A 72,089-nucleotide genomic window follows, 5' to 3' on the forward strand; every position below is an offset into this window, starting at 1 on the left:
GCAATGCAGTGGTCACAAATAAGAATTTTGCGGTTAATGATTAGGTGAGAATTTATGTTTGATATTTTTTTTACCTTTACCTCTATCATATACCTTGTAGAAACTCATCCTTACATATACACTTTGTTAGTATACACTTACCAAGATGACGACCTCACACATGCCCTCTTATATACACACCCCACATAGTACCAGCAATGCTTTATTTCATTGTTTCAAGATCACATTCATAATTTTTTAAGCACATGATTTCACTATCTTGATTAAGTACATTAAGCTTGCTGTATATATAGGGCCTGATTCATCAAGGAAAGTAAGGCAAAAAAATAAATGAGTAAATTTTCTCCTGGACAAAACCATGTTACAATGCAATGGGTGCAAATTATTTTTTCTTTTATTTTGCACATAAGTTAAATACCTTCTGCTTTTTCATGTAGCATACAAATACTTGATAGGTTATTTGTACACTGAAATTTAAAGTTGATCTAGGGCATGTCCTACCCCAACTTTAAATCTGTCATCACATTTTAAATTTACATCCCCCTTCAATGCAACAAGATTTTTCCAAGGTGCAAAGTTAATAATTTTTCTGGCTTTACTTCCTTAATGACTCAGGCCCATATTGCATGTCAACAGGACCATGCAGGGTACTGCATAGTCTACCAGGAAATATAGGAGAGACCACTTCTGCATCATAATTAAAAAATAGAACACACAGAATGTACAATAAAAAACAAGAATAAAAAGATTGACAAAGGTCATAAGTGTTTTAGAGTTTAAGCTAGATGACAAAATAGTAAAATAAAATAAGTTTTTTTGTTTCCATTTGACAAAGTATTTTGTTTCAATTAGTGGACTCACCTGTGGATGACCAGGTAAATTGATTGACCAGACCAAACTTATAAGTCACTGGTTTCACATCCGTTCTACAAGATCATTTCTAATACCTGAAATCTGCACATACACACACAGTACCCAGATGATGCTAGGTGACCCATTTGATGAACATGGTAAAGTAAACTTAAACGATGATGTGTATTTTCTGTTTACAGATGATCTACTGGATAGTTAGCAAAATATGGACCGTTCATATACCACGTATTTGAATGTCATGCTTTTTCTCAATTTAATTGTCTGTTCCATGGATCAGAGATGCAGACTGTCACCTCTGTCAGTGCTGGAGGGGATGACACAACCTGGAGATATCATGATAGGAGTCTTATTAGGAATTCATGTTGACAAAATCTACCAAAAACTTACATTTAATGTGAGACCACCCAAGACCTTGTGTACACTGTAAGTAAATCTTATGATATAAGTGAATTTCTTTTAGTGTCTGATGTATATCTGATTGTGTATATAAGCTGTAGTTCAGTTAGTTAGCCCTGTACTACTCCAAAACACAAGTGCCATCTGTAAGCAATGCACTTACCTGGGCCTGATTCATCAAGGAAGTTATCTGACGGTTTTGTGTATCATCTGCAAAATCCCTCTGCACAAAATCGGACCATACGTCACATAACGCAGTCACGTTAAATTCATCTTCGGCCGCAAAGGACGCTTACTACTGCCTATGATTTCAGGGAGGAAATGGTGCGGGGAAGAGGTGTTTTGCAATAGTCAATGTACAGATGGGGCATGCCAATTGCAAGGTCATGTAGCAGCATCCGATCCAAGCGCTCAGCATCTCAAAAGTACTTGTTTTTCAGCCAAATCTCTTGCTCCAGCTACAGGTCTAGTCTCATACGCTTTATTATTATTAAAATAAACTAGTTTTATTTTACTTTTAATGTGGTGACATAATTCAATTTTATGTATATATCCCTTGCTACATTGTTCTAGTTCTTGCTGTGCGTTTAGATTACACTAGTGTGCAGCTTACTAAAATATTTCCCGCTAAAGTCTTGTTGGTTTTATGTCTGTTTAAAAGTCTGCTTAGGACTTGTACAACAATGTAATGGCAGACATTGCGCACTGAAAACCAAACTAAGCAGAAGCTTGTACACCAATTAAATGTATTGCTATTATGTAGTTCACACATGAGTTTTTTGTAGGACTGGGAGTGAGAACGTGGTGAGGTCTGGAAAAGGTAGTTCCATGTTTAAATAATGTAGAGGTCTGAGCTACATGGTGTATAGATAGTCCTGTGTATGGCAGTGCCTTGGTAGTGGATCAGGTTGTGAAAGGACTAAGGCCAAGTTGGTGAATAGGCCTAGATTTGCATTCTGGCTGGACCAATATGCAATTTGTAGCACTCATGTATCAAACTTCCATTGTCCTGTAGATTGTAAGCTGACGAGCAGGACCTTCCTACCTCTCTGTCTGTATTACCCAGTATTGTATTATTACTATGTTAGTTCCCAATTGTAAAGCGCTACAGAATTTGCTGGCACTATATTAATAAATGATGATAATGATGATGGTACAGAGTGTGATTAGTCCACCTACCAAGCATTATGCAGTACCTCTCTATAGAGGTAGAGAGTGACTCTCCTTTAAGAAATAATTTAAGGTCATTCATCTCTACATATTTTTTTCTTCTATGCTTGTGTATGTTTATTTTATGCTGTTCTGTTCCACGTAACTCAGTTCTGCCAAACCCTGACAGGTGATAAATACAATACTTTTCACCTTGCATGCGGCAAAAGTCTGGTACAGAGAAACACTGATCATGTAGGGTCAGGGGGTCTCTAGATAGAAATGCATGTGTGCCCCTAGGTATCCGCCAGAAATAGAGAAGATAAACCTGTGCTTGGAGCTGGAAGCGATCAGCAGCATGCAATTTCCAGTGCAGGTCTCTTCTCTGCCATCTGCTGCTGCAAACAGTATGTCCCCAAGCCATGGATAAAATCCCTCACCCCATGCGGCTGCTAACCACGTTCTTGCTCTCAGCCGGCTCCTCTTTATATGGAGCCTCCTACTTCTATTCTACTTGCCAGGTCCAGGAGAGAGCATGAGACAGCCCTCTCTGGAGGGGTATGTTTGGTATTTAAATGTGCGGGAGATTATGACCGGTTTATTGATGAATTATGTTTCTGGGCTGTATCTGAAAAAAGTTAAGACAGATCAAAACTTTTGGAATAGTTTTGAACATACCCTAGCTGACACCCAGTAGACATTTCTGCCCCCACATTAGCATCCACACTGCCCCTATGAATGCCGTCCTATTGGATTTTGCTTACAAACCTGTGTTGTGAATGGACAAAGTGTCAGCTCTTGGGGATCAATCTTATTGAAGGACTGTCCATCTCTTCTACCACCCCAGGCATACATATTATTATATGTAAGTTATTCACTGTATTTTCATCCCATTTGTTTTTATAACTGTTATGCAATTTTTTTTGTATGTCAATTGTGTATTAATTGTTTTAATAAACTGTAAACATTGTACTTTTTGTATATTAAATCTAAAAATTTAATTAGTGATGTCCTTATTGTTCTAAACAAATTCACTGCCTGTTTAGAAGAGAGAAATTGCTTGGCTGGGTTAACTCTTTAGATACCATTGTGTGAAGTGTTAACTGTTTAGCTACCAGAGCACAGAGTCTGCACAATTGAATAATTAAGGAGAGGTTTCCTGACAAGTTAGAGATGATATATAGTTTGACTATGTGAATGTATGATAAGATATTAAATCCAGGAGTGGTCTAGACTCTAACGGTGGCTGTTCCTGACAAATTCTTATTAATTTGCAGTGCACCTGTTTAGGACTGCAGCAATATAGGTGGTAAGAGTTCTTAGTTTACTTTTAATGAATGGTTAGTGCCATTTGCACACTTACCTAATGTACACTATGAGAAATGTGGTAGTGTAGCATGACCATGGAGGGTGTACAACTGCTAGTTCAGCACAGTTTTTAATCGTTTCTGGACTGGTTCCCTGAGAGTCATTAGTGCCAAGGTGTCACACAAAGCACAGTATGCCCTGTGCCCTATCCCCTGGTTTGATCTTCACTCTGTACGACCAGTGCAGCACGGAGCAGTTCTAAATTTCCTGCGCCTAGCTCAGTGCAGTAAATAAATTAACTGATGTCACTGAGAGGCGGGAAGCTTAAAATGTGCTCTGTAAACGATGCCTCTGGCACTGCACAGACCCATGAAATTTTATAATAAGAGCGGTGCCAGGGCTGAAATTGTCAGTGTGTGTCCCATGCAGCCCCAAAACCCCAGCCATCTTCCCTGTATCCGGCAAATATGTTTTATTTCTCCTGTTCACATAAGAAAATGTTATAGCAGGAGAAGTCAGCTATATTTGTGCTCTCAAGTGAAGTCACTATAAAATTCTATGAAATCTTATATATTTTACTAAATTGTAAAAAAAGAAAAACTAGTTGTCACCCCTCAAAGGCACTCTACAGTCACTCTAGCTTTTTAATTAGAGAAACACCTGTGGGTATATTAACTACACTGCGGGTTTGAAAAAGTGGAGATGTTGCCTATAGCAACCAATCAGATTCTAGCTGTTATTTTAAAGAATGTTCTAAATAAATGATAACTAGAATCTGATTGGTTGCTATAGGCAACATCCCCACTTTTTCAAACATGCAGTTTAGTAAATATATCCCCTGATATCTCCTCAGCCAAAAATAAGGATAAGCCAAGCAGCATTTTAAGATAAAAATGTAAAATTCTAAAATAAAACCTATAAATTTCCTCCTCATTATCATCATTGTTTATTTATATTGCACCTTAGTTTCCATATTGCCTGATATATGTGGCATACAAGAAAACAGAAAGTATAATAACTGGTACAAAAATTAATAGAATAAATCCCATAACATACAGAAAAAAATCAGCATCGGACATGACAAGGGTCATATGTGGATTCTTCAACCACAGAGACAGGTGCATATTTTATAAGCAGTACATACATACATACATACATACATACATGATGATATTATGAGGTGCAATGAAACGCGTAAGGTGTGCTTGATCTATTGTGGGGCTGCTCGAGCTCCGTTTACATTCTTTCATCTTCATCACTTCTCAGCCGAGCGATGTGGCGCTATAAAGAACACTTCCAACCTGCTAACACAGCTACAATTGGAGAGCCTCTAAACATCCTCCAGTGGATATCAGGGGAGAGGTGATTTACAGCTTCCAATAAGGACTTTCCTGCAGGGTCAGCTCTTGTCACACGGACCTGCACCTTCATAGGCGGCTTACAATCAGGTGGAACACAGGAACATCTTCCACCTAGGGAGCGTTCCTTTCCCTCTCTCCATTCAACATCAATTTCATGTCACCCTTTAAATTTGGTGGATCCTAGTACTCCAGATTCCCAAGACTACTCCAGCTGTAAAGAATATGATATTTCATTATACTTTACATGTAAGTATCGCTTGGTCTTTTTTTTACTACCGCTCACCCATGATGTTGAATCCACCGGTAAATGCATCAAGTGGCGGAGAAGCACCAGAGGGTGGAGGAGCAGCAGAGGGCAGTGGGTCAGCAGAGTGTGGAAGTGCAACAGAGGGTGAAGGTGCAACAGAGAGTGGAGAGGCAAAACAGAGCAGAGTGGCAGCAGAGAGCGTGGATGCAAAAGACAGTAAAGTGGGAAAAAGGGTAGAGGGACAGTAGAGGGTGAAGAATCAGCAGAGGGTGGAGGGATAGCAGAAGGCGTTGTGACAAAAAGAGGACATAGGGGAAGCAGAGGGCAAAGGGGCAGCAGAGGTACAAAAGAGGGCACATGGGCAGAAGATGGCATTGGGCCAGAAGGGTAAACTTGGGTTCGATAATGAGGGTAAACTTGGGGAGGATAACAAGGGTAAACTTGGGGCATATGGATATGAGGGGAATAATGTTGCATAGGGGCCTGAGGGAAGAAATGTACATAGAGGCAGGAAGGAGGAAATGTTCTATAGGGGATGGAGTGGAAACCGGTGTCATAGGGGAAGGAGTGATATCATGTGACATAGGGGAAGGAGGGGAAACATGTGGCATAAGAGCAGTAGGGTTACTGGTGACATACTGTGGAATGAATTTGGTGAGATGAGGTAAGGAAGTGTCTATGATTTGAAAAGTGTGAAAGAAAAGAGTGAGGGTTGTGTTCAATTGATTGGTGTTTGATTCCAAGTTTTTATTTGAGTCACACATGTCAGAATAAATTTTTTGTAGGTTCGAAGGCTGCCCACTGCTCTTTGCTTCCTCATCCAGGGTTCTAACTTCTTCAACATCACAGGTGTCCTCCACGGTGGCATCCTCTTCATCTTGTGCACCTTCCTCTTCAACTAACATTGTGGAAGAAAAAAAATAACATAAGCATCTATGTTTGGGTCCATAGCATCCACGTTTTTGCATTATATTAGTAGATTTCATAACATTTCATAACATTCTTTTATTTATTTTAAAAATATTTTGTTGAAAGTCTGTGTATATATTTAGGGTCATGTTTATCAAAAATTACACAAACTAATTGTATATTAAAAAAATCAAATCTTTGGCTTGAGGGGAATATTAGCTAGACATCCATGAAGATACTCAGTAATCTTGAAGGCCATGCCCAGATTAAACAATAGGCTGGCTAGGTTGCAGTACAAGTGCAAAGGATTTAGGAATTTCATTTGCATTTAAATTGGCAAGTGCTGGAAATGCAAGTGTATATTTCTAAAAACAAAAAATTATCTCTATTTTGGTGGGTGTGTTTATATTTATGTAATCAAAACATTAGTCTTTGGAATTCTTTATGCATGTATTGTCATCGGAAACTCACCACTGGGGGATAGTAGTGTGGTTAGGGAAGGGTGTGCTCTCGCCGGTGTCTATGTGGCCCACGATCTATATAGGCCAATGCTGTGGTCTCCAGGATACTAAGGCCCAAGGAAGCCGGGGGACTACTGACTGTCCCCCTATCAAGCCTATGGTGGTCTCTGAGCTTGTCCTTGAGGCAACGCTTAAAGTCCTGCCACCTGTGTGAAATTTTGCAATGTATACTGTCAAAAATCATTTTAAAAGACTTGTGCAGACATACATTTAGATAGAAATATATTGGGCCTAAATCACATACTAACAACAGAAAGCTACCAAGTGATAAACCTTTATTAAGACTTAAAGAAGGTAGAACAGTAGGAATGATAATGTACAAGTCTTTAAAATTAGCAAAGATGTTGGTCTGCCATAACTTGGACAATGTTTTTAGATTTTTTCAAATTTTAGAATAACTGTACTAGGTATACAGAGCACACTGTAATAACTTTATATAAAACAAAAAAATGCTGACCTCAGTCACCGATCTTTAAATTAGAGTCACGGCATTGACCTGCACAGTGATCACTTCCAATATTCGCTGTTAAGTTGGGGCAGAGAGCTGCCAGTTGGTTGGGTGCAGCCTCTCCACCTCCAGATGTATCAGCATTTCAACCCCTCTTGAGCTGAAATCTGACAGCTTCTGCTTAGATTGATATAAATTAACAGGATAACCCCACCATTTCAAGCACCTGCTATAGCCTATAAATTGATTGAGCAACTTCCACTTCTTTATCTGTCTGAGAGGCATGTTGGTGTCAGTAACTGAGGGGGAGTGCTGACATTGGATTGCTATTGGAGGCTTCTGGGGTACCTCTTTGGTAAGTAAGCTGTCAATTTAAAAACACATATGTATGGCCCAAATATATGGGACTCTCATTGTTTAGAGTTAGGACCACCCTATTAGCAAAAGCGCCGTGGAGTGGCGGGTGACTTTAACATACATTTGCAAATGTGTGCAACTAAGACTTTTGCATTTTTATCTACAGTAGAAATGGCAGATCTGTTGCTGGCTATAGCAGTGTGCTGGGGGATCTCTCTGTGTGTTTGTTCCTTTCAGGATAACCCCACCCTTTCAAGCACCTGCTATAGCCTATAAATTGATTGAGCAACTTCCACTTCTTTATTAGCCTCTGCTTAGAGTCAGATAATCGTGAACCTTGGATCAGCCATCACCAAACAATCCTAAACAGGGAAAAAAGTCAGTATTTACTAAAAAGTCTATCATTGTATATACGCTGTCCCTAATATGTCCTTGTACTCACAAATTGAAGGAAATGGAGGCCACACAGAAATAGCTGATTCTGATTCCAGCAAGCAGAAGCTGTATCACAAGTTTGTGATCACAACATGGCAGGGCTGAATGATTGCCTCTCCAGCTGTTATAATGGGTATGCAGGTGCGCTCTCCTGCGATTGCCTCTGTGTGTGAGTGGGTGAGCATTATCATGCCAATAATTGCCTGTGTTTGGCTGATTATTGTAATTGATTGACAGATGAAAATCAACCATTATAAATATGGTATAGAAGAGAACCGCGACTGACCTGCCCACACCCACACACGGCCTGAGAGCCAATCATAAAGGAGAGTGTTGAAAAGTGTCATTCACTTGCAAACACGCATTCTGCTACCATCACCAGAATGGAGCTCCGGGCCCTCTCTAGCATTAACAAACCCTTTTCTTGCCCCATCTTCTTGGTACATTAGTAACAGAGACAAAAATGCAGCCTGCAAAAGTTTACCTGCACCGGCAAGCAAAAGATTTTTCAACTCCAGCGGCACTGGAATGATTTTAGGAGGCGCATAGGGACATGAGGGGAGTAATTCTGGAGTGATATTAGAAGGTTTAGCTTCACAATTATTATTTTTTTCCCAGAGAATATTACTATTATATCTAGCCGATTACAAAGCTTATAATAACTTTCATTGCACAAAGTACAAGGCCTGCTATGTAATATTGATGTTGCAGAATCAGCATGTGATTAATATAAACCTCCCGGGTCAAGTCCATATGAAAGTGGTGTAGTGTAGGCATGTGTTTAATTTCGCCAATGATGGTTCTAGTGTGGTATTGGATATTTCATATTGCAATCTAACATTATCTGTATGTTTCTATGTATGTGTGAGACAAAGATAACATTTATTTAAAAACAAATGGGCCATATTTCTTCCAACAGAACGCCTACGCCGTCAACATCCAGAGGCGAGGTTGGAGGCCCAGGAGGAGGCGGCCCTTTCAGCACCACCCAACCAATCCCTTTCTCCACTCCCCGACCAATCCCTTTCCCTATTTTCCACACAGCAAGAGAACAGGGCCAATACCTGGGAGGGAGTCCTGGTGACAGTGGAGAAGTCCATGTGGGAGGAGTCAGGGCCATCCTAGGCATGTGCAGAAGTATGTAAGTATCTTGATATTTTAATGTTCTATAATTTAAAATATTTTGTTTTGCAGCATAAAAATGTAGCCCTCAGAAAGCCTTTCTTTCCCAAATGTGTCTTTCCCTAGGCCTAGTAAAAGATTGCCATTTCACAGGTGACTGACATCATGAGCCTAATAAGTGTTTGTTGCCAATCAATCCCCTCCCCAAAAAAATATCTGCATGTGCTTTCAAAATGCATTCTCTGGCTACCGCTATATTCAGCATAATATGAACCTTTGCAGAGAATGTGTGAACAAAGTACATCCATACCATTAAGATATGTGTTCAAAATGTCTTAAGATTACGATTGTAAATGTTTTTTTTTTTTATTTGTTTTTTCAGGCGCAGAACAAATACCACCGTCACGTTTTACAAAAGAAAATCCAGAAATATAAATATAAATATATATATATATATATATTAGAAAAATATTATTTTCAATCAGAATTTGATTTGCAGTTTGTTATTTACATTTCCAAGCAAAATTAGTTTATTAAAAATATATATATATTTATTGCAAAAAAATGTGTATGTTTTATTTTTGTTAAGAAAATGCGTATTGATATACACTGTTACCTTTGTGGTATGTTGAATATGGTATTTTTCCTATTAGGCAATATCATAGAGACATATGATGCACCTATCATACAAAGCTTTTAATGGGTGAGGGGCAGATCCAAACATACTACATATTACTGTTTTCATTATGGACAAAAATGAGGCCACTAGCTATCCCTTATGAGCCAAAAGCAGAATATAGATATTGAGGCTTTGCTCTGTCCAACTGGTATGAAGAACACCAATTTAATCATATAAAGGTATAGAGTATGTTGAATATGTTTTTTTTATATCATTCAATCTCACACAAACAGTGTACATACTGCATCATATAAATGGGTACTGTTATTATTATTATTATTATCTTTGACTTATAAGGTGCCACAAAGGGTCCGCAGCGCCGTTCATTACATATACAGAAAACAGAACCAAGACACAACATGATACAAAAATATATACAAACACAGGTGACAGGGTAAAGCAAATCAGATTATATTTGGGACAGATAGTGAAAGCGATGGTAGAAATCATCGAGAAGAAGGATAAAGCTTAAGAAGACAGGAAAAACAGGGCTAGCGAAGCAGGCCAAGAGGTACAGAGGGTGAAGGAACAGTAGAAGGAGCACACAAGGAAAGAGTGCCCTGCTCATGAGAGCTTAAATCCTAAAGGGAAGGGGGGACACAAATCGGGTGGTACTAACTGGGGGAGAGAGCCAGGACAAGGAAGTTAGGAGTAGGACTTATAGACTTGAATAAAGAAATGAGTCTTAAGGGCACGCTTGAAGCCTTTGAGAGTAGATGCTAACCTGATGGAACGTGGAAGATCTTTCCACAGCAGGGGAGCAGCCCGGGCAAAGTCCTGAAGGGTTAGTATGATAATTATGATAGTAAAACATTGCTATTATTACTGTCAGCTGATCCCTAATCACTCTCCTCTATGTATGCAATCACTCTCTTATTATGCTACAGGGTTTAATTTAAACAATTAGGTATCACTGACTGAGTGATATACAACACGTAAGAAAGATATAGATGGCTAACCAGGATTGTTCCACCCTAAATTAACTGTACAAAATAGATCAGTGTATCTACTCCTCACACTACATATTCCTCAATAGAGCACATAACCATTTCTATATAACACACTGGGAATTATTAAAAAATAAAGATCTCTAGCAACTAATTAATACATTAAAACCTAAGTTTTCAGTATATTAAGGAAGGAATGCATTCCTCTGCGTTCCTCTCTCAATCGCCAATTCAAATGTATGTCGTACCCAAATGTAAGTCTGCTGTTGAATTGGATAGAGGGGCAAATAAATAAATAAATTATTTAGTACCATATTCATCAAGGAATGTAATGCCTCTATTCGTTGGACCTTGAATACAGACGTGCATATGCCACGATGTACTTGCGCTTTTTAAAAAAATCGCACAATACGTTCCTTTTGCGCTCCTTCATGAATCAGGCCCTATGTGAACATCCCCCTTTTATGGGGTGTTCCAAGATCAGAAAGCGGGCGTACACCCTGAAATGCATTAGGATGGCAGTGGGTTCATTTGTGCAAATGAAGAGATTGCGTGTCTGTGCTTTTTGCCTTTCCAAATGAGCCATTATGACACTTTGCTTCTTCCATTGCTACATGTTGTAACAGTATATTCAATATGAAAGTTGGATGTTAAACACATGCTAAAAGCTGCATCACAATGTAATTTGCAGTTAGGCTGTATAAATGAATATAGCATTACCGGCCTCAATTTATGCTCCAACAGTTAAAATGTCTTTGAGTAATAAGATCATATTTTAGCAGATACTGTACAAACGGTAATGTAATATAAATAAAAATGAAGGAACAAAGGTAAAACGTCTTACGTAATCTTTTCTCTATCCTAAAGGTTCAGTTTGGAATTCTACCAACAGCTTCAGACTCTGATACACACCATTGAAGAGATCAACAGGGATCCCAATATTCTCTCAAATGTAACATTAGGGTTCCAGATGTACGACACATGTAATATACCTCATTATGAACTACAAGGAGCTTTACAATTCCTAACTGAGACCACCACACTCAGCTCCAACAGCCGGTGTAATACTAGATCATATTTTGCTGCCGTTATTGGTTCCAGACTTTCTGCAAACTCCATCATCTTGGCTCACGTTTTGGGGACTTTCACATACCCACAGGTGAGAAGTTTGAAGAACATGTATTTATAAACCATGAAATGATTTCTACTATTATAAATAAGTCACAATTCACCATATAATCAGCAAGTAAACATTATTACAAAAATATGGGACAAGTTTTTAGTGCAGTAAAATACCACTATGTGTTGGTAACACATTACTTTCCTCCATCTCTGGTATTGTTGATGGATGTGATTTGATTTGTTTAATTTTAGCAACTGTGTTTTAATGAGGTAGACAATGATATTATGGACAGGTGTTAAGGCATAGAATTATTTCTCAGCCTAATGTCATAGATATACAAAGCTTTTCCATTTGGGAAATTTTCAGTGAAATACCGTAAATGTAGCCTTGTCCCAAGAGTTTACTAACCTAGCATTCAGGCTATGCAGTGAGTCACCTGACCTCTTTACACACCTGGACACACGTCCACTCCTGCATACTCTTATTGGCAGAGAATAGTCAGTGGCCCATCATGGCAGCCTGAACCATCGCTCACTACCTTTTGGAACCAAAATGTAGTTTGGATACTCCACCCGTCCTCCAAGCTGGGAAGCAACTCTACGGAAGACTGCAAAGAGTAACTGGAGCCAAGCCAAAGATCGTAGGTTAGTAGCAAACACAAAGTGTCACAATACAGGCCAGGAGATCGGGGCAGGCAGGGAGCAAGAGTAGTACATATATCAAAGCCAAAGGGTCAAGGGCAGGCAGCAAACGAGAGTGGTTCAGATAACAAAGTCAAAGTATCAGGTATCAGGTGGTCAAATAAGCAGAGCTCAGACAGAGAGCAGGTACAGCTATTGTAGGGCAAAATCGCTATAACCGGCACAGAGGCTAAGCCCTCCCTTCCTTTTAAATAAAAGAGGGCCAATCAGAGAAGGAGAAGGAGCACACCACCAGCCTGCAATGGTGAATGCAATCGTGATTGCAAATGCAATCGCACTCCTTGGCTGCCTGTCAAACAGCTGAGGGTGGAGAAATACAGAAGCTTTTCGGCTGCCTTGGTAACAGCTGGGACGTAGAGAGGAGAAGTGGCATCGCCGCTGCCTGTGCAACAGCTTGGACAGAAGCATGAGCCATCGCAGCAGCGCGGCTGCTCAATTAGGATTTGGGGGCAATGAGCGACTCTTAACAGCAGCATAAAAGTGTAGTCCTCAAAAAGACTTTCTTATTGCCATTCCCACAGGTGTCTGACATCATGGGCCTAACACATGTATGTTGCCTATCAATACCCCTTTCCCATTAAATCTGCATATGCCTCGAAAAAGTAGTAGTCTCTCTGGTATAACATGAACCTCTGGAGAGAGTTTTACCTTAATGTACCACTTCTGAACTCTGCTGAGCTTTGAAAATGTGTTATCGAAGTACATTCATAGACCTAAGATATATTTTAAAAATGTAATAAGATTGAGATTGTAAAAAAACATGTTCTATTTTTTTTCCAGTCGACGAAGAAATACTACCCACCCAAGTTTACATCCCACCCACCCAATTTCACATCCAACCCAAATTGACCTCCAACCCGCCCAAGTACGCATCTCACCCTCCTAAGTTCACATCCCACCCACCCATGTTTTGTTTAAAAACTTAAAAATTATCAAAACAAATTCAAAAATATGTATATTCTTACATTTTTTTTTAGATTTTGCTTGTTAAATTTATTCTACAAACTATTTTATATAAAAGTTCTTTGTTTTTTGTGTGTTTTATTTTTGTCAATAAAATGTGTACCAAGGTAAAATTGTAATATAATGAAGGGACATTTGGAACATGACTGAATATATGAAATACATTTGTTCCTTTTGTCAGGATATTAACTGCAACACAAGGAACCAGGAATAAAAAGTATAGTTGCCCGTTACCTATTAGTGTGAGAAACAAGGTACAGTTTGTCTGGGTGATAATCATTTTCTTTCCTCACACAGTATATGGCAGCACAGCCATTATACCAATATTGTCACACAGTATATGGCAGCACAGCCATTATGCCCACACAGAATATGGCAGGACAGCCATTATAACCACATAGTATATGCAGCTCAGTCATTACAATCACACAGTATATGGCAGCACAGTCATTATAATCACACAGTATATGGCAGCACAGCCATTATGCCATTATCCCCACACAGTATATGGCAGGACAGCCCTTATAACCACACAGTATATGCAGCTCAGTCATTACAATCACACAGTATATGGCAGCACAGTCATTATAATCACACAGTATATGGCAGCATAGCCATTCTCCCACTATCATCATATACAGAGAGTGAAATAAGTATTAACACATCAACATTTTTCTCAGTAAATATATATTTAATGCGGCTATTGTAATAAAATTTACACCATATGTCAGCAACAACCCTTGCAATCCACACATGCAAAGAAATCAAACCATAGATGTCCATAAATTAAAGTTTTGTGTAATAATGTGAAATGACACAAGGAAAAAGTATTGAACACGCTTCCTGAAATTTATTTAATACTTTGTACAAAAGACTTTGTTGGTAATGACAGCTTCAAGACACTTCCTGTATGGAGAAACTAGTCGCATGCATTGCTCAAGTGTGATTTTGCTACATTATTCAACGCAAATAGTCTTCAAATCTTGAAGGTTCCGTGGGCTTCCTCTATAAACTCAGATCATTTGTTCTTTCCATAGATTTTAAACTGGATTCAAGTCAGGTGATTGGCTTGGCCATTCTAGCAGCTTTATTGTCTTTCTCTGAAACCAGTTGAGAGTGACCTTGGCTGTGTGTTTGGGATCATTGCCTTGCTCAAATGTCCAACTTTGTTTCATCTTCAGCATCCTGGTAGATGGCAGCAGATTTTTATCAAGAATGTCTTTGTACATTTTTCCCTTCATACTTCCTTCAATCAAATGCAGTCTGCCAGTACTGTGTGCAGAAAAATAGCCCCACACCATGATGTTCCCACCTCCAAACTTCACTGTTGGTATGGTGTTTTTGGGGTGATGGGCAGTGCCATTTCTCCTCCAAACATGATGTGTGTTATGGTATACAAAGAGTTCAATTTTGCTCTCATCTGACCACACTATTTTCTCCCAATATTTCACAGGCTTGTCCAAATGTTGTGCAGCAAACTTTAAACGAGTTTCAACATGTTATTTCTTCAGCAACGGAGTCTTGCGTGGTGAGCGTGCATAGAGGCCATGGTGGTTGAGTGCATTACTTATTGTTTTCTTTGAAACAATTTCTGAAGTTCTCCACAAGTGGTCATTGGTTCTTAGACAACTCTATCTGATATTCTTTTTCAATCCTCGTTCTTGCGAGGTGCACCTGGTTGTAGCTGGTTTATGGTCAAATGAAGTTCTTTCCACTTCCGAAATTATGACCCCAACAGTGCTCACTGGAACTTTCAGCAGTTTAGAGATCCTTCTGTAATCAATGCCATCAGTATGTTTTGTACAATAAGGTAGCGAAGGTCTTGAGAGAGCTCTTTGCTTTTACCCATCATGAGATGTTTCTTGTGTGACACCTTCGCAATGAGACACCTTTTTATAGGTCATCAGTTGTGGCTGAACCAGCTGGCAGGATTGCTTTCTAATTACTGATAGGTGTCTTGGCTTTCCATGCCTTTTTGCACCTCCCTTTCTTCATGTGTTCAATACTTTTTTCATGTGTCATTTCCCATTATTACACAAGACTTAATTTATGGACATCTATGTTTTGATTTGTTTGCATCTGTGGATTGCAAGGGTTGTTGCTGACATTTGGGGTAAATTTCATTACAATGGCCACATTAAAAATATGTTTACTGAGAAAAATGTTTATGTGTTCAACACTTATTTCACCCACTGTAAGTTTTTTTCATATCAGACAATATCATACAGACATCATTCATGCAGCATCTTACAAAGGGTTAATAAGCAGGGTTAGTATGAAATTATAACTATAAGAATAACACATGAGTGTAGGGAAGGAATTGCACGCCTGTACGTTCCGCTGTCAATTGGCAATACAAATGCATGTCGAACACAAACGTACGTCTGCCGGTGAATTGAATAGAGGGGCAAAAAATAACGCTCTGCTACCCTTGCGAGTTGTTAAGTCATGTAATTGCGTTAGTACCATAGTCATCGAGTAAATTAGTGCCCATATACGTTTGAATATGGATTCAACAAAATACTTTTCTTTAGATCCGCTCCTTTTTGAATACGGACGTCTATTCCATAACTGTCACATAATCTATTCCCAACAATCATTTTAGTCTACAGACAGACTTTCAATAGGGGCACTGAGCCAGTGAAAGTAACCAAGTATAAACACTAGGAAACACCAAGATCAGTTCTTTCACACTAATCAATCCAATTCCAGAGACGCTGAGTACATGCAAAGAGTCTGTTCATTGCTAGGCAACAAGACTTACTCTGAAGAGTAATGTGGAATCCCCCACAGACCCTGTAGCAGTTCCTGAACTCTGTTGCTATAAAATACAAATAATTTGACTATGTAGAGTAACATAAAACTGCAGATGAAAATTAGGAACATTAAATATCAGAGGTCACCTACAGTAAAGTTAGTATCCCACTAACATATAAACAAAACCTCACAGAAAACATCCTAACTTTAAATTATCATTCAAACCACAAAGATTTATAGTAGTCAGTCTACAAATGCACTGTAGTTCCAAGTGTAGTAAATATTTATCCCATCACCTCCTTTCCTAAGGGGTAGAAGAAGGTGGTTAATCAGGTAATATATATATTGATGTATGCTGTTGCCTTTATCTGCAAAGTGTCTCGTCAATGATAAGTTCTTAAAGTTGCCATGTTGGCCAACTTCTCCTTTAACATACAAGAATTTGGACCAGGTAGAGGAACTATAGACACAAGGCAAGAGTGATTGGAGGAAGGGTGTGACTAAATCAAAAAGATATATACAGTGGAGATCAAATGGATGTAGACCCTTGTCCCAAAGGACCAAATGCAACCTTTAAGTGCAAACATTGGTCAAGTAGGCCTTAGGGTCAACAATATAGGTGTGTTATATTTAACCGTTTTATATACACATTCCACCCATCCCGTCAGTCCATTGCTTAAATGCACCTCTCGGTCCTTCAGGCTAACATTCTAAAGGACGTGGGTTGCTCCATTTCCATCACACACTAGATTGTCAGCTCTTTTACATCTACCACAACAGTTCCCTAACATCATCTATTATTTAATCTTATCAAGTGAATTAATTATTATTATCATTGTTATTTATGTCAAGGTGGTGCAGTCAAAGTACACAATACATATAGATAATAAGGCGGTAACATTTAAAGTAAATAAGTGCTTATTGTTTACAAGTGGGACAGTGACAGAAAATTAGCAGTGCACAATAAAGTCAATCAAAACATACATGTTAAATGCATAATAGTCAAGGTAAGTTTTTGTTTGCTGTGGGGATGTTTCAATACACAAGACATATGCACTGTTAATTTAGAATCACTGTTTTCAAGGATAATTATGTAAGGGGTACTTTCTAAATGCTATCAGTCTTTATGGAAATATGCAGCGTAGGCTCCACTCTCTATATTAAAATGGGCATACTTTACGCTCAATGCACCTCTGCTTTCTTTGTTGAGTTTGGTGTAGGTATGTCTGATTTACACCTGAGGTAAAACAAATTCATTCGCTAGTGTTTTCAAGCATCCAAAAAAATTATGTATGCAAATAAATTTTTATGTGCGCTTTTTTATACATACGTTTCACACATATGCGTCCAGCTCTACATTAGCCTCTAGGTGGCAATTAGATAAATGAAGAAGGTTTGCTTTGCAAATGAAAGAACAGTGTTGTACTTGCTTAGTGGTTAGCACTTCTGCCTCACAGCACTGGGGTCATGAGTTCGATTCCAGACCATGGCCTTACCTGTGTGGAGTTTATATGTTCTCACCATGTTTGTGTTGGTTTCCTCCGGGTGCTTCGGTTTCCTCCCACACTCCAAAAACATACTGGTAGTGTAACTGGCTGCTATTAAATTGCCCTTAGTCTCTCTCGGTCTGTGTGTGAGTGTGTGTTAGGGGATTTAGATTGTAAGCTCCATTGGGCAAGGTGTGAATTCTCTGTGCAACGCTGCGGAATTAGTAGCGCTATATAAATAGATGACGAGATTCAAAGATTTACTATGTTCTATCTGAATGTGTATAATATCACTTTTTTCTACTTTCAGATCAGTCCATATTCAAGTGTTTCCCTGCTCAGTAACCAGAAAATGTTTCCATCTTTCTTCAGGATTTTTCCAAGTGATAAATTACAGTCTATGGGACTGGCCCAGCTTGTTTTGAGCTTTGGATGGACCTGGATTGGTCTTGTAGCTACAGACAATGATTATGGTCTTCTTGGAATTCAGCCGATAAAACAAGAAATAATAAAGGCTGGAGCATGTGTAGCTTTTACCGAATATATTCGTCTAGGTCAACCAAATAACAATGCTCCACATATAGTCAAGGTTATTAAGGAGTCAACAGTTAAGGTGGTTGTTGTATTCTCTGCTGAAGCTGATTTTGTTCCTATTGTGAATGAAATGTTGAAACAGAACATTACAGGGAGGATTTTTATAGGAAATGCGGGTTGGTCCAGGTCTCCCTTATTATCAGTAATAAAATATTTTCAGATCTTATCTGGAAGTCTTGGTTTAGCTGGTGTTGAAAATGAGGTCCCAGGAATAAGTCAGTTCCTCAGCAAGATACATCCCTCAGAGTCTATGGGGGAGAACTGGGTGAACTTGTATTGGGAAAAAGTTTTCAATTGCGAATTTCTTTATGGGAAAAACCTTACTGGTTCTTCGCAGACCATAGTAAAAGAATGCACAGGAGAAGAACATTTAGATGATGTGAAGAACAGCTCCACCTACATCATCAGCTTAAAATATTCTTATTACACATATACTTCTGTAACTGTTTTGGCTAAAGCTTTGGAAGATCTGAAAAGTTGTAAGAAGGGTGAAGGGCCATTTTCTCGTGGAAACTGTGCAGACATTTGGAATTTCAAACCATGGCAGGTAATTTTACGCCAAAGATTTAGAAGGAAAATACGATTATATAAAAACAGTATGTCCACATATACTATTTATGATTGCCAGGTGTTTGGTTGTATAAAACAGCATTTTCAATTTAGTAACAACTGATTGATTCAATATTGTGGAACAACAAGTAAATTTCTCCTTTCTCGCCGCTCCTCTTCTGTGTCCCCCCTCTACCAATCCCTTCACTGGCTCCCCTTGCCCTACAGAATCCTGTTCAAGCTCCTCACTCTTTCATACAAGGCCCTCGCCAACTCCACAGCACCCTACATCTCCACCCTCCTCTCTATTCATGCTCCATCCCACCCTCTCCGATCGGCCAATGATCGTCGCCTCTCTTCCCCCCTGATCACCTCCTCCCACCCGCGTATCCAAGACTTCGCCCGCGCTGTCCCCCTCCACTGGAACAAGCTCCCTCCCTCCATCAGAACTTCCCCTATTCTGTCCAATTTCAAATGGGCTTTAAAAACCCACCTTATTCTTAAAGCCTTCCAGTCTCCCACTTAACTCCCTACTTTTTCTTCTGCCTCTTCCCCTTCATTCCCCTTCCCTTATCCTTATCCTCTGTTCCTCCTTCTCTCCCTCTCTCCCCCGTGTCTCTCTGTCTGTCTACCCCACCCCTTAGATTGTACACTCCTTTGAGCAGGGTCATCTCTCCTCCTGTCTTCACCACTTTTAACTCTGCTCTCCAGCTGCCTAGCCCTCCTCCCCGAGGACCCTCTTCCCCTCTTCCCCTCTTGCTCCCTCCTCTCCCCTCTGGCGGTCTCCCTGTCATCCGTGCCCTCCCTCCTGGGCTCCGTCGTATGCGGACCTTCCCCTCTCCCCTCCCCCGCCTCTCTAGCTGTGCTTTGAGCTCACTGAGTTACTGTGCTTATTGTTTACTGTACTGTGCTGTCTCACCTCGTATTGTAATTTTGTTTGTCCCTGTAGGTGCTACGGACACCTAGTGGCGCCCTATAAAGAAAAATTAATAATAATAATACATTTAATTTATTATTTCTGTTTCTGTCCACAAATAAACTTCTTATTCTCCCAATCTTCACAGCTCACCTACTATATCAGGAAAGTTAGGCTCAAACTAAGTAGTGGTAATTACTTTTACTATGAGAAGAATGGAGACCTTCCTTCAGTCTATCATCTTGTGAACTGGCAACTGAGTCCAGAAGGGACTGTAAAGCAGATTCAGATCGGAAACTATAGCCCTACAGCAAATCCTGATCAATCTCTGGCCATCAACTCAAGTCTGTTGTTGTGGCCTATGGGAGGACGACAGGTGAGACCCCAGATCAAGCCCCAGGTCATCTGCACATGTGTATTATTATTCAAATATTTTTCTGCTAATCTATGGGCCTGATACATGTGAATCAAGTGGCTAATTGGTAGAGGGGTATGTACCAATCTTCTATATCAAATTATGAAAGACAACAAAAGTTTATGTACATATATCAAATATGTACCAGTCTGCTAGTTTATAGTGAAAAGAAGTTTAAATAAGTTTTTTATAACACAATTTTAAAAAAATGTGCGAGAAATAAATATACACATGTAGCATAATAATTTTAACATGAACAATTTATCCCTGTCTAACTTGTTAAAGACCAATATATTTCAGTTATCTAATGTGAAAATATATGTACAAAATGTTTTGTTACAAATAAAACTAAAAACATTTATAAATGCAGCTCCACAAAAAAATTAACAAGTCAAACTTGTTTATACAAAATCTTCTACTATATGTTGTAGGAATGAAGCTTCTCATTACGTTGTTTTCAGTCTCTTCAGATATTTTCCCAGATTTTTTGTTAAGTTAAAAAGCACAAATCTATGTAAAAACACTAGTAATATGGAAAACATAAAATAATAATAATAATACTACTACTAATAATAATAATAGTAATAAAATAATATTGGGCAAAACTGCACTTAATAGCATATCTAAATAAACTTGAATGCATTCCTTTATATATAAGAATGCAAACACTGGAGTAACAAATAATGCATGTATAAATTAAAGTGTAGTGTTTGCATATTGAGTCCTTGAACTTAATAATAATAAAAAAGCAATAAAATCTTCCTCTAAAAAAGGGAATCCAATACCTATAAACACCCTAATGGTTTATGTCTTTGCTTCAAACCACAAAACACCATTACATGTGTAAACCATATTCAGAACAAGATCATAAATAATGATAAACAAGCATTTTACTTTGGGAAAAAATGATGGTCACATATTTATTGATTTTTACATAAGAAATTGGTGGCAAGAAGAAAAGAGTGTCGGTCAGCTCAAACTATGTGTACCCTCCGGTGCCTCCTGAAAAGGCAGGATCAACACATACAGCCATTTTAATTAAAGGGGACAATGCTCCGTGGCCCAACTCCTCTCAAACCCTCACTGGTTGCTGATTACTGATCTATACCGTCTAGCGAGTGATGATCCAAATAACACAACCTCGGGGTTTGTTTCATTCAGCTTTATTTGGGCTTCAGTCCTTTAAAGAGCCACTACTTAAATAAAATAGTTTGAATCAAAAGAGTTCAATATCACAACCATCCGGAGGCTGAAATGTCAGCCGCCTGTTTTGACTTTATGAATGAAAGAGTTATTTTAAAAGTGTATGAACAAGGCTGGTTTTCCTCCAAACAGCTTGAGAATTCAAGCCCATTTGCCTGGAGTAAAAAGCTGTGCACCTACCTGTAAAATGGGGAACACATCCCAAAATACAGGGAGACAAGGACAGTGAGACATACACTTATCTGTCAATACCCCACATGCATTTATTGGCGTTTTTGCTCTGTTAGGTTAATTGTTTTTTTTATTTCCTGCTTGGTAACTGACAGTATTTTTTGTTTTTGTCTACTGTATACTAAGTATGCCAGTACGGATGGGCCCATTCAATTTGAAGAGTCCTGTATTATGTACCCAGGATATATGTGTCACAAAACTAGGCGTAATCAATAGGATTCTTTGCAGTCTCTGTGGTTTGACTGAACCCACCTCTGAGGCACAGAGTCTAACAAGGTGAACGTGTTCGCCAAGGATCCCACAAGGAGGTTTGGGCTTTGCTTGTTCACCCCGCAGGTCATGGTTTTCCGGATGAGTACTTGGTGAGACCAATTTGAGAGAATGGATTGTCAACAAGGAGAGTTCTGCATACAACGGAACCCTGGATACAAGGATCTGCTGTATAAAAGAGGTTACTTGATACCCCTATACTGAGATCAGCTGAGAAACAGATGAAGCTGGTCAGTAGAAAAGATACAGATACCAGGATACCAAGATTAGCTCTGAAGCATATGATGCTGCGTAACAGGATCATTAGAAAATATATGGATACAGGATACCAGGATTGCAGAATACCAGGATACCAGGATACCAGGATGCAGAGACGCAATATAGCAGAATAACAGGTAGCCAAATATTCCAGCAGCAAAATCGGGTACAGATCTGGCATCATCTGTCCTGCCCAGATGCATTAAAATTTGGGGGAATGAGGGGGAGTGAAACTCCATCAGTCTAGGACTGAATACAGAAGGATGTAAAAGGAAGGATGTAAAAGAAGGGTCTGCGTATGCTCAGAACCGAATCCAAGATGGCGTCCGCCAACAAAATAAACAGTTCATCATTTTAAAAAAAAGTACAGTCCTTCGGTAATAGAAGTAGAATGTGCTGGTTGCTCCTAAAATACACAGCAATATATATATAGTCCTCATATAACCCTGTATTATTGCAAAAAAAAGTTTTAGCATTGAACTAGTCCATAAACTAACCAGTGTGTAACTAGAATGTATATAGTACTTCTGGTATTTATTGCAAGTAAATAATGCTCCAATAATCTAGCAGAAAACATTATTGAGTTATCCCCCAAAACAGACCTCCTTTAATGTTTGCTTCCACTAGACTTATATAGTAAAATGTTTTTGTCTTTTTTATAAAAAAAAAGCATTACCATACTAAAATGATATTATCCCCAGGTCCCTCGCTCGGTCTGCAGTGAGAGTTGTCCTCCAGGATTCAGGAAGGCTACTAGAACAGGACAACCTGTCTGCTGCTTTGATTGTGTCCAATGTCTACAAGGAGAAATATCTAACCAGACAGGTAAGTCAAGGGTTTTCTGATCTACCCAGAAATAGTAGAGACATTGGAACTGAAAAATCCCATTCTTCTGGAGGTGACATTAGATGATCTGTGTAAAAAAATTATATAAATGCATTCTCCAAAAGTGTGTTAGATTCACAAAGCATATTAGCAAACCTCTCAACATTTAGATGTGCAAAGTTTTGACAAATTTTGAGCCCAATTCAATCTTGCCAAACCCTACCCCAAACCAGCCAAAATCAACCACTTTAGGGCAAAACTCCAACCTGTTTCATGAAAAGCTCCACAACATTCGAGGTCTGCAAATTGGGATTGTCCAGCTAAAATTTAGATAGTTTTGAAGCTTGTACTGGAGTCCTTGTACTACTTTGTAAGTAATATGAAGCAGAATTATACATAGCAGTGTGCCTATATCATATCTTGTATCATGACTCCAAACTACCTACAAATACAAGGGCTTGTATGGACCCATTACAGCTCCAACTTATTATAATTTACACTCTGTACATTTAAAGATTGATAAGTGTGGGTGTGGCAAGAGATATATGTTCATCCTTAAATTATTATGAGGATCCATCTGGCAGGAGATTTTTTTAATAGATAGCAATTTTTATTTTATTGACGTTTATATAGCTAATGTAACTTTTGTATTACAAAATGTTACAGTTTTGCCCTGTGTTTACATCATGATAAACACATGGACATGGACTATTATATAGCTAGGTGTGGTAATATGTATAGTCAAATTCCAGAACCAAATTGAGTAATCTGTTATTCAGTAACTTTTTAGTGCTTAAGCACAATATAGGATCTAACGCTCAGTTCTAAAACTTTGTCTAATTATTCATATTTGTAGTGATCTTCCAAGTCTGAAAAATGAAATCATGCGACACTTCCCATGATGGCATTTAAAAAAGGCAACATGTTAATTCATATTGGCTTTACTAACTCACATTCAGAGCATTAGTTTAACTTACACTTACTCCATCTGTAGCATTAGTTCCTCATAACAATGTACATACACTATTTAGAGTTAAGCATATTGTTGAAAGTTGATCTCTTATTTTTCACCTTATATCACATTTTGATGTAGTATTTCACCAACAGAATTTTGCATTTTCCAGTCCTCCCCCAACCACACCACAAAACAGCATCACCCCTTAAGTTATAGTCATCCATATATATATATATATATATATATATATATATATATATATATATATAGAAAGAAGAAGTTTGTTTGTTTGTTGGTCAATATCTTGGCCACCCCTCCACCGATTGGGATGAAACCAACACAAGATGGTCCAGTTGGATCCTGGCCAGGTTTTAAGGGGGTTAGGGATCCAGTCGGACCTCCCTTTGGTGTATGCTGGGCTGAACTTTGACCCGGGGAGCCTGTTCTGAGCTTTCCACTGGATGGACTTGGACGAAAACTTCACAGACTGGTAACATTGGATCCCAGAAAACATACTAGGGGGTTGAGGCCTAGATTGGATCTCCTGTTGGTGTACGCTGGCCAGAACTTTGACCCCGATGGTAGTTATTTTCGTGATGACTACATCTCCGACATTACTTTAAACGACTGGAAAATTCTGATGCTTACAATGTACACATGTTGTAAAGGAAAAGACATTTAACGTATCCGACAGGTGTGCTACAATGCTGGCAGTGAGGATTCACGTCACTTAACATAGCGACAGAGAGATGGACAATTCTAAAGCGGAAATGCCAGGACCCGGGTATAGATTATCTAAAAAACTCTTAGGTTTACAGTTAGGGTTAGAAATAGGGTTAGGATCAGGTTTAGTGTTAGGTTTATGGTTCCAGTTAGGGATAAGGTTAGGGTTAGCATTAGGGTTTGCTGCCGGGTCCTGGCATAGCCGCTTTAAAACCGGCAATCTCTCCGTCGCTAAGTTAAGTAACGCGATTCCTCACTGCCAACATTTTGTGTTGTCGCACATTTTAGCACACCTGTTGGATATGTGTCACGGTTCAAATACAAAGTATAGTTCAAGAGCCAGGAATGAGGTGAAAACACAATGTTTATTGCTGGAATTACAACCTGATGGTGTAATACTGAGCATACAGGAAAATGCAGGAATAAATACTGGGTAGATGACTGATGTAGGTAAGTGGTGATACGGAGAGATCCCAGGTAGCAGGTAAGCAGTGATATGGAAAATCCCAGGCAGCATGAAAACCACAAGCACAGCAGAAGGCAGAAACAACAGAATGCAACAACAGGATGTGACAACAATAACCAGCAATGTATGCTGGGAATGACAGGTATAAATGAGAACACACCCAGATGCAAGGAATAATTGGTGAGCAGGTTAACCCCTAATGCAAACAATAAGGCACAATAGCAACACCTCTGATGAATGGAGGTACTACCAATACAAATACAATAATAAGGACAAAAAGGCAGGTGCTGCCAGGCAAAGCAGCATGTAATGCATAAGCTTGCAGGCAGATCCTGACAATATGTTAGCTTGTCTTTTTGGTGGTAAATCTTTACAACATGTGCACATTGTAAACAACAGAATTTTCCAGTTGATTATAGTAATGTAGGAAATGTAGACATCAGAAATACGTACCTCACACTTTCACCCAGGGAGCCTGTTCTAGGTCTTCCACTGGATGGAGTTGTATGACATTTAATATAAAAACAAAAACAACACTGGGCAGCCACCTTAATGGTGTGTTGGGAGAGCCTGCTAGTTATTTACCAGTTACATCCAACTCATAAATAACTTAATGTCTTAAAGATTTAAACCCGGGCAACACTGGGTGCTTCAGCTAGTAGATTATAAGTCCGGTGAAATGCATTATTGTAAATGCAGTGCAGTATAGCTTTCCATAGATTGTAAATCAATAGTGGAAACCTACTAAACAGCCTGTTCCCCAGCAGAACTTTTGCCACAGCTGTGTTCATCATAATACTGTATACACAAGTTGACTCAGACTACCAGTGATAGATGCACAATGCAACATATTAGATCTGCAAATATTGTTGCCTTTTTCTGGCCTTGTACATAATTTCTGAGGCTTGTTGAAATGTAGGACAATACAGCATATTGTCTGGGTTGATAAAATATTTTATTTAGAATGATTGGTGGAGGGGAAAACGTGCCATTTATTATGACGCATGAAATTGTATACCAGTTTATGCTTAGATACTAAAAGAATATTTTTCAGAACAAGATTTCAAAATGTCATTTTTTTCCTTCTCTTGTCCATAGTCTTCAGCTTTATCTACCACCACTCTGTTGTCAACATAACTGAGGTGTGATCATTCTCTCACAATGCAGTTTCTTGGAGGTGTCACTTAGTGGCAGAGAATACGAATGACACTGCAAAGTCAGGAAAGGACTAAAAAATAGGACAGAAAGCCAGCAAACATGTGGAAGGGAAATAGCTCTAAGTTGCACTTAGACTCCTCCAATTTAATATACAATATAAACAAACTCTATATCAATTTGACTAAAACTAATCTATTTAAATTTGCTCATTATAAAAAATTGCATAAACTGAACTTAAAACACTGTTTTATGTATTCTTATACTTTATAGTGTTAGTAGGTGTATGAGATCAATTTTATATTCTCAGACCCAATGTTTCCTTTAAATATCACTCAACACATTAATGACATGTAGATGTGTACCGGTACCATGTATGTTCTATCTTTCAGATTCAATTACCTGCATACGGTGTCCTTGGGATCAGTGGCCAAATCCTGAGAAATCTAGATGTCTCCCAAAATCAATGGAGTTTCTATCCTATGAGGATGCATTGGGAAGAACTTTAACTACAACCAGCATAATATCTTCACTTATTCCTGCTCTTATTTTGAGGCTTTTCATCTTGCATAGACAAACACCTATAGTGAAAGCCAATAATTACTCTCTAAGTTGTCTTCTATTGATGTCACTGTGTCTCTGCTTTTTGTGCTCTCTAGTATTTATAGGTTACCCCGACTACCAGAAATGTCTCCTACGTCAGGTATTATTTGGCCTGGCCTTCACTTTGTGTGTCTCAAGCATTTTAGCTAAGACTATTATGGTGGTGTTTGCTTTTATGGCCACTAGACCAAGCAGCAATCTGAGGAAATGGACCAGTCCCCAAGTGTCCTACATGATTGTTTTTACCTGTTTCCTTCTACAATTCATCTTATGCATCACTTGGTTATCTGTAGCATCTCCATTTCCACAATATAACACTAATACTAAACCTGAACTCATTATTGCTGAGTGTAATGAGGGGTCACCTATTGCATTCTGGACCATGCTAGGTTATCTGTTTCTTCTGGCCACCATTAGTTTCATTGTTGCCTTCCTGGCTCGAAAACTTCCTGACAACTTCAATGAGGCCCAGTTTATTACTTTCAGCATGTTGGCCTTCCTCAGTGTCTGGGTGTCTTTTATCCCAGCGTACCTCAGTGCTCAGGGTAAATACACTGTGGCCATGGAAATCTTTGCAATTTTGGCATCCAGTTGGGCTCTGGTGATCTGTATGTTTCTTCCTAAATGTTTCATCATAGTGTTCAGACCAGATAAGAACTGTCGCCATCTTATAATGAAAAATAAAAATTAAGATAGTATCAACAGCTCTGCACAGAATAAAGATTCATAAATATAAAATACATAACAGCACAGAACATTGATAAACAATATAATTTATTTATTTATGAATTAGCCCATGAATGGACTTTTGTGTCTCCGAATAATGTTTAATAGTGATGAAATCTACTTTACAGTATTTCTGAGAAAAATAAATGATTATGCTTGAAGATGATTATAGTTATTTCTGATATAAATAATCAAAATGGTAACAATTGGATTAAAACGACCATGGATTTTTAGGCTCTTATTTTCTATATTCTATTTTCCACATACTATCTATTTATGTGTATGTGTATATGTGTAGATATCAGATGATAAGTGGACTTTCAGAGAGCATTTATAGCTTTTCAGGTTGGTAGTGAGTCTGATAAGTCAAGGTAAGGAATTCCATCAGAAGGTGGTGGTGAGGGAGAAGTACTTTGAAAGGGAGAAGGATTGAAATGTAAAAAGGGGAGTTGCTGTTGAGGACAAATTGTTGTTGAGGATGAGGATTTTTAATTGCACTCTGGAGAGTATGCAAAATTTTTTCTCAAAAATTCAAGGAGGATTCTATCTGTAGTACTTAAACTTTCAGTCTATTTTTGGAATTTTGCAGAACACCTTAACAAATACAGCACATATATAATCTTCCATGCCCTCAATTGAAGCAAGAGATTGAAATTCAACCCTCTATATGCTTCAGCAATTTGAGGAACAGCAAGAATAGATCAAGACCTACACAGAAAACCAGGATATTTTAATTATTATTACATAATAATATTTTCTATGATAACAGGGCACTACTTTCTTACATAAAACAAGGGGAACAGTTGCAATGCACACTTGTGGCACTACAAGTGACAGCATGTGTTGTACCCCATGTGTATGCACTACAGTTTTACGGTATTTTCCTAATACACACTGGTCAAGGTTACCAGGAGGGGTCTAGTGCTATTCAGCATCTGGCTGGTCAGTTCTAGGTAAATGGGCCTGATTGTTGGTTCAGGCCCACCAAGAGGGCTGAGCCCAATGCTGAATAGCACAGGTCTCCTTCACAATGTATGGCCCGATGTTTCTAAGCTGGTTTTGTTGGGTAGTTTGGCATAAACAAACAGTGATTTAGGCATTTGCAAACCTTGACACTTCCAATGCGGTTTCAGCTTCCGGCATCCAAACAGCAGTATGAAAAATCCTGAAAACCGCATCCAAACCACAACAAACTGCTCCTTAGTATACATTCACACTATGCTCCAAATTGGTCCCATTAATAGTGGTCTCATTAATGATCATGAAGACCACCAGCTCTTACCAGGTTCAAAGCTGATTTCGTTTTATGAAGTAGAAATTGCCATCTGATGCTCCACACAGAAAGAAATACCCTAAAAATGCTCCATCTCATAACAATAATCTTACACAGCAAAATGAAACCGAGTTTCTGCACTATTACATAAAATTAGGAACCTTAGGCACCTAGTCCTTACTACTTACTACTTACTCCATAATCTTGCTCAGTAAACCTGTGCATCTCCAAGGAAATCTAGGCATACTCTAACAACCAAGGAGTGCGGTGGATCCAGCTCTGATTTTGCACAAAATCAGTGATTAAATATTAAAACATAGATTAAAAATGATCTATTTACAGCACTGCGTAACATGACCAAGTGTTTGACTTTGCTAACTACAGACCTATCTCTCTCCTTAATACTGACATAAAGTTGTACGCCAAGATAATATTCACACGATTGAACAGGTTCCTCCCGACTATTGTCCACTATGGATGAAGTGGGTTTCATCCCAGTGTTTCAGGCCTTTACTTGATAAAGACTCTCTCCTTTAAGGTTCACAATTTGATATTTAGAAAGTTGCAATCCTATTTTCTGAAATTCATCTGGAACGGTAAGACTCTCAGAATGTCCCTAGCAGTCCTTAAGACACAAAGAATCTGAGAGGAACCGAAATTTCCAGATATTAAGTTTTATTATTTTGCATCTCACCTGAGTCATTTGATGGCCACTTATGCCCCCTAACATACCATTGTTTGGACGGACTTGGGAAACCACTTTATTGGACTCCATTTCTTGGTTTCAATTTGGGGCCTTCCCAGTGCGGACCGTCCACCCGTGGCTAATTCCCTCTCCTCTCTTGAATTCTACTTATCTATCTGGGACTTTTGCAGTTCCATATTTCAACTATCCTCCCCTATTTCCCTCTTGGTGCTTTTATGGAACAACCCCAAATTTGCTTCAGGACACTCCTCCCCTCATTTTTAAAAGTGTATTCAAGCCAGGATTGGAGTTGGCCATGACCTGACCACTAATAATACCTGGGCCTCTATTTCAGACATTCAACAAAAATAAATCTACTTCTGCCCCCTTTTCTTTAAATTTTTCTAGGTCAGTCATTTTCTAATGTCCATTAGCTCAACTGATACCCTCTATGTTTGAAATCCCTGCTTTCCAAGCATATGATCTCTTCCAAATAGGGCGGTAGTTGGAGAGAGAGAGACTGTATCGAGAGATGATTTCTTTAGAATTGGTGCGATGACCGCTTGTTTAAAGGAGGATGAAAATGTGACAGTGGAAAAAGATAGGGTGAAGAGGTAAGCTATAGGTCGGCATAGATTGGAGGAGAGAGATCAGAGAAGTTGGGAGGGAATAGGGTCGAGAGGACAGGTTGTAAGGTAAGATGAGTGCAGAGACTTTGTCTGTAGTTACTGGAGAAAATGAAATAAAGGTGAATTGGGGAGTGTAGAGAAAGGTGGGTAGAGTGGGAGGAGTGAGTGGAAATTTCTTGTCGAGTAGTGTTGATTTTGCCTTTTGAAATTGATGGCAATATTAGGGGCTGTGAGGGAGGAAAGGAAGGAAGGGAAGGAGGAAGGAGGGGCAGGTCGGTAGAAGAGTGAGTTAAAGGTGGCAAAGAGGCGATGTGGGTTAGAAGAGTGGGTGAATATTAGAGATTTGAAGAATGTTTGTTTGCAATTGAAAGGGCAGTGCTGTAGGATGAAAGGATGAATTTATAGTGGAGGAAATTGGGATAGGAACAAGATTTCCTTCAGTGGCGCTATGCCATGCGGGAGCACTTTTGCAGGTAGCCGGTCTATTTGATGTGCCATGGTTGGGGTTTGGATAATCGGAAACTGTATGTGGTAGCTGGAGGTGCATTGTCTAGGGCTGAAATTAGTGTTTTGTTATAGAAATAGGCAGCCTGATTAGGACAGGACAATGCAGTCATTGGAGAATATAGTTGTTTAAGTGAAAATGAGAAGTGGATTAAATTAATTAGGTTTCATTGTGTATGTGTGGATTTGGGTGCAAGGGGATGGGCATGAGGTCAGGTGAGGCTGAAGGAAAGGAGGTTGTGGTCGGAGAGTGGGAAGGCTAAATTGGAGAAGCTGGAGATTGTGCAATAGTGAGAGAAGACAAGATCAAGGGAGTGCCTATCGCAGTGGGTGGGAGATGAGGTCCAATGGGGGAGACCAAAGGAGAAAATAAGTGAAAGCAGTTTAGTGGCAGAATAGACAGTGGGATTATCAATGGGAATGTTGAATTCGCCTTGTCTGAGAGTAGGCAGGTCAAAGGGTAGGAAATAAGTGAGATAGGCCAGAAAGTTGTCAAGGTATTAGGAAACTGAACCTGGGGGGTGGTAAAGGACAGCAACATGAAGATGAAACAGATAACGTAAACGGATAGTGTAGACTTCAAAGGAAGAGAATGAGAGGGAGGGTTCAGAGGGTATGACTTGGTAGGTGCAGCTTGGAGAAAGTAGAATGCCTGCTCCACCGCCTTGTCTGTTTCCAGGTCTGGGATTGTGGCTGAAGCAGAGTCCCTCATAGGAGAGAGATGTAGTGTCAGACGAGGTCAGCCAAGTTTCTGTAATGACGAGTAGGTTGACATAATTAGAAATTAATAGATCATGGATTGATGTAAGTTTGTTTCAAACAGATCTGGCATTCCATAGTGCTCAGGAGATGGGAAAAGAGGGTAGTGAAAATATGTGGATAAGATTGTCAGGATAGGAAGATTTAATAGCAAAATACAGCTAAATTTAACAAAATATAAGAAAGTATAAGAAAGTATAACCAATACATTACACAACACACAGGATCCATTAATCAGCCATAAATCCTGAAGTCTGTGTTAGCAAAGAGGCCGAGCGATACTGACCAGTGGATTTTTATACAGTTTGAGTTAACAAAAAACAATGATGATGTCACAATGTACACAAAGATAAACTAAGGTCTTTCTTCATTGGTTCAGGGTGTAAGATAGCCCAGTACAATTCAGTTCATAGGTCAGTTCAAACGATGCTTCTTCCAAAGGTGGGGGCAATTCACTCAAACAGCTGTGTACGTGTCTTGCTTCAGGAACCGCCTAAATCCAGTTTAAACAAACCTATTAACATGTGCTGCAGCAGTATTATAGAGTATCAATCTTATAATAATCAAAACTAGTGATCGCTTTGCCGCTGATACAGGATTTCTGCTGGTGAAGTGAGGATTAATATAAGACCAAACACCATACATTTCTTAGGACCTGAACCATAAATACCTTTAATGTAAATTTATCTTTGAATATATAGACTTTAAGTCTTACTAATCAAATGATGTGATTTGGAACTTCATTAAAAGTAAATTATTTACAAATGTACGTGTGAATGTAAGTCTATTTGCTGTGTTTACCTACATGATTGCGTATTTAACATTTGTAAACTGGTGCGAACGACTCACAATGGCACAGGGTTCTATAATAACCGATATTAATTAATTAAAGTTGCTTCATGCAATTATTCGACTTCGACAATGTGTACAGACTAGTGAGGAGGGAAGTAATAAAGGGAAAATCATAATCAGGGATGGAAGTATAGGATGATGGAGAAAGAAGAGGAATTTGGAGAGAAGTATGGTGACAGTAAACAGGAGAGACTATAAAGTGAGTAGGTGCATGATGGAGAGATGTGAATAAATGTGTATTAGCTGGGGTATGTAATGAGAAATTGGAAAGGAACAATTGATCAAATTTGTGCATGGCAATGGAAGAGGTAAAAGTACTCTACCGCCCCCTGGCTGGGGTTAATGGAGTAGGCAGTTTCTACCACACTGACAAAATGAGGTCCCAGAGGATGCTGACAGTTGGATGCAGAGGGTCCAGCAGCCAAACAGAGATGGTAACAACAATCACAATTGAGCTCAGTGGGTAGCTGAACAGATGTTGAAACAGCAATGACAGTTGAGCTCCGTGGGTCCCAACAGCTGAATAGAGTTGCCATAAGCTCTATTTCCATGTAAATTAAAGATACAGCCTACAAACTATACTACTGTCACGATCTGCCTGCAGCATACTGCTTTGCCTGGCAGCTCCTAACCTGGACTATCAGACTTTGCTATTTTTGTTAATTCTATGTGTTAACAGCAGTACCTCCATTCACCAGAGGTGCTGCTATTGTGCTTTATTCTTGTGCTTGAGGAGTTAACCTTTATGTTCACTAATTATCTCATGCACCTGGGTGTGTCTCATTCCCCTTATATATACCTGTCACTCCCAGCACACATTGCTGGTTATTGATGTCATATCCTGTTGTTGCACCTTGTGGATTCTTCCTCCTGCCTTGCTCCTTTGGTTACATGCTGCATGGAATCTGTTCATACCTCCTGCTTCCCTGCATTAGCTGTGTACCTGTTGGTTTCTGGACATTCATATTACTTCCTGCATCAGCTTGCACCTGGTATCTATGACTACTCTTGATTACCTGTTATTTATACTTTTTCTGCAAATAAACAGAGTGTTTTCACCATATTCTTGGCTCCTAGCTGTACTCCTGTATGTAACCGTGACAACTACAGAGAGTATTGTACACATGACAAACTCTTCCCTGCGTCCACTCCGAGCTGCTGGTGGAGCTGTGTATGCTTTTCAACATCTGGTGGACCTGTCCTTGCAGATTCCCCTTCTGGAACCTGGCTCTTTTTGTTCTTAATTCCATCTCTGAACGTCCATTATCCAAGGACACATGGACCTTCTTCCTCTCCCGCCCTACACCCGAAGAGAGCTCTCGCTCTAATAAATTGATTTCTCACATCATTGCGATGCCAAATACCTAATAGCTAATCACTGGTTAAACCCTGCCCCCCTAATAAAAAATACCTTCATGACAAACAACTGAAGTTTGACCTTGTCTGGGCCCACTGGTACCTTAGGGAAAGGAGCAAATCCTTATCAAGCTATGTCACACCCAATGCTACGTGACTTTGCACCCTTTTGCGGTTCCGGCTCTGAGCCACCACTGGTTCCTCCGGACTGGGCACCATATATCTCAAAAACATGTGGCAAGCTGTGTTATGTTTGTTTCATGTACATGCTGCTATATTATTAGTTGCAACTCAAAAGAACAGACAAAGGCACTCCAGTCCAATAATTACAATTATTTGCATAAAATCATTTTTACATAACCAGCATATTTTTTCACTGTCCACTTTTTGAAGAGGTCAAGAGGTGAAAAAGTGGACGGCGTAACGTACGTTGAGGATGTACTGACGTCATTGATGACATCTCAGAACCCGGAAGTGTCGGCCACATATGGCCCTACAGCCGCTGTGATCAGCTAATATCATTTATTAATGTGGCTCTTCATTTTAGCATATAACGATGCAGCGCTATTATAACAAAGACTTATGTGTATAACAGGGAGACTTTAATCCTGCATGACATTCCACAGGAAATTAGAGGCAATAAATTATATTATTTAGATTAGTCTCACTCAAAATAATAAATGGCACTCAGCATGAATGTGTAAAACTACTTGGGGTGAATGATATTATCACAACCTGAAGAATACATTGTTACAGTCAACATGAAAGAGCTGTGATAATGCCAATGAGACACGCTCAGTAAGTGCCAGCACTTAAAGGGATTGAAATATAGGAGGAGACTACTTAGTATTTTTACAATGGCAATGATTCCTTAAATCAATCACTTAGGGAGATTTAAATCCTGTATAATATTCCATAGGCAATTGGAAGCAATAAACAACACCATTTAGATTAATCTCATCCCTGATAGTAAATGGACCTCAGTGTGAATGTGTAAAACTACTTGGTGTGAATGATATTATCACCACCTTGAAGAATACATTGTTACTACTACAAACACACCTATGAACTACAAATGTATTTTGTATCATGACATCAAATATGTATGAGCACATTTCTTTGGATTGCAAAACCACTAATTTATTTGTATTAGATATAAAAATATTGCAGCAATAGGATTACTATTTGAAATAAACACAGAGATCAATGCAAATACACTTTCAGATAATATTGATGAATATAATGAGAAATGAGTAATTTCTTACTTTTTCGTAGCCACAATAATGAAGTTCCATCTTAATATGGGGGAGATTGATCCATGAGACAGCATAGAAATCCCCATTGGAATCATGGGTAAAGGGTTCTGTTATTTTTAATTTAAACAATTTTCTTTTCTTTTACACATTCTTTTGTATATTTTTTGTATTTCGCAAACACTAATCTCTGGAATAAAGGCAAATGTTCCAAATAATGAGAAAAAATATTCTGGTTATGTAAAAATGATTTTAAGTAACTAATTCTAATTATTGGACTGGAGCGCCTTTGTCTGTTATTTTGAGTTTCAACTCTGGTCTCTGTGTTAATAATGTTTAATCATGTTGGAAGAGCACCCCCTCTTTGATACAGTCCCTATAATTGTTAGTGGATAATTTACTAAAGAGGTTAGTCCTGATTCCTTGTGCGTTAACAATTTTTACAGCATGCAGCTCTATACCTGCCTCCTAGTGTCTACCTGTGACAGGATGGACCGCCTATGCCACCCTGTCTGTTGTTGCTGGAAACCGGCTGGGCTTACTTTGCCACTGCCCCCTTTTGTTATTCTGAATACGTCCCTCCTGCTGCAGTAGGAGGAGCCTGCTGCCCCCACTGAGCTCCTTTATGGCGTTTAGAACCACGTTCCTTCTGGGTTTCTGTTACTGCTAGTGTACTCCCGTGCTGGTACACTTGGGCTGGTACCGCTAACCGCTTACTATGGATCAGGGTTGCTGTGGATGGATCCCCCCTGGCCTAACACACTGACCAGAGCTGCATGGTAGTGGCAGAGCGGTGGTACTGGAGAGCTGGGTCCAACCTCAGAAACAGCCGGTGAAAGGATTAGATTTAGGGTATAATCTGCAGGTCACAGTATTACAGCAATATTGAAGAAGTTGTCAAACAGGGTCTTGAAGCAACGAGTGATGATTTATTTCTCAGGTGCCCTGACAAGAATAGTTCCACTGATTAAAGGTATCAGTGGTCAGGTCAGATGGAACATCAGAATGATACATTTCAGTGTGCAGGACAGTGCTTTTTATACAGATTTGGACACAGGCTGTTTTTAGAATCAGGAGGTACCGTTTACCAAAACATAAATTTACATGCATCGCAAAGCTAACAATATTTACACCTATCTGTGATAGCTTACAAATTCAATGATGTCCTGCATCTTGTTTTTAGACACAGGAAATCTAGTAGCAAGGTCTTAATTAACCCTTCCTGTCTTCAAAAGGCGTCACACATCAAGAGGGCTGATTAGCATGGGACCTTTTGTTCCAACAGTTGCAGAATACATATTCCCAAAGAAAGCTATAAACTTCAAACAAGTCATTTGCCCACATCACAATACACAGCAGACTTTCTAAACAAAGGCTCATTGTATCAGATATATACATCAGAAATAAGGTCTTTCCTTTAGCAAGGGTAAAACAGAAAAAGTTAATTTTATTCCCTGGTCTCAGAAATAACGATTTTCTATCTCAAAATATACACAATATCAAAAGTAAGTGCATTGGCAATTATACAAATAAGCGGCCTGCGCTATTTCCTTTAAATAAATTTATACCATAAGTTATTTATACGTGATCCAGTCACACTACCTTTGTTAAATTTTAAACTCTTAAGTGCTTTGTACCTGTCCACTCCCCCCTCCTTTCTACCAATCCTTCCCTGCTGCCTCCCTTTTCCCCATAGCCTCCCTTTTCCAATATACATATATGCTACCAGAACTCTTATTCATTCTCTCATCATCTCCCATCTTGCAACTTCCTACTATCTAGCATACCTGACACACATTTTTCCACATTTTAATCCATTGTAAATGCTGCTGCAAGACTGATCTTCCTATATCAATGCTCCACATCTGCTACTCCACTTTGCAAATCCCTACACTGGCTTCCTCTGTCCTCCAGAATCAAATTCAAAATAGTCACCCTTAACAAAAAAGCTCTCAACAACATTACTCCTGCATATATTTCAAATCTCATATCAAAATACTGTCTTAGATCTACCTCTGCCTTGTCTCATCTCTGGTAACTACCTCTCAATCCTGCCTACAAGACTTCTCCTGTGCTGCTCCATACATTTGGAATTCCACAACCTTCAGATCTTTAGACGCTTTTTACAAACCTATCTCTTTTTAAGAGGTGACCTTATCCACGATAACACTATTCACACCAATCCACCCTCACAACTATCCCAATCTCCACTCTGAGCCACATTTTCTCTTCTTGTTTCAGCTGTGCCCTCTTGCACTTAGAATGTAAGCTCCCAAATGAGCAGGGTCCTTCATACCCTTTGTTTTCATGTCTGCATTTATTTTGTCTACCTTGTATGTCCCTGTTTTATGCATGTACTGTTTTCCCTACTGTAAGGCACTGCAGAGCTCTGTGGCACCTTACAAACCTATGATAATAATAATATTAATAATAATAAATGATCTGATGAATGTTCTGTGTTGTTGCAATCTATCAGAGTCTCCCTGTCTTGACTCTAAGCAAAACAGGCTTATATATTGAAAAAGCACTACGAAATTTGCTGGCGCTATATAAATAAAAGTTCATGGTGTTGATGATGATAACGGTCCCGTTGGAGATATGGCAACTTTTCCACTAATCCTTTATCTACATCAATATCACCTTGAAAAAGACCTAAGGGTTGAAACGTGTCATCGACAGTCTGTTTCGCCCTAGAAGATAATGGACCTCCGCCTTTCCAGCTTCATCTCCAGCATCCTTGAGTCGCTATAGGATTTTGCTCAGCACATGTATCTAATGTCTCTGGATTGATAAAGGATCAGTGGAAAAGTTGCCGCCATATCTCCAACGGGATTGATATATATGCCTATTTTGGTTGAAGTCAAGTTTGGGAAACTCTGATCGATTGCAACAAAACAGAAGATCCATTGGATTATTTATTAATTTACATTGACAGTTCTTTGAGTTTGATATAAGTTTGATTAGATTTATATGTTGTTTTATTTGTATGGTGATAGTGTGTAGCGCCCATCAGGGTGAATTATTTTTCCTTTTTTATGTGTTTTATTGCAGAGTAAAGCAATAGCCCTCTATTCATCTTGTAGGCTGACACATTTAGTGGAGCGCTCACATTTATAGATAATTTTTGTTCCAATGAAAAATTCTTGTCCTCACCAACAATGCCCTCAACAGCACGAGCCCTTCTTACATTTTAATCCTCAACTGCAAATTGTTTTTCTTTTGCCCTCTCTGATGTGCCTCTGTCCGACTATCCTCTTTCAATTTTATAATCCCTTCCCACCTCCATCTAAAATACTTCTGATGGAATTCCTTACCTTGACTTATCAGACTTACTTTCAGCCTACAAAGCTTTAAATGCTTTCTGAAGGCCCACTTATACTCTGAAGCCTACTCATATACTCATACACATAAGTTGATAGTATGTGGGGCATTCTTCTGTTTTTAAAGCCTCAAGTCTGGACATGATCATTTGGGAAACTGCAGCATGTTGTATTTAATACTGTTAACCAGCTTTCCATTCAGTCAACTGTGAGTTTGTATTGTAAATATATAAAGAAGAGACCCAAAACCCTTTCAAATTGCAGAATCCATCTAGAAGTTATATCATACTGAAAAAGACAAAGAAAGTATAGAAAAGAAAACCCTAAAAAAATCCAAAATCATTTAAATACAATTGTTTCCGAGTCTCCATTTTGATGACTTATCATAGAAATAACTAAGATCATTTTTAGCACAAACATTTAACTCAGATATACTGCAAAGTAGAGATCATCATTATTAAAACATTATTGGGATAACAAAAAGTCTACCCAGGTCCCATAAGTCATAAATAAATAGAATTATATTTCATCAATGTTCTATGTTGCTATATTTTTCATATTTATTGATCTAACTTAATCTGTGTAGAGTTGTTGATCTTAATGTTTATTTTTCATTATGAGATGTCGACGGTTCTTATCTGGTCTGATCACTATGATGAAACATTTAGGAAGAAACATGCAGATCACCAGAGCCCAACTGGATGCCAAGATGGCAAAGATTTCCATTGCCACAGTGTATTGTCCCTGAGCACTGAGGGAGGCTGGGATATAAGACAGCCAGACACTGAGGAAGGCCAACATGCTGAAAGTAATAAACTGAGCCTCATTGAACCTGTCAGGAAGTTTTCTAACCAGGAAGGCAACAATGAAACTAATGGTGGCCAGAAGAAACAGATAACCTAGCATGGTCCAGAATGCGATAGGTGATCCCTCATTACACTCAACAATGATGAGTTCAGGTTTAGTATTAGTGTTATATTGTAGGAAAGGAGAAGCTGTGGACAACCAAGTGATGCATAAGATGAATTGTAGAAGGAAACATATAATAATAATCATGTAGGACACTTGGGGACTGGTCCATTTCCTCAGATTGCTGCCTGGTCTAGTGGCCATAAAAGCAAACACCACCATGATAGTCTTAGCCAAAACGCTTGAGACACACAAAGTGAAGGCCAGGCCAAATAGTACTTGACGCAGGAGACATTTCTGGTGGTGGGGGTAACCTATAAATACTAAAGAGCACAAGAAGCAGAGACACAGTGATATCAATAGAAGACAACTTAGAGAGTAATTAGTGGCTCTCACTATAGGTGTTTGTCTGTACAAGATGAAAAGCCTCAAAATAATAGCAGGAATAAGTGAGGATATTATACTGGTTGTAGTTAAAGTTCCTCCCAGTGCATCATCGTAAGAAAGAAACTCCATGGATTTTGGAAGACATCTAGATTTCTCAGGATTTGGCCACTGATCCCAAGGACACCTTATGCAGGTAATTGAATCTGGAAGATAGGACATATATGGTACCATTACAAACCTACATGTCATCACTGTATTGAGTAATGTTTAAAGTAGACAGTTGATCTGACTATATAACATTGATTTTATACATTCTACTAACACAATAGTATAAAGTATAAAGTATAAAGATAAAGTCTTATGTTCACTTTATGAAGTTTTTTCAAATGTACAAATATAAATATATATATTTTAGTCAAATTGATCCAGAGCTTACTTACTTACTTACATTACTATTACATATTAAATCAGAGCAGGCTAAGAGCAACTTAGAAGAATTTCACTGCCACATCTTTGCCGTCTTTCTGTCTTATTTTTAGTACTCTCAATACTCGGACATGTCATACATATGCTTTGCCACTAGGAGACACATCCAAGCTTCTGCATTGTGAGAGCATTATCACACCTCAGTTATGTTGACAACAGAGTGGTTGTAGATAAGGCTAACGATTATGGACAAGAGAAGGAAAACAATGGCATTTTAAAATCTTGTGCAGAAAAATTGATTTTTTTTCTATGAACTGAGCATAATCTTGTGTATAATTTTGGCAAATTTCCTATGTCATAATATATAGCATTTTTCTCTGCGGTCTAACCCTCTCTGGCAATTTATGACCTTACAACAACATTAACAGATCTAATGTGTTGTATTGTGCGTATATTAATGGCTCTCTGAGTCTACTGCTACTATAATGAACATTATGTTGAACAAAGCTATGTTAAAATGTTCTGTCAATCAAAATCTGCTGTGTAACTTGATGTATATAAGGGACAAAATCCAGAGTGCAATTTTGAACAATGTGCTTAACTCTATGTACTATATACACCATGTGAAGAGTAACCAATGCTACAGATGGAGCAGGTATAAGTCACACCAATGCTCTGAATGTGAATTAGTAGAACCAATATGAATTGACATGGTGCATGTTTTAAATGCTATCATGGGGCATGTCACATGATCTCATTTTTCAGACTTTCGAAGACCGCAACAAATATAAATTAGTGGGCAAAACCTTAGAATTGAGTCTCAGATCCTATATGGTGTTTATGCACCAAGAAGTTGCCGAATAAGCAGATTACTCAATGTGGTTCTGAAATTTTGGCTTTTTACTGTTTATTACCACATTTTTCTATATAATAATTAATGTCCATGGGCCTGATTCATTAAGGATCTTAACTTGAGAAACTTCTTATTTCAGTCTCCTGGACAAAACCATGTTACAATGCAAGGGGTGCAAATTAGTATTCTGTTTTGCACATAAATTAAATACTGACTGTTTTTTTCATGTAGCACACAAATACTTGATAGCTTATGTGTACACTGAAATTTAAAGTTGATATTTGTGTGCTACATGAAAAAACAGTCAGTATTTAACTTATGTGCAAAACAGAATACTACTTTGCACCCCTTGCATTGTAACATGGTTTTGTCCAGGAGACTGAAATAAGAAGTTTCTCAAGTTAAGATCCTTAATGAATCAGACCCCATGTGTTCAACATGATGTAAAATTAACACAGTACCAAACACTAACATTTTCTAAGACAAAAGTAGCCTTAGATGTGTAAACTTCATTATAGTTAAAAATGCTATCAGAAGGAGTCTCATCTTAATGATAGAACATATATCTCTTGCCACACTCACATTTACATGAACAATCGTTAAATGGACAGAGCATAAATGTTAATCAGTTGGAGTTGTAATAAGTCCATACAAGCCCTCGTATTTGTAGCTAAGTTTGGAGTCATTACTCAAGATATAATATGGGCATACTGTTTTGTATAATTATGCTTTAGATTACTTGGAATGTAGTATATGGACTCTAAAACATAACTCAAAACTATATCAATTTTAGCTAGACAATCTTAATTCGCAGTCCTCGGATGTTGTGGAGCTTACCCATCAACATGGATGGAATTTTGCTCTAAGTTGGGTGTTTTGGGCTGGTTTGGGACAGTGTATGGGCATTTTGTGTTGGACTTTTTTTGTCCCAATTTTGTATGTCTAAATGTTGAGAGGTATGCTAATATGCTGGAAGGGTTCTTTGTGAATTTTACACACTTTTGGGGAATACATTTCTATATGTTTCATAGATTATCTATTATCACTATCAGATGTATAACTTTTTCCAGTTCCAAAGTCTCTACTAGTTCTGAGTAGATCAGAAAGTCCTTGACTTGCCTGTCTGGTTAGATATTTCTCCTTGTAGACATTGGACACAATCAAAGCAGCAGACAGGTTGTCCTGTTCTAGCAGCTTTCCTGAATCCTGGAGGACAACTCTCACTGCAGACCGAGCGAGGGACCTGGGGATAATATGTAATTGCATTATGTTAACGTTATTTTTTTTGAAAAGAGAAAACATATTACTGTACAAGTCTAGTAGAAACAAGCAATACAGGAAGTCAGAACTGGGGACAACCACTAACGATCTCTTATGTGGGCATCATTTAATTCCAGAAGCCCTATAACCAGGGTTTTATTAAGCAATAGGCTGATCAGGCTGCTGCCTGGGGTAGCAAAGTCCCGGTGGTGCAGCCCCGCCGGGGTTTATTATTTTGTTTCCATTTTTGTTTAAAAATGTATGTATGGCAAGCAGTCCTGGGGCTGTCTAGCATCATTGGGACACCCGTGGTCTTCAAGGGTTGGCTCTGACAGACAGTATGCAGTCAGGCAGCCAGCCTGACAGCAAATGTGCTAACTGTTAGTTGCCTGTCAGTGCAGCCATGCTCCTCTTAGTCTGGTCTTGTGATTACCTCATCTCACTAGACTGGATGAAGTATTGTCTGCCCCTGCACTGACAGGCAGCTAACAGCATCAGATTTGCTGCCAGGCTGCCCGTCATGTAGAAGACTGCTGTGACTGAGGTAAGTGAGTCGTGGGTGGGCTGCTAGGGGGAGTTAATGATATTGGCTGCAGAGGGGGAGTTGACGTAATGAAAATGGCTGCATGTGGCTGGAATGAAAATGACTGTGGTGGGGGAAGGTAATGAAAATGGTTGCTGAGGGCTGAGGTAATGAAAATGGCTTCGGAGGGTAATGAAAATAGCTGAAGGGAGGGAAAGAAAATGGCAAAAGGACTGAAGGGGAGTGATGAAATGGCTGAGGGGTTATTAAAAAAATAGAGCAGCTTTAGAGGGGCGCATGATGTCTGTATTTTGTGGCAATTACAAGGATGCTGTCTGTGGTCTCAGCATTCACTAGAATGCTAAATACTAGTCAGAAGGGGCTGGCAGATGTTTGTATTTGATTATAGCTCTTTGACCACATACGTTCATATTTTGACTATATATTCCGGTGGCATGGCATAGTTTTGTCTCGCCATAATGTAGTGTTGTGTTTGGACTAAAGAGCCTAGTCATTCAGGGTTATTAGCATTTGGTCCTCAGCTCGCCAAAAAACTGGTAATGCAATGTGGATAATAAAGATAAATTTATTAAAACAAATATATATAAAAAGGTGAGAACATTACTCAATATGCAATATACATGCTACAAAACAACCATCTAGAAATAGAGGAACCACAATAGAGTATAGGTGCACCTATATAAAAAATGTGCACAATTGCCTGTTTCATCATGACCTGAGTTGTGCAGCACTGACTTGATAGTGTATATAGAACTGCGGAAAAGGCACAAATTGGTTGATATACCATTAATTTTAGGAGTCTGTGAGGAAAAGTGATTTTTACACTATTATCCGTGAATTGATAAAACCTCCACAATCAATTATTACCTTCTCCATTGAGTTTGAACATTTCACGATATCGTGAGTACTGAATTGTTATATGCTCATTTTTGAGACCCTTTCTAGCAAGGAACAGCTAAACAAGACATGTACTGTACCATCGGATCTTTTGTAGGATTTAATATAGTTTGATTTTTAATATAGGTGCACATATACTCTATTGTGGTTCCTCTATTTATAGATGGTTGTTTTGTAGCATGTATATTGCATATTGAGTAATGTTCTCACCTTTTTATTTATATTTGTTTTAATAAATTTATCTTTATTATCCACATTGCATTACCAGTTTTTTGGCGACCTGAGGATCTATTGCATTTTGCTTGTTATTATATTTTGTAGTTAGGGGGTTGCAGACCCCGTGCATTGGTCCCCTTGTTCACCACCATAATTTTGCGCCAAAAGGAATTTTCTGTCTTTTTTATTTATTTTTAGCATTTGGCATTATAATACAATTTTTTCATATTTTCAAAACAGCACCGGGACTTTCCAGAAGCCAGTTAGAAGACAACAACAAAGCTGCAAGAAAAAGCAAGAGAGAAGGGCAAGTATGCTGAAGAATACTCCTGAATATTCATATTTAGGAGTATTTCTCTACTTCTATACATTGGTAGTGGTGGTGGTTCGCGGGCACTATGGGTGGAATAAAGGGTTATATGAGGTATATTTATATTGCTGTGTATTTTAGGAGCACCCACCACATTCTACTAGGATTACCGAAGAAATGCAGTTTTTTACTTATCAATTGAGATAGAAGTAGACATATATCCTTGGCACATAGTGCTGGACTCTACAGATTGAATGGGTCCATCTGTGCTGGCATACATTAGACAAAAACAAAATCACTGTCAGATACCAAGCAGGAAATAAAAAACAATAAACCTAACTGCGGTTTATGCAATGAATGCATATAGAGTATTGAGAGATAGGTGTATATCTCACTGCCCTTATCTCCCTTTCTTTGTATATGTGATGCCCTTGTTAGATCTAAAATTCTGATCCAAGTCTGCCTGAGGTGTCAAGTACATCTGGAAACGCTTCAATCAGCTGGAGAGAATAGACACAGAGCAAGTTCTGTATACAAGGAATATTATCTGATTTATTGATACAAAGATACAAGTTTTTATAGCCTACTAAATAAATGAACCCTACGTCATAAGCATAGTCTATACCATTAGTCTATTGGATGCCCTGCTGATTAACTTTCTCATGTATTCTTGAGGTGTTTACTTTCTCCCCCTTCTAAGGACAGATGAGTCTATTATTTTTATCTCAAGGGGAGCTGGAGGTTTATCTCCTGTATGCCATGTCCAACATCAAGGGCACAGCTCCCACACTACGAGCTGAACATGAAGCTACTTATTGTTCTCATATCTTGATACATTCTTTAGGAGTTCTCTATCTCAGCTTAACCTCAAGGCCATGGGTTTACATCTTGTAAAACTGCAAATCATCAGAAAAATTAATAATCTCTTTTAGCAAATAATATTTCTATGCAAGTTGCAATAAATTGCTGAACAAAGGCCTTATGAGGCCTTAACAAAAAAACCATATTTAATACCCTGCATGAAAGTGTATTTGTATGAGTGATGGTGTTTTTGTATATATATATATATATCACTCTGGGTTTATTGATAATTGTATATTTGTATCTCATTCATATCCTATCTACACTATATACCGTATGGGCCTGATTCATTAAGAAAAGTAAAGCCAAAAAAGCAGTAACTTTGCACCTTGGCAAAATCATGTTGCATTGGAGGTGGATGTAAATTTAAAATGTGATGACAGATTTATGACAGATTTATAGTTGGGGTAGGGCATGTCCAAGATCAACTTTAAATTTCAGTATAAAAATCAAGTTATCAAGTATTTGTGTTCTACATGAAAAAAAAAGTCAGTATTTAAATGTGCAAAATAATAAACTAATATTCACCCCTTGCATTGTAACTTGGTTTTGTCCAGGAGAAAACTTACTCATTTTTTAACTCACTTTCCTTAATGAATCAGGACCTATGTGTCTGTAATATGTCTCATATCTGTATATCAATCTCTGTGTAAACTAAACCCATTTTTTAGTAGAAGCACATAGATGTGTGAGACAAGATAGCGGTGTATGCAGAGGTACACATGCTTGTAGTGTGTGACGGAAGTAGATAGATGAATCGTGGTCATTCCTTACTAAGTGTAGATTAGGCATATGACTGCAACTAGTACTACACTGATGTGGAAACATGAGATTACATGTTGTGACATCTGACTATTTAAATTATTTGCTTGGAGTGCATTAGTGCGTATTTTGGAATGTATGTCGCATTGTATTGGGAGGGGCACATCTTTTTACTCCAAACAAGTGGACTTGAATTATCCTGCTGTTCAGAGTGAAACCAGACTTGCCCCTATACTTTTAATGTGACTCTTTCATTCATAAATTCACAACTGGCGTGTGACTTCTCAGCAACCAGACAGCTGTAGTATTGCCTCCCCTGCAGTTGATCTCTTTTGATTCAAACCATCTTATTTAAGGAGTGACACGTAAAACAAATGAAGCCCAAATAGGGCTGAATGAAATAAAGCCAGAGGTTATATTATTTGGATCAGCACTTGGTGCAGTGCAGCGATTAACAATTTTAGTTGATCAGCCACTCAATTATATATTCCTCTTCCTGCTTCCTGTATTCCATTCTTCCTATTGGATTTTTCACCCTAACATCCACTTATTGGTTGCAAAGTTGATGTCTTCACCGTTTTTAGTTCCTCTGTTTAATATTTCCTATTTTCAGATGAGGCCAGAGCTAGGAGGTACAAAGCAGCGGTCTGCGATCAATATGTTGGCGTCGTAGGGTTTGAGAGGAGTTGGGCCCTAAAGCGCTGACTCCTCTCCCTTAATTAAAGCTGTAAGTGCTGAACTTGTCATTTCAGGGAGATCCGGGCCTTGCCTTTATTGGGGGTCCAGAACAAGCCAAAGGAGGGGGCATAGGGGCTCTGTGTCCCATGAGGCACCAAAGGGTATGGAAGGTATTATTATTATTATAGTTTGTTTTATTATTATTATTTTTATTATTATTATTATATGTTTACCATGTTTGTCATATTACTAGTGTTTTTTACAAAAAGTTGTGTTTTTTAACTTAACAAAATTCCTGGAAAATATCTGAAGAGACTGAAAACAACATAATGAGGAGCTTCATTCACACAACATATAGTACAGGATTTTGGATACACAAGTTTGACATGTCAATTTTTTTTCTGGAGCTGCGCTTTTATATGTTATTAGTTTTATTAGCAACAAAACATTTTTTAAATATATTTTTTACATTAAATAACTGAAGTATTTTGGTCTTTGACAGATTAGACAGGTATAGATTGTTAATGATAAAATTATATGCTATATGTGTATATTACTGTCACTATAAATTAGTAGACTTTGAAGTAGAATACAATTGATATATTATTATTATTATTATTATTATTATTATCTTTGACTTATAAGGCGCCACAAAGGGTCCGCAGCGCCGTACATTACATATACAGAAAACAGAACAAGACACAACATGATACAAAAATGTATACAAACACAGGTGACAGGGTAAAGCAAATCAGATTATATCTGGGACAAATAGTGAAAGGGATGGTAGAAATCAGCAAGAAGAAGGCCAAAGCTTAAGAGGACAGGGAAAACAGGGCTAGCGAAGCAGGCCAAGAGGTATAGAGGGTGAAGGAATAGTAGAAGCAGCACACAAGGAAAGAGGGCCTTGCTCATGAGAGCTTACATCCTAAAGGGAAGGGGGAGACACAAATAGAGTGGTACTAACTGGGGGAGAGCAGGGGCGCACACAGGATTGTCAGGGAAACCCCCCCTGACCGAAAAAAAAAAAAACACGAGAGAGAGCATGCGCAGCAGCTCCGATTCGGCAGCGCTGTCCTATACAGCAGCTGCGGCGCTGTCAAAGAAGCGTCTGTGGCGGTGCTGTATACAATACAGCACCGCAGCGGACGCTTCTTTGACAGCGCTACGGCTGCTGTATAGGACAGTGCCGCTATGGTGGCCACTTAGCGCAAATGGGGGTTTCTGGAGACTCAGAAACCCCCCCTGCGAGCGCCACTGGAGAGAGCCAAGGAAGTTAGGAGGAGGACTGGTAGACTTGAATAAAGAAATGAGTCTTAAGGGCACGCTTGAAGCCTTTGAGAGTAGATGCTAACCTGATGGAACGTGGAAGATCGTTCCACAGTAGGGGAGCAGCCCGGCCAAAGTCCTGAAGACAAGAGTGAGAGGAGGTGATCAGTGAAGTAGTGAGGTGGCGGTCACAGGCAGAGCGGAGCGGGCGGGTAGGAGTTTAGGTAGAGATGAGATTGGAGATGTAGGGAGGGGAAGATTGACTAAGAGCTTTAAAGGTGAGGATGAGGAGTTAAAATTTAATTCTGTAGGGTATGGGGAGCCAATGTAGTGACTGTTGGAGGGAGACTGCAGATACAGAGCAGTGGGAGAGAAAAATGAGGCGGGCAGCAGCATTGAGGATAGACGTAAGAGGGTCAAGGCGAGAATCTGGTAGGCCAGAGAAAAGGAGGTTACAGTAGTCAAGGCGAGAGATAACAAGCGAGTGAACAAGGGTTTTCATGGTGAGAAAGGGACGTATCTTAGATATATTTCGAAGGTGGAAGTAGCAGGATTTTAGAGGTACAGAATGTGAAGCTTGAATGAGAGGGAGGAATCAAGGATGACCCCATTTTTGTTGTCTTTCATAATTTGATAGAGAAGATAGGTACATATGCCTTTACTGATTAACTGCTTGATTCACATGTACTCTATACCATTCACATAGATTAGCAGTTACATATTTAAATAAAAATACACCTGTGTAGATGGACTGAAGTTTCATCTGAACTCTCACCTGTTGACCTCCCATGGGCCACAGCAACAGGCTTGAGTTGATTGTCAGAGCTTTTTCGGGAATTGCTGTAGGGCTATAATTGCCAATCTGAACTTGCTTTACAGTCCCTTCTGGACTCAGTTGCCAGTTCACAATACGATAGACTGAAGGTAGGTCTCCATTCTGATCATAGTAAAAGTAATCACCACTACTTAGAGTGAGCTTGACTCTCCTGATATAGTGTGTGAGCTGTGAGGATTGGGAGAATAAGAAATTTATTTGCTGACTGGAGCAGAAATAATAAATTAAATACACTTATTGTTCCACAAAATGATAGTCCTTACTCAACAATATTGAATAAAGATAAATTGATCAGAAAAATAAGTCAACATAAAGTGCAAAATCAAATTTTAAAATTCTGGTAAGACTGTCAATAGTTGTTTCACATTTTCACATTTTGTAAATGAGGCAACACGGTAATGTATCCGAACATTTCATAGAGTTAAATTAGTTCAGTAATTACTAAATTGAAAATGCTACATTTTATACAACTAAACACCTGCCAAACATAAATAGTATATATGGAAATCCTTTTTTAAATTAGTCATACTTATATTATCCTCCTAAACCTATGACATAATATTACCTGCCAGGGTTTGAAATTCCAAATATCTGCACAGGTTCCATATGAAAATGGCCCTTTGCCCTCCTTGCAACTTTTCAAATCTTCCAAAGCTTTAGCCAAAACAGTTACAGAAGTGTATGTATAATAAGAATATTTTAAGCTGCTGATGTAGGTGGAACTGTTCATGACACCATCTAAAAGTTCTTCTCCTGTGCATTCTCTTAATGGGGTCTCCAAAGAACCAGAAATGTTTTTCCAATAAAAAAAATTGCAATTGAAAACTTTCTCCCAATACAGATTCACCCAGTTTCCCCCCATAGACTCTGAGGGATGTATCTGGCTGAGGAACTGACTTAAACCTGGTACCACATGTTCAACACCAGCTAAGCCAAGAGTTCCAGATAAGATCTGAAAATATTTTTTTACTGATAATAAGGGAGACCTGGACCAGCCTACATTTCCTATTAAAATCCTCCCTGTAATGTTCTGTTTCAACATTTCATTCACAATAGGAACAAAATCAGCTTCAAAAGAGAACACAATGACAACCTTAGCTGCTGACTCCTTAATAACTTTGACTATCTGTGGAGCATTGCGATTTGGTTGACCTAGACGAATATATTCAGTAAAAGCTACACATGCTCCAGCCTTGATTATCTCTTGTTTTATTGGCTGAATTCCTAGAAGACCATAATCATTGTCTGCAGCAACAAGACCAATCCAGGTCCAACCAAAGCTCAAAACAAGTTTTGCCAGTCCCATAGACTGTAATTTATCATTTGGAACAATCCTGAAGAAAGATGGAAACATCTTCTGGTTACTGAGCAGGGAAACACTTGAATATGGACTGATCTGAAAAGGAAAAAAGGGATATTATACACATTAATGGTACAACACTGTTTTTTCATTTGCAAAGCAAACCTACTTCATTTATCTAATAACCACCTATAATCTGGGTGAGGTACGGAATAATGGTGCTGATTGCACTGACAAGACAAGACAATACTGACATCTTGAGTCCGGACGACTGCTACCCCGACAAGGATCTATCACGACTCTTCTGTGAAACTACTTGATGCAAACACGAAGAAAAAAGACGCCGGTGGGACTGGATGACGTCAATGACATAGGCGACGCTGCTAACGCTATTCTTAAGGGACTAATGAAACTATGAGGCCATGTACAATGTACTTTACAAAGGGTTGTACATTGTACTTGTGTATTGTGAATATCATGTAACGGTCCCACTTGTAAATAATAAGCACTTTTTATTTTAACTGTTACCTCCTTATTATGTTTATGGTTTGTGTACTGTGACTACACCTCTAATATTTCCCAATAATAATGCTGATATTAATTCATTTACTTAATTAGGTTAAATTAATCTAATCCTGCAAGCAGGTTTAAGCAGCAACAAAAACTTTATCAATAAAGATTATTATACAGATAAAATAATATAGATATTATTATACAGTGAATTAATTATCATAATTAATGCATTATTTATTAATATATATCTATTAGCCTCTAAGTGTTACAATATTATGAATATACAATGTTTTCAAACAAAGTATAAAGGTCATTTAGATTATTGATGTAAGAAGTAAGGACAGAGCAGAAGAATAGGTATGGAGACACGAGGGAAGAGGGGCCCTGCTCATAAGAGCTTACATCCTAAGGGAGGGTGGACAAATCAGACACAAGAGGGAGCTGGTGATGCCAGGGGAGTGAGGGAATAGCGAGCAGAGTAGATGAGGGGTTAAGTGGACGGTTGATAAGCTTTGAGGAACAGGTGAGTTTTAAGTGCTCGTTTGAAGGAGCACAGATTGGGAGTGAGATGGATGGAACGAGGGAGGTCGTTCCAGTGCAGTGGGGCAGCTCGGGCGAAGTCTTGGATTCTGGAGTGGGAAGTGGTAATTAGAGTGGAGGAGAGGCGACGGTCATTAGCAGAGCGCAGGGACCGGGCAGGAGTGTGAATGGTGAGGAGATTGGCGATATAGGGAGCAGTAGACAGGGAGTGAGCCTTGTAAGTGGTGATAAGGAGTTTGAAGAGGATTCTGTAGGGGATGGGGAGCCAGTGTAAGGCATGGCAGAGAGGGGAGGCAGAGGAGGAGCGGCGTGAGAGAAAGATGAGTCTAGCAGCCGCATTGAGTACAGAGCGGAGGGGGGCGAGATGTGAGAGGTGGAGGCCAGTGAGGAGAAGGTTGCAGTAGTCGAGGCGGGAGATGATGAGTGCGTGGATGATGATTTTGGTGGTGTCTTGTGAGAGGAAGGGTTGGATGCGGGCGATGTTGCGCAGTTGGAAGCGACAGGCTTGAGTAAGGAATTGGACATGGGGGGCAACATATAGCAGTTATTATCAAAATTACTTAAAAGAAAATTCCATGTCTTTTGCAGATATTTATGATCATTGTGAATGGTCTGTAAGCATGTGTCATTGCAGCTAATTGTAATAACATGAATATGCAGTAGTTACATTTAAATTTTAAAGGTCATTTAGTTTTTTGATATGGCAGTACAAAAATTAAGCTGACGATTACTGATGTCTGTGGTATCATGAAGGAATATTGTGCAGAATATAATTTAGGTCCACAGAGGCTATATGGTCAGTGGGTTAGCAGTGATAAATGTAATGATCAGAAAGAAATGAGGTATGTAGTGTAAGTGAATCATTGTGTTCCCTTATAAATAAGGCTGGTAATTAAAACTGGCAAAAATGCAAAATATGCAAAGTGTCATGGAGTACAAAAAAAAATCAAGTAAAATATATGGCTTTAAGTAAGATTAGCTTGCAACTATAGTAATAAAATGTAACATTATACCCAGAGTAATAAAATGTTTCATTGGTAAGACCTCAGAATGATGAGATGACCAGTTACTAAACACTTGTGTTGAATAATGCACGCGACCCATTGGCACAATACTTATGTTAACTGGTCTACTGTACACTGAACAGTTTAATAATTATTGACATAGATGTTGTAAATATGTATTAAGGTCCATAGGTGATTTCTTAGCATTGCCTATGTATCAATCAGATTGCTATTACAATGGGGTATGTATGTTGGTACCGGGAGGCAACATCAAACCTGTTTTGGTATAGATAATGCACATGTTCAAGGGACACGGTTAAATATAACACTCCCATATTACTGACCGTAGGGCCTAGTTGACCAATGTTTCAACTTAAATGTTGCATTTAGGTCCTCTGGGATGAATGTCTATATCCATTTGGTCTCTGTTGTATTTATCTTTTTGATTTAGTTACACCCTTTCCTGCCTTGTCTCTATAATTTCCTTACCTGGCCAAAACCCTTGTATGCTAAATAAGAGGTTGACCAACAATAAAGCTTTCATTAAAAAAACCCAACTTGTGCATCACAAACTGGAAAGATTAAGAACTTACAAGTGATGAGACATTTTGCAGATAAAGGTAAGAACATACATCAATTAAGATGTTAACTGACTGACCACATTCCATCCTCTTCAGAGCAAGTCTTGTTGCCTAGCAATGAATGGACACTGTGCATCTACTGAGCGGCTCTTGATTTGGAAAACGTTGTTCTTAGTGCTTTCTTGTGTTTCTATTTGGATACTTTTTGCTGGCTCACTGCCCCTGATGACAGTCTGTATGTAGAATAAAATGATTGTTGGGATTGGATTTTGTTGACTGTAGCCTTACCAGTCAGTCAGAAGGAGACAAAAGTTAAAAAAAAAAAAAAAGAAAGTCAAGTGCGTGAGGGGCTAGGAATTGGGACTTGCAGGAAGGAGGGCGGTAGGCTGAAGCTGAAGGGTCCATTGACTATACTCTGCCAACAAGAGTATGCAGGACTGTATGTGTGTGCAGGAATGTGAAAGAGGTCAGGTGACTCATTGCATAGCCTGAACGCTAGACCCCAGGTTAGGAAAGTTTTGGGACAAGGTTGCACTTATGGTATTTCACTGAAAATTTTAATTATATTTTTTTGTGGAATTGCCCTCTTTGTATAATATTCAAATGGAGAAGCTTTGACATTATGCTGAAAAATAATACTATGCTATAACACCTGTCTATAATATCATTGACTACCTCATTAAAACAAAGTTGCTGAAAATTTAACAAATCAAACTCACATCCATCAAAAAGGCCAGAAATAGAGGAGGGAAAAGGGTTAACAACACATAGGGCTAGATTTACTAAGCTGTGGGTTTGAAAAAGTGGGGATGTTGCCTATGGCAACCAATCAGATTCTAGCTTTCATTTATTTAATACCTTCTACAAAATTACAGCTAGAATCCAATTGGTTGCTATAGGCAACATCCCCACTTTTTCAAACCCGCAGCTTAGTAAATCTAGCCCATAGTGTTATTTTATTGTACTATAAACTTGTCCCTATTCTGTTAAAAATGTTTACTTGCTAATTACTGTATTTGGCGATATGTGATTTATTTATAATGGTAGAAATCATTTCATGGTTTTTAAATACATGTTCTTCAAACTTCTCACCTGTGGGTATCTGAAAGCCCCCAAAACATTAGCCAAGATGATGGAGTTTGCAGAAACTCTGGAACCAATAACGGCAGCAAAAGATGGTCTAGTATTACACCGGCTGTTGGAGGAGAGTGTGGTGACCTCATTTAAGAATTGTAAAGCTCCTTGTAGTTCATAATGGGGTATATTACATGTGTCGTACATCTGGAACCCCAATGTTACATTTGAGAGAATATTGGGATCCCTGTTGATCTCTTCAATGGTGTGTATCAGAGTCTGAAGCTGTTGGTAGAATTCTAAACTGTACCTTTAGGATAGAGAAAAGATTACGTAAGACGTTTTACCTTTGTTAATTTTCATTTATATTACATTAAAGTTTGTACAGTATCTGCTAAACTATGATCTTATTACTCAATGACAATTCAATTGTTGGAGCATTTATTGAGGCCGGTAATGATATTAATTTATATAACCTATTTGCAAACTATATTTTGATGCAGCTTTTAATATTTGTTCAACATCCAACTTTCATATTGATTCTAGTGTTACAATGTGTAGTAAGGGAAGAAGTAAATTACCATAAATAATTATTTTTGCAAATATACCTGCTGCGATCCTAATGTATTTTAGGGTATACGCTACTTCCTGGTCTTGGAACAACCCATAAAAGGGGGATGCACATAAAATGTATTTGTTGGTAAAATGTGCAGGGGAAACAGAAAAAGCATCACATTAAAGTCCAACCTGTTTCTAATTTAGGACCGTGTCTCACCACACTGCCCCATCACCCTGTCCATACTCCAAACAAAACTGTTCTACTTGGGGCTACTGTCTCTATTCCCCCCTCACCACTAGAATGTAGCTCTCACCCTATGTCTCAAGTCTGTCACTCTATCCCAGTCTATCACATATGTTCTTTGTGATGCCTGATGTTGTTTTATTCTGTATGTTATGTGATTGCTTCTGCTTCAGTCAGTTACTTGAAAGCTACAGCCTGTGCTAGGCAGCTTGTTTACTCTCCACTGTGTTTCAATCAAATAGAACATTTGCAAAATGTCTTCATTTATCAGCCTACATACTACTTATATGCAAAGTGGTAGTGCTTTAAAATGATGCAACAGCTGAAGGCTGTTCATTGGATGGAGGTCTGAATGAAAGGAAATGTGGTTCCATTCTTTGTATGCATTGAAAAAGTTCAATGTGAACGAAACGCGTCTGAGATTTATTAGAGGTGGTGAATGTGGAGCCTTGGTCCTCAGTGAAAGAGAGCTGTATCGTATATTATATCTTCCAATCTGTAAAGCAGAGCGCTGCTTGCCCTATGCTGAAAGGGTTTACTATATTGTTTGGAGGAGATGTGGAGTGAGAGACGAGAAGAATCAGGTGGCCACCTGGGTTTGTTATTGCAACGGAGAGGGATCTATAAAGACTGTTTTAAATTACTATCCCAGGGTAACTGGGTAAACTGAAAATACTTCTTTGATTTATGTGCCTTGTACTGTTTGCAGATTTGAGTTCATTATCTCTTGTCACGAACACGCTCCGAGCTGCCGTGACTTTGGGGTGTTCACTGTACGAGGTCACACACAATTTCAGCCCACAGTCTCTCACTACCTATCACACAGGTTATAGACCTACGGAATCGCCCCCAACACAGCGCCCTCACACCCAGAGACACTTCAGGTTCTGCCACCAACTATTGAAAATGGGCAATAGGACCACAATATACTGTTCTACACTGGCACACAGGCTTCTAGTTATGCACAAACTAGCAAGACCCACCTCAGCACACACAGGGTTAACTCTTCACACCTCCAGACTGTTACACAAATGTAAATACAAGCACACACAGCTTGTTAATCAAATGTATCAACAGATCACACACTGGCATTCCAAGGGTTAACTTGGTCGAGCTATGACTCTTCTAAACAGGCTAATGGATTCGTTAGAGTATCAAGGACGCAACTTATTAAATTATAGATTTAATATACAAAAATACAGGGCATACAGGTAAAAAAATAATGAATAACAATTAATGGACATAACAAGCAAAACAGTTTAAAATAAAAGAGATAAACTTACAAAGTATAACTTACTTATAATCTGTATGCCTGGGGCAGGCAGAGAAGATGGACAGTCCTTTAATTAGATTCATTCCCCAAGAAGTTGACAGTTTGTTCTTTCAGAACACAGGTTTTTAAGCAACATGAAATGGGATGGTCTTCACAGGGACAGCGTTTAATGCTAATCGGGGGTTGTGGCCTGGGACACTTTTTCAATCACCATTTACATGTTTCCTGATTTCTAACCAATTCTACTATGTGATATATTTTTTCTGTAGAGCATTACTTCAATCCAATTTTATCATTAATAAATCCCCTGTGACTTTGTCCATCTTTTAATATCAAACACGCCTAAGTACAGTGCATTCGCAGAGCTTACACTCCTTTCCTTCATTTCTCTCTGGGGCAGAATTCTTAATTTAACATATGAGCTGCCCTTCATCATGCTATTGAGGAATATGTGGTTGATCACTACTTTTATTGATTTTAAGTGGCATATTTTAAAACTGAATTATTTTTGTCTATACAGTATTACATATAGGCTATATCAGCACATGGCCTCATTGAGCCAGACCACATGCTGAGCGGTACCTAAAAGTCTATTCAAGTGTCACAAATAGTCTAGATCTCACCCCAGAAGTCCTTTGAACCTGCCACCCCCCAGGTGACACTTCTATCTTTACACACTAGGATGTGCAAAGCCATCCAATAAATTTATATCCGACTCTCTGACTTCAAATTTTACACTTATAACTCAACTTATCAATGGATTCCTTTGACATAACATATTTGCACTGCAGTTATGATTTTATCCCTTATAAATAACTGCAAGCTCTCCATGTTCTCTCAAGACTCCTGTTATATGCTGGGATTGTCAGCCCTAATGAAGAATTATGTGCATTGAGAGGTTCATTGCTGACTCTCATGGAAAGTTAACTATTTGTTGACGGATTCTTGACACAGATAGCTCTTAAACTATTAACACTGGAGAGGAACTGTTTGTTCTGATTGCTCCCTTTGCCTACTATATGTTTTGTCTTTGAAACCGTTTTATCATGTCTGTTGATTAGAGATCATTGTCCGGATGTTACATTTTATTGTGTTTAATAAATATTTTGATTATATTATATTGCAGCTTGTGTTCATGTGTACTCCGCCCTTTGCATAAGGTTTTTTTCAGCTATATGGGAATATAGAGTGCTGCCTATTTCTTTTTCTTTGGATTTTTACAATCGATGCATAAAAGAGTGTGCTCCCAACAGAAGACATTTATAAGCCCTAGTTGGTATAATAATATTACGTCAATACATATTGCAATATTTTTTTAACTGAAAAAAAGTTTAAGATTTTGCTATAAAGTATTGCAGCAATTAGAAACCACTTATTTTAGTATTTGACTGAAATAAAATAGTTTGAATGTCTGTCTGAAATAAAAGACTGTCGCCATTTGTATAATGTAGATTACAAAAACTAAACTATTGCTCTGCAATAATTCCTTTCAAATACCTATTAAGTTGTGAAGCTGCAACAGGTTTTGTGGAAGAGACCCTCTGCACTAGACACTATTGATACATATAATAGACCCTTTATGCTACATTTAATTCTCTTAAACAACCCATACTGTTTGATTTGTGTGATAGGGTGCAGTCTTAGTAGTTGAAGCAGCATATAGTAAGAGGGAAAATAAATACTGTTTATGAGGAGCATTCCTGGGGTACCATTATTAGGAGGCACAATTGATATCCACAGATTATCAGATTAGAGACATATATATGTGTACTAGCTACAAAAGGTATAAAAACTATAGATGTTCACTGACCCCCGTGAGTTGGTTTTGACTTTGGTTTTGGATCTGGATTAGCTTTGCGTGTTGGTTTTGGTATTGGCAAAACCGTCCTCGTGTGTTTTCATTTTTGTTTTGGATTATTTAGGAAAAACCTAAAATATGCTAAAATCACATAATTTTGCTCTTTTTTCCCCCTACATTATTATTAACCTCAATAACAATAATTTCAAGTCATTTGCAGTCAATTTTGACCACCTCACAGAGCACAATATTATTTTCATACACTTTCAAACAAATACTGCAGCGACCTGGCTGGATGGTAAGCGACAGAGCAATGACACAAACACACGGCAGTTCCTAGCACATCTTGGACACATTGGCACACAGCAGTGGTAGAAAAGAAAAATGGGGGTCCGCCCGCCCTAACACCCACCAACCGTTATGTTGGATCTTAAAAAGGAATCCAAAAATCGTGAGATCCGACGACATAACAATGACGATTTGACTCGTTTTCAAATCAGAGGGTGGTCGAAAGTCCCGAGCCAGCTTGGCTCGGTACTCGGATCTGCTTAGTTTGAGTGTGTTCGGTTCTCAGGGAACCGAGCCTGAGCAGCTCTAGTAAAAACTCTGTTTAAACAGACAAATCAATACTCTATACAAGTAGATCAGTATAAAGAGCAGTGTTTATGTAGCAGCACAATACACTGAGCACTATAGAACAGTCAGGAAGACTTTGAGTCTGGAGAGCACAGAGAGAGGTTTCTCCTTTCTTGAAACCAGGATAAAGAAACAGTGAAATATAACGTTGCAGGTATAGTGATATTAACTGTTGATAGGATAATCTACCAATCACAAAGCTAAATTCAAAATGTTGTAGAAGCAGAAGATCAGTTACAGATTATATATGAGCAGAAATAATGATATATCTGGATGCAGGAAAGTTAACAGCTTGTAGGGACAGGTAAGTGTAGGAGAGAACTTACTTCTTAAAGATGGCACTTGTATTTTAGGACTAACTAACTGAACTACTACTTATATACGGAGTCATATATAAATCAGACACTGAAAGAACATCAGTTATATCATAATATTTACTTACATTGTACACGAGGTCCTGGGTGGTCTCACATTGAATGTAAGTTTTTGGTAGATTTTGTCAACATGAATTCCTAATAAGACTCCTATCATGATGTCTCCAGGTTGTGTTATCCCCTCCAGCACTGACAGAGGTGACAGTCTGCATCTCTGATCCATGGAGCAGACGATTAAAATGTGAAACAAGATGACATTTATACACATGTTGTTAATACGGTCCATATTGTTTTAATTATCCAGTAGATAATCTGTAAACAGAAAATACACATCACTGTTCATGTTCAACTGTGTACTGTATGTATAAATGCAGATTTCAGGTATCAGATATTATCTTGTAGGACTGATGTGAAATCAGTCACTTACAGGCTGGTCGTTCAAGTTACCTGAGCATCCACAGGTGTGTAAAAGCACTAAAGTTATCAAGATGCAGGTTTGAAAAAGTGGAGATGTTGCCTATAGCAACCAATCCGATTCTAGTTATCATTTATTTAGTACATTCTACAAAATGACAGCTGGCATCTGATTGGTTGCTATAGGCAACATCTCTACTTTTTCAAAACTGCAGCTTTATAAATTTACCCCTAAGTGAGATGAACTAGTTTGACAAATACAAAGTAAAAATGTTATTTGATGTACTCTTTAGTATAGCCTAAACTCTAAAACACAGATGACCTTTGTGAATCTTATGATTTTTATATTATATTGTATATTCTGTATATTCTATATTTTAATTATGACTCAGAAGTGATCTCTCCTATAATTCCTGGTAGACTATCTATTACCCAGCCCGGCCCTGGTTACATGCACAAGTATAAAGCAAGCTTTATGCATTGTACCTATGAAGAGAGTGAAATCAACAGATGAGCTTAAAAAGTGAATAATGTGATCTTCTATGATGAAATAAAGCAGAGTTTTGATACTATATGGGTGTGTATAGAAGAGGGCTAGTGTGAGGTCCTGAATATTTTATTACACAAATTCTCCACTTGATAATGGTCTGATGTAGTGTTTGGGAGCTTACTAAGTGGCTATGGATTAGTCGGCAATAATAATTCAAGGTTAAGAGTTCACAAAGAGTTTCCCTAATAAAAACTACATTAATAGAATCAAACAAATCAAATTCATTATCACTGTCACAATTGATTGCCTTGGGCTTGTCACCATCTGGGTAAGAGTATATTACGGAGGTTTACGAACAAAGAGTATGTGTGTGGATGAGTTTCTATAACGAGTATGATGGAGATATAGTGAGAGTGATGTTTATATATGTGGCTATATGATGGAGATATAGTGATAGTGATGTGTGTTATGACAGTATATAATTTAGTTGCAATAAAATTCTTATAATAGATGTCTTATACTTACTTCACCACAAGTCTCTCTATATCTTCCTCACTGTTATCCCCCAGCTTTATAGAGATAGCTGTATTTATATGTTATGATCTGATATTTGTATGTAATGATCTGAATTATAAATGACTCAGTCTATTCACAGTGACATTCCCTTTTCATAATGAGTTAATAGTTTAGGGAAAACAAAATTACATAATTGTGCAGATGTGATTTCCCAGCCGTGGTTGGTGATCAGAGCCGGATTTAGACCTCATGGGGCCCTCGGTAAGATCTTGGCTTGGACCCTCCCCCCTCCCTGAAACAATCCATAGCACTATTTTTTTAGCATAGCATATACTCCTAGCATATACTCCTAGTAGAAGGGCAAGCTGTGTGCCGCTACACATTACACTGCTCCTCCGGCATCACACTGTGGCCCCTCATTACTGGCCCTCTCTTCACACTGTGCCCTCCTTTATCATTACACTGCATCACACTGCGGCCCCTCATTACTGTCCCTCTCTTCACACTGTGCCCTCCTTTATCATTACACTGCATCACACTGTGGCCAATCATGCAGTTCAGGGTTAGCAAGCCCAGTAATAAAAAAAACAGCACTACCACGTCACAGACCGTCCGTCACTACAGTAACTGACTGCAGCCCTCTACCTACAGAAACATAAAAATGTGCTGGAATGTAATAATCATGTTAATATGTCAGTCTTCTGATTGAATACCATAGTGTAACATTTAAACAAGTCAGACCTCCTCATAATATAAATCCCACCAGATTCAGGATAGTTGGCAGACTGTCCTGCTCTTTCTTACCTGTTCTCGTCACTTTCACCACCTGTGGCTGCTAGTGTCTTTAGATCAGTTGCTGCTTGTCTGGATCCTGGAATGTCGGAGGCCCTATTTTGGAAAAAAAATGGTTACATGAATTCAGTAAACTCCAACCAGCCCCAGTGTTAAATCAATATAGCACCCACATTTTATAAGTAGGCCTCCCTCCAACCAAAACATTAAATTAATAGCAAACACATTTAATAAATAGACCTATTTCCCTCCAACCAGCTCCAACATTAAATTAATAGTGTTACCATTTAAAAAAAAAAACTATTTCCCTCCAACAAACAGCCCCTCACCCACACACACATATTATAAATACACTGGCCCCTCACACAGACACACACACACACACACACACACACACACACATTATATAAATACACTGGCCCCTCACACACACACACATAATATAAATACACTAGCCCCTAACACACACATAATATAAATACACTGACTCCTCACACACATATACTATAAATACACTGGCCCCTCACACACACATAATATAAATACACTGGCCCCTCACACACACATACTATAAATACACTGGCCCCTCACACACACACATAATATAAATACACTGGCACCTCACACACACATAATGTACATACACTGGCTCCTCACGCACACACACATAATGTACATACACTGGCCCCCCACACACATACATAATGTACATACACTGGCCCCACACACACACACACATAATGTACATACACTGGCACCTCACACACACATAATATAAATACACTGGCCCTTCACACACATAATATAAATACACTGGCACCTCACACACACATAATATAAATACACTGGCCCCTCACACAAACATAATATAAATACACTGGCCCCTCACACAAACATAATATAAATACACTGGCACCTCACACACACACAATGTACATACACTGGCTCCTCACACACACACACATAATGTACATACACTGGCCCCACACACACACACACATAATGTACATACACTGGCCCCACACACACACATAATGTACATACACTGGCACCTCACACACACATAATATAAATACACTGGCTCCTCACACACATGTAATATAAATACACTGGTCCTTCACACACATAATATAAATACACTGGCACCTCACACACACATAATATAAATACACTGGCCCCTCACACACATATATGGTGTTCTGGCACCAATTTGCACTTTCCAAACACAAGCAGGGATGACGCAGGTAGCAGACCACAACAGTTTGACATCTGGGCTGGTTTGAAGGATTTGTCCAAAAAATGTGTGACCTTGACCATAACTCCAACCAATCCTAATATTAACATGCAAAGGATGGTGGAGGGCCTATCAGCGATTAAACTGTATTTTTCCTAATTTGCACTAATAATGTTTGGGTGTAATATACACCCAAAGACGAGTGCTCAATTGCTAAGAGTCATTGATGAATAGGAAGACAAGCAGGCTTGTCTATAGAATTTGCAGGCAAATTGTGCTGCGTTATATAGGTAACACCCAAAGAGAAGAGCTCCATTGCTCCATAGCTATTTGTAATTGCTGAAATAGAAATAATAGGCTGACAGTCTTGGTCTAAATCTGCAGTTACATTTTATTGTACCATAGCTCACTGCGAAACAGGAGAAATGGCAGGGTTTAGTGATAATCTTCCTCAAACAATACGAATTCATCCCACCATCATAGAAGTCTGTGTAGTATGATGTAATTGCCGATAATGGCCTTCCAAAGGGAATGACTAGTTGATTTTAGGGCAGAGCTGTCACGATTTTTGGACAATTCTTTTACAGCAGAGTAAATATCAAAATGTTGTGCGGACTCATTTGCATCACTACTGGGTGTCTTGGGAAAGCAATTTTTTTACAACAAGCAGTTGCCAGAGAAACTGAAGGAGAAGACTTCCAAACAAGATGTTGATAAGTCTGGGATCCTTGCAAAGAAAATTAAGTATTAAATCTACAATTAAAATATAGTTAGCACAGTTACTTTGTTTTTTTTCACACTATAATTTTCTGTAGCACCTTTTCAAAATGTATTATTAAGGCAATCACTTGACTCAAGCTAACCGTGTCTGTACTTTCTTCACAGGTAACTACTTCGCTGGACTAAAGTATATTCCCCTCAAATGCTAGTCTTCTTGCAGCTGCTGCATTCTCCTACATGCTGTTCCAGAAACCAGATATTGACCCTAAATGTTTCTGGACACAAACAGCATCTCCTGCATGTCATTTTTAAAAAGTTCTGTAACACCAAGTTGATAGTGTGTGCAAAACAGGAAATGTGATGAAATTCAACCCCGCTGTAATGCTTGACCAATATTGGGGTCGTAATCAGAAATGACATATCCTCAGGAGAGTCCAAGCAGGATTAGCCATCTTTCAATGACATCCATTAGTTTTTGGAACAGTTTGTCAGCTGTATGCCTCTTAGTGAAGCTGCTGATACACAGAGTAGCCTACTTCTCAAAAATGTGACGTACCTGGATACATGCTGCTGCTGTCCATGCTGGGGAAGGCGATTGACCAACCCAGTGGGCTTTCACAGTCATATAATCTTTAGTTTCCCCAGTTCCGCTTGTACACATATCTGTAGTTAATTGTACAGTGGGTAGAATGCCATTTTGTCGCCCAATAATTATATTTTTAGGAACTTTCCGGTACAGGAGAGAATTAGCTTTTCTAGTAAAATGGTATAGTGATGACATTTTTAACAGGAACAAAACACCTCAATTAAATGTCTTAAACCATCTGTATTAATAGTGGACATTGGACGCAGATAAAACACTAGCATAGTACCCTTTGCGACTGGGTGACAGGTTTCATTCTTGCTTCCTCTTGCAAAGAATTGGTTAACTGCCAATTGTTGGTTCAGGGGATATTGATTATGAAGGTGTTGGGGGGGAAGATTTCAGGTGCTGGGATGTAGATGAGAGAAGGGAGGTAGATTATGCTGGAATGCTTGTTGTTATTTTTTTTAACCTAAGTTTCTGATTTTCCCAACAGTTTTCCAAGAACTCGCTGAAAAATGATGAAACATGGATGAGGATCCCAGATGGTTAAGGTCCCTACCTCTACTGAGTGTGGCTTTAAAAACACTACAAATGGATAGACAACTCTTGCCAGGATTTGTGTAAAAATAATTCCACACTTAAAAGGTGGATTTTTGGTCTTATGCCCAGGCATGACATTGGCCTTTTTGTTATCACTGTCAAGAACTGCAGCAATTTTTCTTTTCAAGTGTATGAAAATCATATTGTGACATAGGAGGTGGTCAAAATTGAATAAAAAATGACTGGAAATTAGTGTTACTGAGGTTAATAATAATGTAGCTACAAAATAATACCTAAATTATGTTATTTTAGCAACAATAAATGTAATTTTTTTTAAAAAAATGGAAAACAAAACCAAAACCAAAACACGCAAGGGCGGTTTTGCAAAACCAAAACACAATGGTAATCCCATTCTAAAACTTTAAAGAAGCACTCGCATTACTCATCCCCAAACCTAATAAAGACACAGACCTAATCAACTATTATAGACCCATCACACTCTTCAACCTAAATAGATAGCAAAGATATTTGCCAATAGATTGCAAACTCTGATTCCACTCTTACTTACTCACTTACTTACTCAATTGGGTAATACTCATGGATGAAACTCAGTTATCAGCACTGACGGCAGTAACAGCTTCTACAAAGAATAAAAAAATCTAAAAATAAATGTTGAGAAAACTTTCCACAAAGTGTCCTTGACACACTTGAAGAGAATTCTGGAAATGCAAGCGTTTGGGTCAACTTTTTCAAGCCAAATAATGTCAGTGCGGAGACGGCGCCTGACACTCTTCTTCTGACCCAGACCCCGACTTCATAATATGATAATGAACTTTTTATTGGCGTGAGGTGGTACCACTGATGACTGACTTAATTGGATACATACATCATTCTACTCATTTTCTTGCTGAAGTACAACACATTGTAAAACTTTCAGATCCACAATGATCATACTCATACTGTTGCACATTAGCAAGTTCCAAAGAAGCATCCTCACCTGTCTGCTCACCTGTCTGCAGCCAGCATGTCTTACTGCCAAAATCTCCCTAACCCTATCAGGAGGCACCTTAGGCTATATAAGGCAGCCTCTGACACATGTCTAGTGCCAGAGTATTTGGTCTTCAGCCTTGCTCCAACGTTTGTTCTTGTGTTGCTGTTATTTGGATTCTGACCCCGGCTTGTTCCTGACTTCTCCTTGGTTCCTGATTCTGGCTTAGACTACTATTTGGTATTGACCCGGCTTCCTGACCATTCTCCTGCTTCTGATTTGGCTATATCCGTTCCTCTGGTTTTGACCCGGCTTGCTGACTACTCTTCCATCCTGCATCCTGTTGGGCTCTCACCGCTGCCTCAATTGTTACCTCACCAGCTGACTGATACTGAGGGCCGCGACCTGCACATCCCTTGCAGTGAAGTCCATACCTCCTTGCGGGGGTTCCTGGTGAAAACCAGGGGCGTGTTGGACTCCGCGCCTCAGTACTCAGTAGCGCCAACTGCTGGCAGGTATCATCAATTCCACCTAGTGATTCTGACAAAGAGTTGCAAAACTTACAAACAAGCAGGAGTCAAGTAACAAGTCAGGATCCAAACAGACATTTCACAGAGAGACCAGCAGCAGCAAAGACAGTTTATGAACTGGCTCAGATTGCTGGGAGAAGCAGTATCTTAAAGGCCAGACATAGGTGATTAAAATCCAACTTCATCGATGAGGAGTTAACCCCTTGCAGGCAGGGTCTGAAGAAGGCAAAGCAGTATCCACAAAGAAGATGCTGCAGTTATTAGTTTTGTGGTGAAAGCATTAAAAATATATTTTATTTGGCTTGAAAAAGTTGACCCAAACTCTTGCATTTCAAGAATTCTCTTCAAGTGTGTCAAGGACACTTTGTGGAAAGTTTTCTCAACATTTATTTTTAGATTTTTTTATTCTTTGTTTAAGCTGTTACTGTCGTCAGTGCTGATAACTGAGTATCATCCATGAGTATTACCCAATTGAGTAAGTAAGTGAGTAAGTAAGAGTGGAATCAGAGTTTGCAATCTATTGGCAAATATCTTTGCTATCTTTATAGGTTGAAGAGTGTGATGGGTCTATAATAGTTGATTAGGTCTGTGTCTTTATTAGGTTTCGGGATGAGTAATGTGAGTGCTTCTTTAAAGTTTTAGAATGGGATATTTTCTTTATATATTTTTGAAAGATCTGATTGTAGCATTTTATAATAGTTCCATTAAAGCAGTCTGGGCCTGGAGATTTATTATGCTGTAATGATTTTATTGCTTGATTTCCTTCTTGTTCTGTTATTTCTTCAGTAAGCAGCTCTCTTTGTTGGGGAATAATCTTCGGGAGGTTTGTTTCAGATAACAGAGTGTTTACTAGAAAAGCATTCTCTGTAGGCGCTGTATAAAGTTTAGCATATTGCAGGGCCATGGCTTGACCGGGTATGGAGTGAGACACATGACGTTAGAGCTCCTACACATATCCTGAATAATGTCCAGCATCACTAACTAAAACTGCTGGTTGTTCCTCACAAATCCTTGGAGATCTATCCTGACTTCCCTACCCTGAATAATACCGGACTTGGGCCTCTGACTGTAAAGCTTCGCCTATGTGAAGATCTGTGGCTGCTTTGAAGCTCCGCAATTTACTGGCTGATAACTTCTGAGGCCTCCCTGGTGCTGCTTCTTTTTATTCTGACTGCCTCGTGCTGTGGAGAAGTCTTCGCAGTGGATCCGATTATTACCTGTAGGCTCCTGACTCAGATTCCCCCCCCCCACTCCCAAGTACCTTAAAACTTGAAGGGTGGGAAACTGACATTTTGCTTATTGCCGGAGAGGGAGACTCTCGAGTGATTGGTAGTATGGTGCTGTCTAGTCTATTTGTTACACTCCTCTGATTCTCTCTGCTGTGCCTGCCATGGTCTTGATTGTGAACCCCCCCACTCTACCCTCTCTCCCACGTGTGAGTGGTGACTGTGGGGCTGCCTGTCTCCATTGTTTGCAGACCAGAGGATCCTGATCTCTGCCCACTGCCAGGCCCATCTTTTCCATTGGGCACGATGGGCAGCTGCCCCGGGGCCCCACGGGCAAGGGGGCCCCTTAGGCACGGCTCTCAATGAGAATAAATAATCCTGCAAAAGAAAACAACCTGCAAAAAAAACCTTCAAGGGTCACTGAGCAACTACATCTATCTATCTCTATCTCTGTATATCTATATCTATATCTATATCTGTATCTATATCTATATCTAGGGGCACCGGTACACTGCTTTGCCCGGGGGCCCATAATGTTGTTAAGATGGCCCTGGTCACTGCTGTTTGTCCTGCACTCTGCTGACTGCACCTTATTTCTATGCAGAGAGGAATTGCCCTGACTTTCATATCATTACTGTGCACTAGGCAAGGGCGGAGAGACTGTGACCTGGACTGCCTACTGTGCTGAATTGGGCTGTTGAACTGTCGCTCCCCTTCTCCTATGCCTTACAATATTGCTATTTTACAAATCGGAGACTTTACTGTTGGGCACCTTCATTTTTGTTATTATGTAAGATCCTGGGGATGTGATAGAGGAGTTATGCTGCAATCTACAGGATTGCTGTGGGTCTGTTTTGAGAGTGGCTCCTTGTCATTTCTGCCTATACCTCTTGCTACCATTATCTTCTGTAAACTCCTTTGGTCTGTGGGTGTGGAGTTATGCTGCCATCTACTGAAATGTTTTGGAATTGTTGCAACAGAAACACTTTGCTGCTACTATCTAGGCTCCTCCATTCATATAACCTTCTGTAAACTCCTCTGGACTATGGGTGTGGAGTTGTACTTCCCTTGCTAGCCTTGTGAGTTGCTGATTGAACGTCCTCAGAGGTTATTGGTGCTCGGCTAATCTGACCCTCTGAGTTGCAGATATGGGGAAAACTAATACCGCCGATGCGGCTGCAAAACTTGAGAAATATGCATGCGGCTACTCCACCTCTACCTCTGCGAAGGCTACTGGAGCGCAGAAACTCCCTGCAACACTTGCAGACTCTTCTCCCTCCACTGTGGAAGATCCCTCCTCTATTCAGCAGGTCCTGCTACAAGCCATTACATTTTCAGAAAAGAGACTTTTAGATCATTTTAGGAAAGTTCAGGCGGACTTATCTCTCATCCATAAGGACTTGGAATAGATGAGGGAGAGGGTGGGCGAAGCTGTGCAACGGATATCTAGGCTAGAAGACACCCATAAAAGAGACATAAGGGACATGGCTGAACTAACTACCCATGTCAATATCTGAAAACAAAAATGTATGACTTGAAAAGGTGCTTGCGCCAAAATAATTTACACTTTGTTGACCTCCATGAGAGAGTTCAGGGCCCCAATCCAGAGGCTCTCTTGAATACTGGTTGTTAACCATGTTTGGGACGGAGACCTTTACTGCACAGTTTGCAGTCAAGCGGGCTCATCCTTCATCCCTGCAGCCAGGAACTCCGGGCAGGACTTTTATAGCCAAGCTACTACACTAGTGCGACAGTGATGTGGTACTCTGCCTGGTTCGGACCAAGGGCCCTTTACAGAAAGAAATCTGACCAAATATCAGTCTTCCCAGATTTTGCACTTGAAGTAAAACAAAGCCCAATTTGTACAAGTAAAGTGAAGACTTCGAAACTTGCAGCTCTCGTATGCAATGTTGTTTCCTGCACGACTGCGGGTGGTGGCAGATGGCTGTACTTACTTCTTCCCTACACGTAAGGAGGTGACTGGATGGCAGACTGCAGATGGAGCACAGACGTGATGGAGAACTATAGCTGAGATTGTCATCACTACTTGGGTTTCGGGTCAGGGGACTAGTACAGTGGTCTGTGTTTTTACAAGGTCATATGTCTCTATTTGCTGAGTGCTTGCAATATCTTTTCCTGAGATGCACTGCTTTTACCTTTTTTCCTCTGGTAAGCTTGCCCGACTGCAGCTCTAGAGGATGAACAATGGGTAGGTGTTCTGATGCCATTGTTGGTTTCTACTAGGGAGGTGGCTGGGGGGACTGAGGGTCTTGCCTGGTGTGTGCGAGGTCTTAATGCCCACATTAAAAGATCCTTAGTGCTCACATAAACTAAAAAGTATTATCCCGACATTGTGTGCCTGGTGGAAACCCATCTGACGGATAGCCGTGTCTTGGCCCTGAAGAGGTCCTAGGTAGGATGGGCCTATCACTCTGTACACTCAACATATTCACTGTTGGAGTCTCGATATTGGTTAGAAAAAATGTACGATTTGTACTTGAGGAGGCTGGACCCATATGTTCGTTATGTATTTCTCAAGGCCTTGGTGATCAACTCCCCTATTTTACTTTAGCCCCGAATTTAAGTCTGAGGTACTCAAGAAAGCCTATAAATTTATTGCTCTTTCACCACTGTGGTCTGTATGGGGGACTTTAATGCAGTCATGGATGTCTCCCTTGATAGGTGGCAGGAATCGTCTTCAGTGAGTACAGGTTCTTCCCCCTTCTCTAAATTAGTAACTGATATGGGGTTAACTGATATTTGGAGGACTCTCTTTCCTTTGCAGTGGCTATTTTCCTGGCAATCCACATAATACCACACGTTCTCCTTCATAGACCTAACTCTCATCTCCAATAGATTTGCCGTGCTGATTCATGAGGTTGGCTACCTCCCTAGAGGTATATCTGACCACTCCCCGATGCAGCTGTTTGATGCCCTCGCCCCATATACTTTGATCCACTTTTGGAAACTTAATCCATTTTGGCTTACATTTATAGGAGCGGGAAGCAAACTAGTGGCTGGCTGGGTGGGGTTCTGTCTTTTAAGATCACTATAGTCCAGCCGCCGGTCCTCTGGAACATTTCATACCTGGAAAATCTATGGCTGTTAGCCTCAGACGTCTCTTTACCCATTTGCAGATGCCGGGAGGACATGGGAGTGCAGCCAAGGTTGTATCCTTGGATGCAGCCAAGGCATTTAATTCTGTGGAATGGGAGTACTTGTGGGTGGTTATGCATAAATTCGGTATTGGTCCCGAATTTCGTTCTTGGGTGAGACTGCTGTATTCGACCCCTGTAGCCAGAATTAAATTTAATGTTCACACTACCTCTCTCTTTAGCCTGGGAAGGAGTATGAGGCAGGATTGTCTACTCTCCCCAGTCCTGTTCGCCATTGCAATAGAGCATTTGGCGTGTTTGATACACGCACATCCTGGTATTTGTGGCCTCAGGGCAGGGAATAGGGAAGACAACAACGCGCTCTATGCCGACGATATGCTTTTGTATTTGAAAGACTCGGATACATCTCTGACTACACTATTACAGCTTATGGACGAGTTTGGTGATTTCTCTGACCTGAAGATAAATTGGTCCAAATCTATTATTTTTCCCATTGACAGGGGTCTTACGGCAGTTGCCGATGGGACCCACCCGCTGCAGTGGACGCAACAAATTTAAATATTTGAGGATATGGGTCAAGAAATTAGTAGCTGACTGTATACCGTGCAGTGACAAATCATGCTTCTCTGTTTGGCAGTCAGATGGGCAAGTCTGGATTTGGTGGATGCGGGAGAACGTTAACTGCCTGACTACATCAAGCCAACTGTGAAGTTTGGTGGAGGAGAAATAATGGTATGGGACTGTTTTTCTGGGTTTGGGCTAGTCCCTTTATCTACAGTGAAGGGCAATCTTAATGCTTCAGCATGCAAAGTCATTTTGGACAATGTTATGCTTCCAACTTTGTGGCAACAGTTTGGGGAAGGCCCTTTTCTATCCCAACATGACTGTGCCCCAGTGCACAAAGCAAGGACTACAAAGACATGGTTTGATTAGTTTGGTGTGGAAGAACTTGACTGGCCTGCATAGAGCCCTGACCTCAACCCCATCAAACACTTTTGGGATGAACTGGAATGGAGATTTGGAGCCAGGCTTTCTTGATCAACATCAGTGCCTGACCTCATAAATGCTCTACAGAATGAATGGGCAGAAATTTCCACAGAAACACTCCAACATCTTGTAAAAAGCCTTCCAAGAAGAGGGGAAGCTGTTATCGCTGCAAAAGGGGGACCAACTCCATATTAAAGTAAATACATTTGAATACACTGTCAATAGAGTCCCTGTTGGTGTAATGGTCAAGCGTCTGAATACTTGTGTCCATATAGTGAATATATCCTGCATAGAGTATACTATTTTCTGCGCAGGTTGCTTCAGACGGGTGCCAGATTGGATGCTGATTGCCCTAAGTGTGGAGATGCTGGTGCTACCTTCTGGCATCTACTCTGGAGTTGTCCTATCATCCGGGACTTTTAGTCACGGGTGGTGGAGGGTATACGGGATACGGTGTCACGGTTCCATTGCTGTTCCCCAGAACATGTGTGTTCTGTCTGGGAGTGGATCTTTTCCAGGGTAGAAGCACCCCCAGGTATGTTCTCAACCTTCTTGTGATGGTCAAGGTCTTTATTGACAGAATGTTGATTGCGCTTTGGTGACTGGGTGGCCCTGGTTAATGAAGCTGTAGGGCATGAGCGATTTACGTACTATTGCTGTACTGCTATGCCAATTACTTCAAAGTGTTGTCCAGATGGGCAAAGTCAAATTATACGGTGCAGACCCTGGCTGCTTACTTTGATCCTGTTGAGCCCTTCCATCGCCCATCACTCAATCATCACTCATATATATGCTCCCCAGTCTTGGCTGTTCTGAGGCACTTGACCTACTGTCACTTCTATTATTTGACGCCTCCCCTTATGAGCTGAGAGTGCCTGAATGTCTATTAGTGCATCATGCTACTAATCTACTTTGGTATTATACAGTGTTTGATGTATGTTGGTTATGTATTTATTTACCTGCTTTACTCATCAAATGGGGTTTATGATTTACAATGTAACTATGTATGTTTGATTTGTTGTTTCTTTACTGTACTGTTTTGGAAAAATACAATTAAAACAGTTTAGCGTAATTCATTTCAAAATGAGCTTCAAAATCAGCTTGTAAGGTGTAAACTTGATTCGTTAGTGGATCTTTAGTTTTAATTATGTAGTGTTTTTCTTTTGTTGGCTGACTATAAAAGCTAATACTCTCCCAGCCTTAGCACCCCATCTAAAATATTTTATTATGATAAAGTTTTTTTGTGCTTCCTGCATGAAATCTTCCAGTATTTGCTTTTATTTCATATAGTTATCTCAGTTTTCTTCTTTTTCCCTGTTAAGGTAAGTTTAATAGGAGTCTCTAACTTGCTGTTTAAATTATGTTTTGTTTTTTTCTTATGATCTCTATTTTGGCTAAATGATATAATATGACCTCGCATCACAGCTTTTGTCATCTCCTAGTATATTATGAAGTGTCTCAAGGTTCAATATTGTCATCTACATAGTTTAACCAATTATGAGTAAGGTATGTTCTAAAATCCTCACTATGGTAGAGAAAGCCTAA

General features: G+C 39.2%; 2 protein-coding genes across 2 annotated transcripts; one reads left to right on the forward strand and one right to left on the reverse strand.

Moving 5' to 3' along the window:
- The first annotated feature begins 5,394 nt into the window (after positions 1-5,394).
- LOC142150549 (extracellular calcium-sensing receptor-like) lies at positions 5,395-27,637 on the forward strand. The gene is made up of 6 exons (XM_075205747.1): positions 5,395-5,567; positions 11,620-11,911; positions 18,094-18,924; positions 19,991-20,218; positions 22,921-23,044; positions 26,736-27,637. The coding sequence occupies exons 1-6, from the start codon at positions 5,395-5,397 to the stop codon at positions 27,635-27,637; spliced, it is 2,550 nt and encodes an 849-aa protein (XP_075061848.1).
- Positions 27,638-38,900: 11,263 nt separating this feature from the next.
- LOC142150550 (extracellular calcium-sensing receptor-like) lies at positions 38,901-58,562 on the reverse strand. The gene is made up of 6 exons (XM_075205748.1): positions 58,474-58,562; positions 53,541-53,832; positions 49,076-49,906; positions 48,451-48,678; positions 41,998-42,121; positions 38,901-39,802 (listed from the first exon to the last, which is right to left on the reverse strand). Exons 1-6 carry the CDS (start codon positions 58,560-58,562, stop codon positions 38,901-38,903), a joined length of 2,466 nt encoding a protein of 821 aa, XP_075061849.1.
- Positions 58,563-72,089: the final 13,527 nt, after the last annotated feature.

This window comes from Mixophyes fleayi, chromosome 4 (genome assembly GCF_038048845.1).
Source record: "Mixophyes fleayi isolate aMixFle1 chromosome 4, aMixFle1.hap1, whole genome shotgun sequence".
NCBI classification, from domain to species: domain Eukaryota; kingdom Metazoa; phylum Chordata; class Amphibia; order Anura; family Limnodynastidae; genus Mixophyes; species Mixophyes fleayi.

Bases quoted from the DNA above. Each gene is read 5' to 3' on its own strand.
- LOC142150549 (XM_075205747.1), top strand. From the start codon at position 5,395: ATGCATCAAGTGGCGGAGAAGCACCAGAGGGTGGAGGAGCAGCAGAGG. The intron at 20,219-22,920 runs GTGAGACCCCAG...TATTATCCCCAG, and splicing joins GGCCTATGGGAGGACGACAG to GTCCCTCGCTCGGTCTGCAG. The intron at 23,045-26,735 runs GTAAGTCAAGGG...TCTATCTTTCAG, and splicing joins AGAAATATCTAACCAGACAG to ATTCAATTACCTGCATACGG.
- LOC142150550 (XM_075205748.1), bottom strand. From the start codon at position 58,562: ATGATAGGAGTCTTATTAGGAATTCATGTTGACAAAATCTACCAAAAA. The intron at 53,833-58,473 runs GTAAGTAAATAT...TCTATCCTAAAG, and splicing joins CCCAGGACCTCGTGTACAAT to GTACAGTTTAGAATTCTACC. The intron at 39,803-41,997 runs GCAAGTCAAGGA...CCTATCTTCCAG, and splicing joins AGAAATATCTAACCAGACAG to ATTCAATTACCTGCATAAGG.